This window comes from Tuber melanosporum (assembly GCF_000151645.1).
Source record: "Tuber melanosporum whole genome shotgun sequence assembly, scaffold_79, strain Mel28".
In the NCBI taxonomy this organism is placed as follows: Eukaryota; Fungi; Ascomycota; class Pezizomycetes; order Pezizales; family Tuberaceae; genus Tuber; species Tuber melanosporum.
In genome coordinates, this window is record NW_003299127.1 from 158,582 (window position 1) to 230,115 (window position 71,534).

Sequence of the window (71,534 nt, forward strand, 5' to 3'; positions counted from 1 at the left end):
TATCCATGGACGTCGAGGGAGGATTCGATAACATTGATGTTGACCTCCTGTCAGACTTCCTGGTCGCCCGGGGGTGTCTGTCGAACCTGTGTCAGTGGGTGCGAAGGTGGACTTCCTGTTGGTCAATTCGCTTCCAGTTTAATAGATCCGTCTCTGAGACCTACTATGTCAGCAAAGGGGTGCCTCAGGGCTCGCCTCTCTCTCCATTCCTCTTCGAGGCCTACATAGCGGATATATTGATATCGCGAATGCGTTACTCCCCTGGGGTTCGACAATTGGTGATCTCATATGTTGATGATGAGGTCATCATAGTGGTTGCAGATTCTTGCAACGCTGCCCGATACCATGCGGGAGAAATTTTTGCAGACTGCGATCGCATAGCAAGGGCTAGGGGGATGGGGTTTAGTGCCCTCGAGACCCAGTGGATCGGGTTTGGGGACAGGACGTGGGGAGGAATGAAGTTGTTGGGAGAGATGGTTTTGCCTTCTGAGGATTTACGGGTTCTTGGTTATAGGTTTAATGTATTTCTTAATTTTTCTTCTCATGTAAAGTATTGGTTGGAAAGGGGGTTGGGTGTTAGGAGAAGGATTTTGGCGCTGGGGAGGAGGTTTGGGAGTGTTGGAGGGCTTGGGGCATGGGAGACTTACCGCTTGGTACAGGCAGCCTACCTTCCAACCGTGTACTATGGGCTTGAGTTTGTAACCGACCATGGGTCGTATGTGAAACAGATTCAGGTCCACGTCAACGACTGCCTCCGATCGGTCTTCCGGACCCCTGTGAGGCTAGCAAACAATATACTGCTGGCTGAGTTTGGAACACCACCTGGCCATCCAAGGGAGGTATCTACAGAGAAGGTGCTACGGCCATTTTATTAACTACTGGTACTGTGATCAGCACCAGTGGTTCGGTGAGATACGGCTTAGCTGGAAGCAGGAGGGGATGGTGGCACATCGGCAGAACTCGGACAAAGAACTCACCTGCCACCCCACGATTACGATCGGAAAAGGCAAAGCGGTGATGGCTGCACGCCACCATTCGTTGTACACAGATCTGTGCAAGTCCTCGGATGTAGTCATATACACAGACGGGTCCAAGTCCTCTGAAGGGGCTGGTGTGGCATGGGCGATATATGAGAAAGGAGCCCTGACCTTTGTCGACGGGTGCTCGGTTCCCCAGTCGTGGAGCATTGTTTAAAATGCGAGCTGTTTGCAGTTGTCTGTGCACTCCGATATGCCCGAGGGATGGCCAGGAGGTACCCGGTCCATGTGTTTCTGGACTGCGTTCCTGCCCTCACCCTAATAGACGGAATGTTTTCCGAAGGTGATTTGGCTGAAATGTGGGAAGTTATGGTACCATTGCTTAATGCGTTTAGCCATGTAAACATCAGCTAGGTCCCGGGACACATGGGCATTGGCGGTAATGAGACAGTGGACCAGAAGGCTAAGGCCTGCATAGGTTGCCCATTGCGGCCTCTGCTTTGGGAAGGGGTCAGCTTTGGAATTGGGTATGTGGCATTGGCCCGAGAATTGCGAAAAGAAGAGTGGGGTTCATGGCACGATAGGGAGGAACACGGGTATTATGCTCGCGAACTTAGGGCACCTCGACATCTTCGAGGCCTCACCCGTATGGACTCCTATGTTTTACTGAGAATTCGCAGCGGGACCGGTTTGGTCGGGCATGACAGCTGTGAAGGGAGGGATGACAGACACCACTGGACTAAGTACCCCCGCTATGCTATAGGACGCCCTGCTGATGAGGCCTTGTACAAGGATTCGGCAATATCGCGATGGAAGTCCTGTTGGGTGAGTTACAGGTGGTTAGGCTTGGGGATTCCCCAGCATGTTGAGAAGATAGACGGGGAGTTGGTAGTAGCAGGTAACCTCTTTGACGGCACACTGATGGTGGAAAGAGGTGGTCGGTTGGCGACGGTGGAGGATCCCACGAGCTGCACCCGGTGCGAGAAAAGACATGATGGCAGTGGATGCGTTCTGCCGGGATTGGTAACTATGCCGAAGAGATGGTTTTTCTTGCCTGACCAACGACGCTGTGAATGTCCCTGCTGTGGGACTGCGATTTCAGTGGCGGCCACCCAGAAACGAGTCACCTTCGCCGAACACTTTGAGAAAAAGCCCCGCTGTTTACGAACGTGTCACGATTGGTTCTGGCATTCTCGGCACCAGCAATGGGACGAACTGGACCTCGTGACTCGGACATCGGTGGTCTTGCGGTGGGCTAAAACAAATGGGTTGTGAAAGGAAGAGCGCTGTTCGTTTTGTGGGATGGTTCTGGCCGAGGGGTACTTGGACCTGGGACTACACTACAAGAGGATGGAGGGATGTTGGGATAGACTGTATATTTCTTTCGTGGAGTATGTGGAACAGATTGTGTTAGAGGCGGATAGGAGTGAGGGTCTGAGACGGTGGTTGGGTAGCGAGGTGGGAAGACGCGTTAATCCGGGACAGTACTAGTTGCTGTGAGCGCCTGTGAGCCCGCTTAGGTAGTGATTTTTGGATTTATGTTTGGGAGAAGCGATTGCGAGGGGGAAATGGTTCGCGGTAGTGTATTTGAGATAGTTTGTTTTATGGGGCAAGGGGGAGACTGGTCGTATGCCAGTATCGGCGGTACTAGTATAAATAAAATTAGATTGAATTCTAAGTACTTTTCCTACTTATTACTTTAACAAATATAAAACACCTTTACGATCTTTATCTTTACCGCGACGTTATTGTTACGCCAAGGAAGGTTCTCCACGAAGACGAGTTAGAGAAAGCTTAGGATAGGCATTCCCGATAGAAGACAAAGGTCTTGTACTATCGGTAACGTAGGCAGAGGCCTAGAGCTATCGTAAGATGAAGGAAGAAAGAAACAGAAACGAGAAGTATCGTTCCCCGTCGCCAAGAACTAACTATCCAGGGAGGGATCGTTACATTACAAAGCGTCACTTAGTGCGACGCCAAACGATACAAGACGGCATCCTTCAACCCAGACAGGGAAGGAGATATTGTCATCGAAGATCAAAATCTTAATCTAGGAGGATTCAGTGACGCCCTAGACCATGTCTCAGCAGAACCCTCGAGAGCAGCAAGCCCAGTAACTGCAGAGAAAGGATCACCAGTCGATAGCTCTCGTGCTGGAACTCCACGACCCGAGAGAATGTCGGGACCCGCAGTACCTGGGCTACCGGCCCCAGCCATTCTGGCACCAGGAACTAGTATACTTGGGATGACTGAAAATCAGTTTCAGGCATTTCTCGCAGCAACAAGAAACACAGGACAAGGCAACATCCAATGACCAAAAGCAAAGGAGCCTGATACATATGAAGGAGCCGAAGATAAGCTACGAATATTCTTAGCGCAATGTGAGGGATATTTTGCTGTTAAGGGATACGGAGATCACCATGATGAAATTAAGATTCCATATGTGGAATCTCTACTCAGAGGACTCGCGGGACAATGGATCATGCCCTTCCAAGATGGAAGGAAGCAGAGAGAATGGATCACATATGAGGAGTTCAAGGCAACACTCTTCGAGCAATTCGGAGATCCAAATGCCAAAGAAACCGCAGGACGAAAGCTGGAAAAACTCCAACAAGGAAAACAAACATTCTCGGCATACAGGAACGAATGCGGGCTATTGGAATATGAGGCTGAATTTGATGATGCTACTCTCTATATCATCCTCCTGAGAAACTGCAGCGAGAGACTTCGAGATGCATGGGGAATCTCAGACTTGCGCTATACCACAGCAGAACGATTTGCAAGATGGGCGATTGATAAGGAAAGCAAACTAAACATGGTTCGAAGCAACTCAGAAAACACTATCGCACATAGTGTGGTCCAATCATCCAGGAATGTGGATGGGACCTTCAAACCACAAGCAGCTCGTGGAGAAAGTCGAGCATTACCACCAGGCGAGCCAATGGAATTAGACAGGTCAAGAGCAGGACCTGCTTTGAACCTGTCTAAGGAAGAATACGCCAGAAGAATGAACGTGAAACTCTGCCTCAGATGCGGGAAAGCAGGATATCGGATACGAGAATGCAGAAGCTGACCCGACAGTGGATACCAAGGGACCAGAGCTGCTGAAAATAATTGTCACCAAAGTCAAAAAAGGAGCAACATTCGCGAAATGATCGCAGAAGATTCACCAGCAGAAAACGACGAGGGTCCCCAGTAAACGGTGGTTTGGGAGACTCAAGATGTAGACCTGGAAAACCCATCAAGATAGCGAACTACTACACGGCACTACACACGTAAAGAGGAGAGGGATATGGAGATCATGTGATGATCAAAACAAAGATATACAACAAAGAAAATGAAAAAACAACAATATATGCAATGCTCGACTCTGGAGCTACCGAAGACTTCATCGACAAAGAAATCTGCGACAAATACGGCCTCCACACCAAACAAGAAAAGAAAACAAGACAAGTCTACTTAGCGGATGGAAAGCCAAGCGGTATGGGTCCCATAACCCATATGACGACAGTACCTATGGACATTGACAGCCATAGCGAAATGGCAACCTTCCAGGTGGCAAATCATAAAAACCATGAGATAGTCCTAGGAATGCCATGGTTAAGAAAGCACAATCCGAAGATCAATTGGAACGAGAATAAAATGATCTTTACCAGCGAACTATGTGCGACACAATGTCTCAATAGTTCACCGGTGGTTTACTCGACACCGATACGAGAAGCGGAAGAAGAAACTTTGCATGCAAAGTGTAATGAGATACGGTAAGATAAGAAAGTCCGGATACAAAGACTGGACCAAGAGGCAAGAGTGCCTACCAAGGGTTCCAAAGGGGTAGCAGGACACGACCAGTATGCCAACGAAGAGATCAAGATACCTGCCAACGGACAAGCAATGATAAAGACAGGAATAGCCATTGGACTACCAGAAGGCACCTATGGACGGATAGCATCCCGCAGTGGTCTAGCAGTCAAACATCGACTCATGACCATGGCAGGGGTGGTCGACGTCGACTATACAGGAGAGGTCAAAGTGGTCCTAGCCAACCTGGCTCAAGTGGACTACCAAGTCCAAAAGGGCGATCGTATCGTACAGTTGATAATCGAAAAAATCAACAATGAGGATCTACACGAAGTAGATCAACTGGAAGGAACCACAAGAGGAGAAAAGAGATTTGGAAGCACAGACCAAAACCAGCCCGATACAACGACAAAAATCGAGATCAAGGAGATCACAGTACAAGCCTTTGGGAGGTACTATCGAAGAGGAGATACAACAGGAATTCTCAAGTGGACATACGAAGACGAAAAAGTAGTCCTAGCAAAAATCAATATCAGCACAGAGCTAGGAATGCAGGATAAGAAATACCAAAGCAAAAAGGGATGGAAAGAATTGGTTCCAAAAGAATACCATCAATTCACGAACCTATTCCAAGAAGAGGAAGCTACAGGGCTACCACCTCGAAGACCAGGCATCGATCACGAAATTCAGCTGGACAAAGACGAAAAAACAGGAAAAACAAAGGAAATTCCCTACAAAAAGTTATACCCACTAGGAGAAGCAGAGCTTGAAGAACTTAGGAAGTACATTGAGCAAAACCTGAAGCGAGGATAGATCCGGGACTCTTTCGCATCAGGGGAATCGCCAATACTATTCGTCAAGAAAAAAGATGGAAAGATGAGACTCTGTGTCGACTACAAAGCCCTCAATTCGGTTACTAAGAAGGATCGATATCCACTACCCTGGATTGGAGAAGTACTGGATAGACTACGGTCAGCAAAATACTTCATCAAACTTGACATCAAGGATGCATACCACAACATACGCATCAAGGCGGGAGACGAATAGAAGACTACATTCGCCTCAAGATACGGAATGTTCGAATACTTGGTTATGCCCTTTGGGCTAACCAACGTACCGGCTTCATTTCAGAGATGGATCAACAAAGTACTCAATAAGTACCTCGACATATGCTGCATCGTATACTTGGACGATGTACTCATATACTCTGAAAACATACGACAATACCAAATGGACATTAGCAATATCATGGCCGCAGTACATGGATCAGGAATGAAGATCAAACCAACAAAATGCGAATTCCATAAAGAAGAAACAGAATATCTTGGATTCATTATCAATCGCAGTGGGGTCAAGGTCGACCCTGTCAAGACAGCACCCATATGGGATTGGGTAAAACCAAACAACAAAACAGATGTTCAATGCTTTATGGGATTCTGCAACTTTTATCGAAGGTTCATAGAAGGGTTTAGCAGGCTTGCAAAACCACTCTATAACCTAATGAAAAAAGACAAGAAATGGGAATGGGGAGAAACAGAACAAAAAGCATACGATGCAATACGAACGCATCTAACATTGGCACCCATATTGGTCCATTTCAACCTAAACCAAAGGACAATGATCGAGACCGATGCCTCAAAATATGTATGCTCAGGCATACTATCCCAACAATACGACGATGGAAAATGGAGGCCAGTGTCCTATCGATCCAAGACAATAACCCCCGCAGAGTGCAACTACGATGTTGCAAACAAAGAACTATTAGCAATAGTTCAAGCATTAAAAGAATGGAGAAGATACGTTTCGAACAATGACCATCCAGTCCAAATTCTAACCGACCACAAGAACCTGGTGCCGTTCATGACTATGAAAGAACTAAACGACCGCCAGATAAGATGGATGGAACACCTCAGCAAATACAACTTCAAAATCGAATACCGACTAGGCAAAGAAAGTGGAAAGCTAGATGCTCTCACAAGGATTGCAAGCGACAAACCACAAACGAAAGAAGATGAAAGAATCAAACAAAAAACATGAAAACTATTACCAAAAACCTACTTTGAGGTAATGGAAGTTATCCAATTCACATCAACGGAGGAAAGAGGAATCGAGAATGCAAACAAGAAAGACAAAACAATTCAGACAATAAAAAAAGCCTTGGAGGAAGGAAAAAAAAGAGATGAAAGGAATTGCTCTGGGTTTATGCCAATGGAAGGACAGAAATATGTGGTACGACGGAAAACAATAGGTCCCGGAAGAAGAGGAGATAAGGACAAACATCATATGACAACACCACGATATCCGAATGGCAGGACACAGGGGAACGGCTAAAACCACGGAATTCATCACGAGGTCATTCTATTGGCCAGGACTGCGTGAAGATGTCAAACGATATGTTAAAAACTGGGACATATGCCAAAGAACAAAAACGGCTAAACATGCGCCATATAGATTACTAAAGTCAAACGAAATTCCCGAACAACCATGGAAAACAATTACTATGGATTTCATCACGGACCTACCAACATCGGAAAATTGCGATAGCATCCTGGTTGTGGTGGATCGTCTGACCAAAATGAACCATTTCATTCTGGTTAGAAAAGATATTAATATGAGGAACTTTATACAAACCTTCTTCAGAGAGGTCTTCCGACTTCACGGCCTACCCAAGAATATCATCACCGATCGAGGAACACTATTCACATCGGGATTATGGAAAAAGGTAACCGGAGAAATGGGAATACAAAACAGAATGAGCACAGCGTTCCCCCCACAAATGGACGGACAAACGGAACGGGTAAATGCGATACTCAAACAATATTTAAGGGCTTACGTCAATTATCAACAAGATGATTGGTACAAGCTGTTATTAACGGCCAAATTCGCATACAACAATAGAAAGCAAGAAACGATCGGCACAACACCATTCATCGCGAATTACGGACAACATCCACAAAGTCAGACTACGTATCATACCGTTAATGATGTGATACCGGAGAAAACGGATATGGGAAAACTACATGAAACCTTACAATACGAGATGAGTCAAGTACAACAACGGCAAAAAGAACAATACGATAAGCACCGAAGACCAGATCCGAACATACAACTGGGAGATATAGTATGGCTAATACCACGCAATATTCATACGACACGACCATCAAAGAAATTGGACTACGAGAAAATCGGACCCTTCAGGATAATGGAAAAAGTGGGCAGCCGAGCTTATAAACTCCACCTTCCCCCCTCAATGCGAATACACAATACATTCCACATCTCACTCCTTGAATTACACAATGACAATAAGTTTCCTTCACAAACACTTATTCCTCCCCCTCTGATCGAACTCGACGGAGAACCAGAATATGAGCTCGACAAAATAGTCGATTCCCGCTTCTTCCACGGTCACCTCCAATACCGAGCCAAGTAGACAGGATATTCTCCTGAATACGATAAAACTTGGTACTTCGCACACAACTTCGAAAACGCACAAGATGCCATCTCAACCTTCCACCAACGATACCCAGGCAAGCCCGGCCCAGGTGATGATCACGTTCAACCAAGACAAAGCAGAGGGAAAGACTCCTGCGCCGTTGCAGCAACACGAGGGCTGGGGCCAAACTACACCCACCAGCGCCGAATACTCATTCATGGGGCCAACCGACGAAGAACTCAAGGAAAGGGAAAGACAAGCACAGCATAACGCTATATCATGGACGGTATGCTATGATGACGGTTGCCAAACACATTTTGGCGACAAAGAAGGCTCAGGATGGTTTCCGAGAGAATGTCGAAAGCGTGACCCACGCCCAGACCACGTCCTGAAGCATTGGCAACAATGCTTCAGAAAGGGGTGCAAGATGCACAAGGCATAGAAAATATCTGCTGGATTCTACCTGCAGAAGAATAGAAGCAGAAAAGAGTTGGAAGGAGAAGATGCCAGAAAGGCATGGGCCGCGAGGATGCGGTCCAAGGAGGAAGGGGCCCAAAACCCCTCGGCAGACACGGAACTGGATGTCAGGAGCCTACGCAGGCAGATCTGGGGACTCCAAGAACAACTGGACCAAACCGAGGCCACAATTTCGGCAAACGACAAAACAATCGCGGAGCTTAGACAGCTGAATGACAATTAGCGGCACACGATCGAGATGGTGAATCTGACTCTGGAATCGGTAAGGGTCAGATGGAGGACGGCAGACGAAAAGTTCCACAAGCTGAGAAGGACCATGCACTCGGCCGGATGGGAACTATTGAAACTGGGAGAAAAAGCCTGGTGGGACTCAGGCTTAGGTGGAAGGGAACTAATATCACGAATGTGGCTTAGCAAGGAAACAGTTTTCACGTGATGCATAGTTATGAGTCACAGGTACCTTATTGTTTCACACATATGACTCATTCGGGTCATATGATTTGTTATGTGTGGGATTTGTGATGCTTTCGCACATGGCTCAAATATGAGTCATGGGACATACATAGGGCGAGTGCTCCTTGCGAGTGTACCTTGTGAGTATGCCTTGCGGGTAAGCCTTATGCATATGATTTATGTTTTGTACATATGACTCGGTCGAGTCATATGATTGGTTTATTGCGTTATAATTGGTTTATGGGTTTTTCGCACATGACCTCGCTATGTGGTCATGGGGTTTGAACATGTGACCATGTTGGTCACATGATTAGTTTGTTATGATTTTGTTTCGCACATTTGACCACTTTAGGTCACATGACTATGGGCGGAAGAACACTATATAAGGAGGCCGATGCGGCCGAGGAGGATAGGTTCTTCACGCTTTGTTCTAAGTACTTTTCCTACTTATTACTTTAACAAATATAAAACACCTTTACGATCTTTATCTTTACTGCGACGTTATTGTTACGCCAAGGAAGGTTCTCCACGAAGACGAGTTAGAGAAAGCTTACGATAGGCATTCCCGATAGAAGACAAAGGTCTTGTACTATCGGTAATGTAGGCAGAGGCCTAGAGCTATCGTAAGACGAAGGAAGAAAGAAACAGAAACGAGAAGTATCGTTCCCCATCGCCAAGAACTAACTATCCAGGGAGGGATCGTTACAGCCCTTCATTATTATATGCAGTTTTATTGAAATCGACAGTGACTCCTGAATGTCATAGGTGTTCCTCTCTTTGCCTTATGACTTCTCGGCCACCACTTTTTCCATGAAATATGATCCTAGGTTTGATATATGTAGTACCATTGGTGAAGATATAGAGAATCAGTATAGCCTGCCTCTTATGCCACCCACTCTGGTCATTCTTTCCTGAGATTGTCTTACTTTCTTTTAGGTCATAAGTATGGCCATCTAAATACTTGAATAGAATTGGAGTCTCATCCAGATTGAGTACATTGGATAGTTGAAATTGACCAATTAAGACCATATAATCTGAAGTAATCCTATACCTTTAGAAGATATTCCTAAGTTGAGAATTACGTCGATTAAACCTTAGCCAGTTGATAACTAGCTGCTAATACTTATCAGGTAAATGTGAAGATATTTTTGTCAGCGCTCGACATGGAATCCCCCAGCACTTCAAGAATCTATTGAACCAGTCTACTGAGAATACAAAAATATCTCTGGAGTTACTATAATGCTTGAGAAAAAGCTGTTGGGCCTGACTTCTAAACTATTCTCATTGAATTAACCTTCCTTTCTGCCATTCTGCCCAGAAAACTTTAAAGAGTTCTTGCTCCATAGCTGGCTACATACAGGTCCAGGTAGCGGGTAGTACCCTTTATGCAGTACTGGGCAATTGAAGAATTTCATCTCTTTTTGCCCACCACTTTTGAATAGTAGCTTCAGGTATTTTCCAGTACAATGAGGCTTCTAGCTGGGTTGGAGGTCGAAACTGTGACTCTGTGGAACCCTCCACTGTAACTCAATAGTATAGTAGAAAAAGCAAAACCTCAATCTTTCTGGCTTTACTATAGGAGACTTGTACTCTTTGAATTGGTCCTTGTGGCTGGTAAAGTCGCTCTGCTAGAGGCTTTGGCTTAGGTCTTGGGCGTAGGTACTCGCATAGTATCGACCGCTGAATACTGGCTCTACCTTGGGTAAGCTGCTAGAGTCCTAATCGGAGTACTAGCTATGCTACTAAGGTAAAGAGTATAACTAAAAGAAGAAGAAAAATTAAGAATAGGATTGGATATCTTAGGAAATAAGGCATGATTACAGTAACTTTAACTGATCCTTTAATGAGATGAACTTGACCTGTCAGATTATTTTAAGTTAAACACCCAAAGTTGGCACATCAGCAAAAAAAACCCTCTTGCCGGATGAAAAATGCTGTGTCTGGACGCAACTCATCAATTTTCTTTGTTCTGAGCATCCTGACCGTCCGGATGTTAACTTGTTTTATCCATCATGTCCAACATATTTCCACCCTCCCTCTCTTTACCTCCACCTACTCACTCACATGTCACAGGTTCTATTCATCCCAAGACTGGCCAATATTTTACTCCACAACCCTATTTCATCAGGCGGTCTTCACTCTATTGTTTCCCAATCACTGTCTCTTGAATGCAACCTTGCTGGCCTGACTCGTCCATGTAGCCCAGATTCGTGTAGTAACTTTCCGTAATAGATTCTTCGCGCACAGAATACCGGTGTAAGTCTAGGATCTGCCCATCGACCCACATCTATATGCTCACTCTGACAGCCTTACTCACACTATGTAGTTGTTTTTGCTGTTCTTCTCAGACCTTTTTGCTATGGTCATTGTACTAGGAAGATAGCAGAAAGACTCATATTGTCACGAATGTGGCTTGGCGAGGAAAAGGTTTTCACATGACATATAGTTATGAGTCACAGGTATGTTATTATTTCACACATATAGCTCATTCGAGTCATATGATTTGTTATGTGTGGGATTTGTAATACTTTGACACATGGCTCAAATATGAGTCATGGGACGTGCACTGGGCGAGTGTACCTTGCGAGTGTGCCTTGCGGGTATGCCTTGCACATATGATTTATGTTTTGCACATGACCTCGTTACGAGGTCATGGGTTTCACACATATGAATCAGTGGAGTCATATGACTTGTTTATGACGTTATCATTGGTTTATGAGTTTTTGCACATAACCTCATTATGAGGTCATGGGTTTTGAGCATGTGACCATTTTGGTCACATGACTAGTTTGTTATGATTTGGTTTTGCACATGTGACCACTTTGGGTCACATGACTATGGGTGGGAAGAATACTATATAAGGAGGCCGACGCGGCTGAGGAGGATAGGTTCTTCACGCTTTGTTCTAAGTACTTTTCCTCGTCCTTGCCGTCACTTCGCCCTGAGGGTTTCTTTCGCCATCATGGTGGGCCTTGATGCCTTGGATTCTGGAGGAGATATCTGAGTTCGCTTAGTAGTTCTTGGGGTCTTTGGTGTTGAGGTCTGCTAGGTGTTGCGTGGCGGATAATTTGTTTGCTTCTCGTTTTGTTGGATTGGTTATCTCATGATGCTAGCACTTCGAGCACTCAACACGGTCGCTTCCAAGCTCCTTACGGTAAAATATCTATGGCTTCCTGTCTATCGTCTACTCACAGGTTCCGCGTTCGTTTGAGGGGATTGAACATTGCGTTCGGGGGGATCACCCTTGTCGTTCTTTGGACCAGCTCATGTCTCTTGTTGGGTTTTAACGGAGTTCTTAGTTCTCGCGATACAAAACACCCTTGGGTTAGACTGATGACCTTCCCAAGTATCAACACGTCATACCGGCCATATCTCTGCCTCCAGGTAGGGGGCCTCGTCGGCCCCTCCCTGCCTTGTTACTTTACGTTTCTACGGTCGGAGTCCTACGATGTTGTTTATCACTGTTCCCTTGGAGTTTTGTCCTTGCGGCATTTACGGCGATTCAGTCAGGCGTCTCCTCCTCGCACCCGTGGGGATGGCTTTGACCCTGAAAAGTCTTACCCCCTAGAGTGGTCCTCTGTTGCTACCTGGGGTGGTGTGGGATGATTAGCTGCCAGACACTCGCGTTGTCTGTGCGGTTGGGTGGTTCGGTCGTGGTCTGTGGTTGGCGGCTTCATCCATTGCGAGTGGGGCCTACCTTCTGTGTGTCTGCTTCTGTTCATTCGCCCTCTCCCTTCTTGTTGCGTCAGTTGGGGGTGCCTCTTGCCCGTCGTTCGGTCTGAGCCTGTTGCCGGACCTGTGGAGCTGGCTTTGGCAGGCTCCGCTTACCTTTTTTCTGGCTCGATTTGACTTCGGTTTGGCTAGGTTGGATGGTGTGGCTGGTGCTGGTGCCTTCGGGTATTGGTGCTACCTCCTTTGTGGCTCCCGGCTTTGGCTGGTGGGCCCCGCTCGGCTATACCGTACTGGGAGTTGGGGCTCTGTTCGTGTGGCCAAGACTAATGGCTGCCTGATGGGGTTAGGTATAGCTGTCCTGTGGCTGTCGGATGGTTAATCTGTCCGAGGGGCTGAGGGGGCCGGATGGGCTCTATGGCGCCTGGCGTGTGGGGCTTGGGGGGGGCTGATTAGATGGGGGGAGGCACCTGCAAGCACCGGTCGGACATGCGTCAGGTTGGGCGATGTCTAATTAAGTGTTTCCAGTCTGGCTTGGGCTGTTGGGCGAAGCTGCTGAGTGCTGCAAAGCTTCCCGATGGACCGGTTGGCTGATGGCCACCTGTGCAGATAGTGGGTTGCAACCATCAGGTTGGACTTGTTTGGGTCTTGCATGCTGGGTTTTGTGGGGATTGTTTGGTTTCTTTGGTTTGGCAATGGGTATGGCTGGCAGGGGCATGGCACCACGGGTGAGAGATAGGCCCCACTGACCATTTGGGTCTGTCACCACGTCTATGTATTTCTTTTGTTTATATGTTTGTTTTGGGGGATGGGCAGCAGGTACAGGTCCTCCTCACCATTACGCTCTCCGAAGGTACTTGGCAAAGTGGGTTCATAGGGTTGACGGCCTGGCATGCGAATGTGACAGGTGGACATGTTGGTCACCTCCTCTCTGCCATCGTTTCACCTATAGTTTATATTTGTTTTGGTTTTGTTGGTTTTCTACTGTAGTGGAGGTGTTGCAGGACAGTGTTTAGACCGGGCAGTAGTGGTTTTATATTTATTAGACGAGGAACCTGGTTGGGTTGGTCTTTTGCTCGACTTCGGCTACGCTTAGTGCTGGTTGGCTTCATACCAGAGGGGCTACGGACCTGGACCGGGGCGGGCACTAGATTGTTTGATGGTCTTGTAATTAGTTTCCTTGCGGGCATGACTCGGGGATGGCAGGTGCGGGACCGTAGATTTAGTTAGCTTAGGACTAGTAGTACACCGGTTAGCGGTATCCTTGTGCCGGCGGGGGCTCGTCGTATGCCAGTGTTGGCGGTACGAGTTTAAATAAAATTAGATTGACTTCTAAGTACTTCTCCTCCTTCTTTCACCCCGTGTCAGTAGTGAAGATTTGGTGTCGATCCAATCAGAGCCCTTGATTTCTATTTCATGATAGGCTTCAAGTCTTTAACTTCGAACACCTTTTGCGGGCTTCGTTATTATACCTCCTCCTACGTTTACTGGAAGTCTTTTCTTCCTTCTACTTATCCTTTCGGTTGTTCACTATGGTCACCTCCTTACAGTCACAATGGCTAAGTGAGCCTCCGTTCCCTCCACCACGTCCGCTCTACGTTCATCAGTGGTTCTGTCTCGTGCTGTCGAGAAGAACTTCGCCCTGGAGGCCGAAGTCTCTCCCCTTCAGCATCACATCTCTGTCCTTTCTCACTGATTTCATCGCACTGGGAAAGAGATATCTGCCTTGTTGGCTGCCCTTGAGAATGAACATGCTATTAATCGTTGTTATCTCATGATGTTGGCGGCTGAAGCTCCTACGGTTATCCCTTCCTCGCCTGTCCCGTCGGTCACTTCGGTTGCTACGGTGGTCTCGGTTGGGGGATGTGGGCTACACCCTTAGAATTCTTAGGATCAAGTGGAGGAGCTCCCTTGGGGGAATGTTACACCGCCAGCTATCCTAGCCCCTCCTGCAGCTTCGGCTATGGGTGGTAGTGTGGGTGGACTGGTTCCGGATTCATCTGGTCCGGTTGAGGTGCTGGCTTCTGGTGTGGGTGGGGTGGATCCTGGTGTGGTGACACCAGCTACAGTGGTACCACCCCCTTCGTGGGGGAAGGTGCCTGAGTCCTCTAGGGCTGAGCCTGTGGCTGGTCAGGATAACGCCTCTAGTGGCATCCCCCCTGTGGCAGTGGGTGGTGATACGAGTGGCCCGTTTACTCCTGTTGCTAGACCTACACTTAGGGGTCGGAAGAGAAAGAAAAACATGAAGCACCGGGTCAAACAAGACCAGACCTCACCTGTGCCACTTGTCCCTGACTCGGAAGGGTCATCGCCTTCGTCAGTTCGCTACTGCAAACTGGCTAATACAGAGTCCGCAGTGGGTTTGCCGCCAGCGGAGAGAGCTGAGGAGTTAGAGGAAGAGTTGAATACCTGGGCATGTTCAGTCAAGTGCCGACGACTTGAGAACTATATCATCCTGCCTGCTTCTGTCAAGGTTTTTAGGCTGCACTGCCGGTGTGGTACCCCCCTGATTCTCTATGACGGTTCGTACCCCCTTGGCTAGAGAACCCATGTCCTGTAAGTCAGCTTTCCCTCGGATCTATGCACTTGGGTTTTGGGTGTTTCTTTTTTTTGGAATGAGGATGGGTGCTGGGGTGGTTGGTGGGGTATCCCGGGATCATTGAGTGGGGGCGCTCGGGTGGGTTTCTATTATGGAGGAGGTTATCGCGGGATCACATTCAGGTGGCGGTAGTGGAATTTTTGAATTTTGTATGAGTAACTTGGCTGGCGGGTAGGCTGGGCTGAGGAGGATTTTCTTTACTGTTGATGGTTTTGTACTTAGTGCTCTTGTTGGGGCATAGCATGGGTATGTTTGAGGTATGGGGCTGGAGGTTTAGTTAGTTCGTAGTTAGTGGTATCTGGGATCCGACAACCTGGGGGCCTGGCCCTGGGGCTCGTCGTATGCCAGTGTTGGTGGTATGAGTTTAAATAAAATTAGATTGAATTCTAAGTACTTTTCCTATTTATTACTTTAACGAATATAAAACACCTTTACGATCTTTATCTTTATCGCAACATTATCGTTATGCCAAGGAAAGTTCTTTGTGAATAAGAGTTAGAGAAAGCTTATGATAGGCATTCTCGATAGAAGACAGAGGTCTTGTACTATTTGTAACGTAGGCAGAGGCCTAGCACTATCAAAAGACAAAGAAGAGGAGAAGAAGAATAAGAGAAGTATCGTTCCCCATCGCCAAGACCTAACCATCGAAGCGGTGATCGTTACACATATCCTGTAAAGATAGCGATAGGTACCAGCGTATAGGTACCAGACGGTTTATATTGTTTTCATGAAGACAGCTTACAGAAGGAATTCTGTCTAGCCCCAATCCGCACTCTTGATATTAGTACTGCTCATATTACTTTGGGCTCTGCATGTCCTCTCTGTTGCCTGTTTTCAATTTTCAGTTTACTTATCTCATAGTAACATAATCATGATCCTTATATAATCTTTATTAGTATACTAGTATATACAATAATTCAATATATCTTATTAAACGTTTGCAAATAAATCTGGTGATTCACTATCTGTTGCCTCTCCCTGACAGGAACTATATGCACTTGCCTGATTAATGCTTCTATATTGACAATCTGGATATCCTGGCTGCCGGACTACTGACAAACTCAGATGTGTTTATTAGGATTGTGAAATCTTTGACCATGTACTGGATCAAGTACTTGAACTAATGGTAGTTGACTGACACCACCCACCTCCTTCTGGATGTTTCTTACCTTAAAAAGTCCTAACCACTGTGCTATATACCTCCCTTACAGATCCCGACATGGGTCTGCTCTGCCACCCAAGATCTATACCTAAACATTTCTCAGCTCTGCATTTCAAAAAATCTTTGTTTCAGTAAAGTGAGACCAATAGATCAGGAAGGTGTCCATTGATTGAAAGTCTGGAACTGGAATTTCAAGCTGGGTAAATTGCTCTACTGGAAGCAATCCCAGTTCTGCGGAATTGGTAGATAGCCGCTGCTTATCTGCTAGGTTTGCTTGATATAATGGACCATCTCCACCATTGCGGAATAACTGATATCAAGGACCTCACAAAAGTTGGTTAGCATACTGGTATTCCTGCTGCTTCTGAGAACTCGCTGCAGCCTACTGTAGCTTGAAGACTTCTGCATCTCTTCCATCACCTTTCCTATCCCTACCTTATCACTAGTTCATGAATGTTCCTTGATTATAAGCAATATCATTCTCAGGGTAACGTGTTTGCAAGGTGCTAATCACATTATTGATAAATGGTACAATAGTTGGCAAGTGGCCTGCTCTACCAGAGAGGAGGTGAGAGCTGAGAACTAAAGGAGGCTTCGAGGGTGTACTGAGAAACAAAGTGGTAACCATTCAACTAAGTATATTGAAATACTGTCTGTCAAAGTCTGCCTTTTCTATTGTGGAAACAGGTGGTCTTTAAATACACAAATCTGTTCATGTCTAGCATGAATGAAACTAATCAAAGATATCAAGCAATACACTTGAGTAAAACAAATCAAGTATTAAAGCGATACTTAAAACAAAATATATAACAAAACCCAGTATCAAAGCAATTCTTAAAAACAAAATATAAAACAAAACCAATAACTGAGTACCTATACTGGTTACACTCAGGGCATGCTAGTAGCCATACTGTGATAGGATCTGTTAAACAGCTTCATTTCTGTGATAGGATCTGTTGGGCAGCTTCATTTTTGTTTGATCTCCGGTAGCCTTCTTTGATCTATTCTTTATGTACTAATTTACTGACATAAGTAGAATACGTTACCATGGACCCAAAATATCGGATGTGGGCTGCAAAGTGACTTAGATAGCACATCTTGATAAAGTTGAAATGGCCTTCAGACTAGATCAAATCTACCCGGTAATCTATTCTTTAGTGTCTCTGTTCTTCCACCAGTTAATGGCATTTGGGGGTAGAAATGCTGGGATGTGCTTTGGCTTGTTGATCTGCTATCTCTTCTCATAATTCACAATCCTGATAACTTACCTGAGTATGCGTAGCCTTCGACGTATAAAACTCTAGAAATATGTCTTTTGTCTAGTGAAATGTCAGCAGATAATCTTTCATATAAGATATGATGTTAGGCATATAACTCTGATACTGTGTCATCAGACTAAAATCAATCAGTACACTAACACATTGCAAGGTACAATTGAAAGAAAGGTGCTAAGAGCTGTCTAGATTTCATAATGTGGACACTAGTGCAGCTATAATGCCTCTACTGAGGTTACACATTTCCTTTCCTTGCCATTGCGTGACTTCCCGAAAGGGCTTTTTGGTATACTGAATCTGGGATAAGGGAAAAGTTCTTTCCAGATGTTGTCAAATGCCTGCTACCATTTGTGCTTTTTCAGGAATCTTTCTACCTATTTAATCATATATTTAAATAGGCCAAGGTAGATATTATGCAACAGATCTGACTACAGAGGTCTGCAGAGTCTACATGGTAGAGTTCAGAGAAAATGTTATAGTCTGTTTTCATGCCAATCTGCTTGAGATATTTTGTAGCACTAGCCATTTCCGTTCCGCGGTATCCCCAGGCAGTTTTCACATAAAATATATAGTTACAGATTATATATGTACGCCATGGATCTCCACCAAGCTTCCTGCCCAGAACATTACACTTCAGGAACAACTTACTACTTATTCCATATACGGTCGTATGCTAAACATGATGCACAATCCAGGTAGACAGGATGGGAAAACAGAGGTGTGTTTTCCTGTTTGAGCAATTCATTATTATACCCTCATGGGTAATGGCCAGTAATGGTATAAAGATGAGATTAAAAACAAACTGTAAAGAATCTGCATTTATCTGCCGCTGGACTTCATCGGTGAGGGCTGATTTACCACTAAACTGCGGTGGTACCAGCAGTAATGGAAAAAGGAGAATCAGCATCTTGGCTAGGTTATTTCTAGTCCACGAAAGGCTATTTCTAATTGTCATGTATTTCGGCCAGACTTACTTATCACCCAAGAAATTGGTAAGGTGAGTCTGGTCCGACAATCCGAGGATTGGTACTAATGTTGACCTGGCTAGTAGTGACTCTTATTAGGAAACAGGAGGTATTGTTAACATGAGAAATACTGTCAACTCCTAGCTTTTCTGGGCCAATTTTATACTTGAGTTTCCTACTACTAGTCTGCTATATGTATCTTGGAGTACAATCATTCTCCACTTGAATTATATTCGTGAATAGATGCGTACACTATCTCAAGTATATATACAACCTGGCGGATCAAGTAGCAGATGTAGTCAACAATATTTCTATAATAGAATGTCGTTACATGTTTTACATCATCTGCAATGGCTTCTGTCCACTCCAGATACTTGTTGAATGGGTCCAGTGCTTTGAGGTTTTCCTCAACCTATACTCAGACTCAAATGACCTGGCGTTACGATCTTCTAAGCCTTTCGCAAAATAATCATCAACCTATAACTTGGCTACCTTAGTCTGGATATCCCAGCTAGCTAAATTGAAGTCATCTTTGGATGAAAAAGGGTTCCATGGGTTATCATTCATGGCCTAATTGAGCTCAGCATAGCCAGCAACATACACGATTATACTGCTCGCACTCGGGATCGTCTGTTGATTTGGTAGGCTTGCCATATCAGGTGGCTGAGATATATCAGGGTCTTCTAAGTCAGAGTTGTGCTTTATATCGCTATTCACTTCATGATCTATGATATCTATCTCGGAGTCAAACTTATTGTTAGAATCAACCTCTTGGTCTGCAAGCTGCTTAGCTATAGTGATGACCTGCTGATCTACGATATCATTAGTTATGGAAGCTGTCAGCTCAGATGAGGTTAAGTCAGTCGTAGTACAGAGGAATTGGATAATATCTAGATGGAGTGTTTGTAGGTGTTTTCATATGCTGTGGCCTATTGACAGCATAGTTAACAATAAGGCACTGGGACATGTTTGAAGATATCGTAGTTGTCTGTAATGTTTTAACTTCTGTAATCAAGACATCTATTATGACATGCATTAGCTGATGAAATGCAGGCAAGGTTTGGCCACATAGGATCTTTTAAGTTCAAAGTTAGGAATCTCGGAAACTAGAATTGGAGCAGGAACATTCAAGCTAATAGAATAGCCGACAGGTTCACAGGTGGACATTGTCCGCACAGTGGTCTTGGTCTTTCAAGTATAGTATCTTGGCTTTGCAAGTGCAGTATTTTGCTTTCAAGGTTCATGTTTCACTAGTAAGTGATGATTGTCTTAACTTGTATCCTGTAGCCTATTTGCAGCCCAAAAGATCCCTCAAAAGCCAGTAAAGTTTTCTAGCCTTCAGGTACTAAATAGTACAATGCTTGCTACTCCCAAGCTGTGAGCATCTTAGCATGTACTCTGTAGCCTATCACTGGTTGGTCTTTTAAGTCTAGTATTTAGCTATTCAGTATCATTTATAGCTACCGAGTATAGTGTTTACTTGGAGTGAGTTGTGAGCATCTCACTACATATTTCACAGCTCATTTGTAGCTCAAAATAACTCCTCCATGTAATATAAATTTTTGAAGTACCATTTCTAGATTCCAAGTGTCTATTAGTTCTTTCAAGTCTGCGAGTATTTGGCTTTCAAATGTAACTTCTAGCTTTTAAGTATGGTGAGTAATGTTTAGTAGAAACTGTCAGACATCTTCATATTTCACAGCTTATATGAGGCTCATGTATGGCTTATTTGAGGCTTAAAATGTTATTTGGGCTCACATGGATTTGTGAAATATCTTTTAAGATGCTAATGATTGTACAGTGTGCAAACCTGATTCAACCCACTAAAGCCTTTTCTTGTCTATATATAAGCTACCCCCTTTTACCCTCCTCTCGCTTTCCTCTCCTCTTGATACCATTAGATAATCACTACTTCTATTAACCCCTCAACCTACCATCAACCTACCAACCTCCCATCCGCAAAGATACAAACCAGACTGGCTTCAAACCAAGTATCCATTGGTAATTACTTGGTTCAGTTTAATGACTATAATACGCTTACAGCTAATAATCCTCCACAAAGCATTTTCAATCCACAAAAGTCCAGCAACTACTTGATGCCATATGCCAAATCTTTCCCATTTCTGTTACAGTACATACAAAATCCAGTTATAATTCCCACCTCTTTCTCCTGTTTCCAGCTGACAAATTTCATCAACAAAAGATATTCATTCTCCCGCTGTCCCCCCCCCCAACCCATACACGATACTAACTTCGAAATCTGGACTTGTTTCCCTAATAACACCGGGCTATAAAAATGATGGCGATATGTATTGGTACAAACAAGTCTGTCGATTCCCAAACCCAGATACTTTCAGTTCAGAGTATAGTGCTTGGTAGAATGCCGTGAAGCACAGGATAGAGCATGAGTGGATTACACAGTACAGGAGCACTACTCCATCCCAATCAGTGACCATTCAGGCATATACCCTTACAGTGGAGCCCATTGCTAGTAATAGCACAATGTACTACTAGTAGACCAACACAACAAGGGGTAGGCAGTTCACCGAATGTCTGGACCTTTTGCTCAAGGATGTAGTAAAAAGGTATTTGAGAACATTGTAGGCGATTGGTCTGGCTGTTGATCCTTCTCCTGCTTTTCCTGTGGCTGTTGTCACTGGAAATGATTGTAAGTTTCCTAAAACTGTCCATAGCAGATTAATATCATATCATTTATAGTAATACAGATCCTATAGGTTTTACTAAACTGTGCAGGGTTTACTTGTAGTTCAACATACCATCCGAGGTCTAACCGAGTACTCCACTCCTGTCCGAGTTGGACAAGGTCCTGTGACAAACTCATGGAGTGGTCTCCTGGCTGGAACTAATAGAACCTATTGCATTCCACTTGCTCTCTCAAATAAAAAGAATAGTAACTGACAGGAATAGATTTCGACATCTTATAGGTGCCACTCAGTACAGTAAAACCTTGCTCCTCAACAATCCAAATAAGCCACTACTGATATCTGAGATAATTCCCATCTTGTTGAATTGCCACGTCTGCATCTGGTGGGGGTTGAGTCTGCCCAATGAACCGATAGACTTGTTGTTCCAATACTATTGCGATGCGGATGATGAGCCTGAAATACCTCCTCTGTATCGTCAGCTGTATGGGTCGTGGAATAACTGGAAAGAGGAAGAGGAGACAGACCAGAAGGAGGATCAGGAGAAGAAGGAGGAGGAGGAAGAAGTGTAGGAGGAGAATGGAGATAGAGATGAAAATGATGACGATAATTATGAGGTCCACTGGCCCAGGAAATCTGCACCAGCCATGAAAAAGGCCTCAAGATAGAAGCCTAAGACAATGCATATTACCCACCTACTATTCCAAGGTAAACAAGCTTTACTCTATCCAGCGGATACAAACACTCGTGTATTGAGGTCCAGCAAGCAAATATGATTAGTAGCAGTTATTGGAAATGCTAAGCAAAAGAAAATAGCAGAACTATCTGGCTGGGCAGCTGTCAACACTTCCAGCAAGTGTGATCTGGCCGCAATGACAGGGTCTAATAGCTCAAAGCACCCGGTTCACATTGGAGAACCTCCAGTAAAGGTAGCTTAAACCTCTAACATACCCAGTCCACTGAAAAGCCCTTTCTTGTTCTCCGATAATCCAGATTCTGATTCTTCCTCTGAGATCATCAAGAAGACAGATTTGCTTCTCCAATTGGTGTCACGATCTCTGATTTGTAACTTTCTTCTTTTTGCACTAATTTCGGCTTTGGATTAGTCTGCTCCAACAAATATTGTCTACTTTAGTACAAGATAGCTGACATGAAATCTTACAGGTAATTTACTAGTCTTGCTAGTACCATACTAGGTTGGTTGTATACTTGGACTTTTTCTTTGATGGATTCGAATTGGAGTTTTACTTTTCAGGAGTTTTGTTTTTTCTTCTGGTTCTTTCCCAGCTGTTCTTCGTTTGGTGGTGTTTGCTTTCCCAAGTTTTGCAGACTGAGATTGTTCCTGCTCTTTTCTATCTATTTTTCGTCTGGTGGATTTGAATTGAAGTTTGGTTTTCCTCAGTTTTACAGATTGTTCCTATTCTTTTCTGGCTGTTTTTCGTTTGGTGAATTCAGATTGCAGTTTTGTTTTCCCAAGTTTTGCAGACTTAGATTAGTCCTGCTCTTTCTTGGCTGGTTTTTGTTTGATGGATTCAGATTACAGTTTTTTTTTTTTTTTTAAATATTGTGGATTGTTTCAGTTCTTTCTCAGCTGTTTTTCATTTGAAATTACCTTTTTTGTCATCCCACTACATACTATTCCCATTTTGCTCAATGTTCACAAGCATTAGCTGTATTCTATACCCCTTATGATTACCATATTATGATCTTCCCGCTTCCACCAACTACATATGTTTCTGTCATCTTAGCATTCTTACTCAAACTAGATTATTCTGTATATTTTATCAATCTTTTAGTCTACTCAATGAGAGTCGCTGAGTGGCCAGTCTCTTATCCTTCGTATTCTACACAGATAGAAAATACTGGTGATAGCCTGTGAACATGACTGGTCTTTACAGAACGCATTCTGATCTTTTCTGTCTTTTAAGTACAAACTTCATAGCCCCCATTAAATTTCTAGAAATCCACATTCCCTGATACTTGCTACCCCTCCAGATACTATTCTGCATTGCCAGATAATATTTAATCAAATTCTGTGAATTTACCAGCTTACTATGCTGCTGCAGTAGCCACGACCTACTATTAGCATGGAAAGAACTTGTCTGTCCTAGTAACCAGTTCACAAGATGCTATTCATATTATCTGTAAATGGTACAATAGTTGGCAGGTGGCTTGATCTACTAGAGAGGTAAGAGCTGAGAACTAAAAGAGGCTTCGAGGGTGTACTGAGAAATAAAGTGGTAACCTTTCAACTAAGTATATTGAAATACTGTCTGTTGAAGTCTACCTTTTCTATTGTAGAAACAGGCGGTCTTTAAATACACAAATCTATTCATGTCTAGCATGAATAAAACTAGTCAAAGATATTAAGCGATACACTTTGTTAAAATAAATCAAGTATCAAAATGATACTTAAAGTAAACATAAAACAAATTAGGTATTAAACGATACTTAAAACAAACCAAGTATTAAAGCAATACTTAAAACAAAATATAAAACAAAACTAAGTATTAAACGATACTTAAAACAAACTAAGTATCAAAGTGATATTTAAAATAAAACGTAAAACAAAACCAATAACCAAGTACCCGTACCGGTTACAGTCTCAGCAGTACAAACAAAAGTCAAATAAGGTCTACAGTGGACATATCTGGAAATGAAAGTCTAAGGAGGTGTTGGCTGCACTGCCAACATCTTTACCTTCAATTACCTTCTCTCAGTCTGCACTTTGGAGCACCTCAGCAACTATATTGGCCCTATCATGACATGAGGTACTACAGCCTGATCTTCTGTACAACAGAGGACAGAGTATGGGGGAAGAGGATTATAGCATAGACTCACATAAGGGAAAATATGAGGAGAGTGAGCAGGAGGATTTGTTAGAGCTGGATGATGATGGTGAGGGTCCGACAGCTGGTTTTGGGACCCAGAGACCAATTGCAACTAGGCATGAATCACAGCGGTCAATCCAGACCATGAGCGTCTACCTGACACAAAGCTCCGAAAGAAAGTTGGTTATCCTAGATAGAAAATACTAGAGTCCATACGAGATAGTTAAAACCGATTCATACTGGAGGTGCCTACTACCTCTCCAGCAAAGCCAAGTATGTTAGCCCTACTCCCAACTCTGGCAATTCTGGGATCTGATAGCAGGGGCCCAAATGTGACCAGCAGTTGACGAAATACAGCTGTCGGGATAAAGCTTACTATCCAGATTAAAGCTTATAAGATAATGTAGGACAGGGCATTGTTTGTAGATCTGTTTACAGAGCTAATTATCCTAACAGAAAGAGTATGTAATTGTTGGAGTAATGCCTGATGTGAATTAGGGTTCCACAACTTTGGTGATACTACCCGGGTAAGTTGGCATTAATCGATAACCTATATCCTATCTATAAGACTAAATAATGTAACCGCCAGCTACTCTTGAAACAGATTCAGGCAAAGCTAAGTGTGTGCAGATCTCAGTATCTGCATACGGTGAAAAACATTGTACCAGATCTCTATATGCTTAATACTGAAGACTGTGCAGCCTGTGAGCAAAAGGTAAAGTACGTACTTGGAAAGGATCAGTTTAATTACTTACCAAATAAATATAAGGTATTGTTTGATATTCCTGGCCATTATTTTAGTCTGCAATAAGACTGAATTGATTTAATAATTTAGGCAGAACTGTTCTCTTAGATTCCTAGCCTCATAGATTCTGGGCATGACATAAACAGTTTAATTCAGGGAGGAAAAGAAGAGACGTAATGGATGATGAGTTTCTGGGAAAGATTAAAGGCCTATTTCTGTATCTGAGCACTACCATATTATGTTATGCTCTGTGGAGCTGGCAGTCAAGAATCTTTATTGACAATGTAAATTTCATACGATCAAATTCTTGAAGTAACGAGTAAAAACATCTGCTTGAGACAAGTGATAATTCAGCTAATCTAAAGACAACCCAGTAGTTAGAATAAGGGACAACACTTGTCTGCATTCTAATTGTTGGCGTAATCTCGTAGGAAGCACAATCATGTATAATAGAATAGATTTCCATCATCTTTCCCTAAGAAATCCATCTTAGTACCATAGGCCTACCTATAAGAGGATGACTATATTACTTAGAATACTATCTGAGAAGCTAACTACTCAGAGTCCTTGACCCGCTGTTTATCCACATCATATCTAGCCCTAACCCTGATGTGGCATATACCTTCACGTCATCATATCCTATAACTTACAAGTATGAGTCATGTGAAATCTATCAACTAACTCTCATGAGTCAACAGTGCTATCTGCATCTTTATACGTAACTTGCACAACTCATAAATAATTCACGTACACAACTCATACCTCCTCACATTGCATAAAATATCCAAAATATATGAAAACATATTCTATCTTGTCAGTCTGCCTTGCTACAGCTCAGTTTATAATACTAACAATAAGTTAGCAGTAGATTGAATTCAGCACTTTCAAGTTGAGCAGTGCTTAGCTCACCGACCAGTTAGTACTTAGAGAACGCTTCTCCTGGATATCCATTATTCCCACTGTACTCAAAAATTCATTATATTTTATGATGAGAATCAAATCTTCCTTTTTTCTTTTCCATTCTATTACATACATCTCTTACAGCCATTAGCTGTGATTGTCTTTCAGACATATAATCATTATTATGCTGAAGTGGTAAATACCGGTACACAAACCGGGTATTGCAAATTCAACGAAATTGAATTCTTTTTGGCAATTAAGTTAATTTATTTACAGACATTTAAGTCTATGACTATCTTATCAGGATTCTAGAACACAGGTCTCATTATCTATGACCCAGAAATTGTTCTTAGTCAACTACTGGACATTCCTGATATCAACATGACAATTGAACCTCTATGAACCCTATCGCTACAACTAGAAAGCTTTCAGACAACACCCAAAATGATCCAACCATTAAAAAGACATGCAGACTCACTTCAGTCAGACGTTTATGATCTCTCTCCTACAATGGCATTTCATATTCAGAAATATTTGAAGGAAAGTCTTGTGCAAGCACAAAGTGGAGTACTTGCAATAACAAACCTTCAGAATACCAAAGCAGCTGAACTAGCCTAGGAGGTATGTTAAAAACACTCTTGCTGTTCTATCCAGAAGGATGAATCATTATATGCACATGAAGCGCGTGCAATGGTGGTTCAAAAAGAGAGGGAGACTGTAGAGAAGTAGCTTGAAAAGGCTTAACACCTTCTCAACACTGCACAAAAGGCAGCTGACAGCAAGGTTAAAAAACAGTGGAAAGAAATTTCTAAGGAGATAAGAAGAGTAGTGAAGGATAAAAACAGGCAGACCAAGCTTCAGACTCTATTGTGTCATGAAATTGGGTATTTTATTGTGAATTTTTCTCATGGCATGTAGTAAATCTATCATTGAACTGTTACTATTATTGAACTGTGTGGCACTCCATCGGAGTGCCACCTACTTTGAAGGTCAGTGTCGTTCAAAGTGGTGGGAACCTTGGCACGGTTATCGTACAGTACGGGTAAAATTCGCTAACTTGTAGGTCTGTATGATTAAGGTTTGGTAATTTAGTCGACGGCAAAAACCCTGAACCCCGTTATTCGTTTAATTATCTCCTCGAGGCCGCTTATGATCCCCAGATTCGGCGACGAGGGTGCCGGAGAGGGAATAGCGCTTTCCTGACGAGCTATAGCCTGAATGCTATATAGCACTTTTGAAACAAGTTAACATGCTAACTAAACCTATTAAGGGCCTGTTGTACCCATAGCTTCTGGTTCGCTCTGTTGGTTCCTAAAGCAACTAAGCAAAATCTTGGTGCTCGCTCAGTTTCACATCGAGAGTGTGCAGAAACCTCACTTTTCAATTGTTGGGGTGATATCTCATTGGAAACTGGGTCTCCTTTTTTCCAAAATTCCTGATTTAAGGCCATTTTACCTGTGCAATATCCCATGATTAATTTGAAATATACCCATTACCACCAACTCAAGGTTCTACAAGCTTGAAAAGCTCTCACTGCCCCTTCTTAAAGGCATTTGGTATCATACCTGTCACCAATTTGCTAAGATAATTGCCCCAGCAACCCTCGCAACAATTGAGCAGTGTTTAAAGACTCTTCAAAGAGCTAGAGTATAATCTTTGCATGTATACATAACTACTTGGATGGTTTTTGTGAGGTGCTGGTATTTCACATAGGTTCAGTGCGTTTGGGAGCCTGCTTAAAAACCCTTCCAAGTCACGATTTTTGGTGTAAATGTGTCCCGGTCACCAAGGCTTTTTGTTTAGTCGCTTTATCATAGACTGACTCATCCCCGGATACCGGCATTTCGTCCATAATATTACCACGATCATCCTACCGCACTCCTGTTACTATCGCAACACATACCGGCACTGTACTGAATATTGTCCAAAGTCGATTGTCGCCCAAAGAAACCATATCACACTTTCTACATCTCCATCCGTCCAGACACCTATCACACTCCTTCTCTCACCGGCCCTCCAAAATGGATCCTGCCGAGTGATCCCCCATGCCCAAATTCAATCCGTGAGTGATTCATGAGCATCGGATACGCATGTGAACTACTTCATTTCACGTATATTATTAACCAACACCAGGTCAGAAGCCAAAATAAATAGCCAACCGCAGGTAGGGGAAAAGAGGAAAAAGGAGGCAGAAATCCTTGCAGAAGCTAAGAACCCAAGCGAACGAGAACAAAAATATCCCGCCCATCGAGCCGAGGCTCAGAATGAAGAACTACACGAGTAGAGTAGACAGGAGAAACTCCCGCTAAGCTGGTGATATGGGTATACCCTTTTTCGATAATTGTTATTAATCAAAAAATGAAAAAGGAGTAATGGTGTAATGCAACGCGAGCAAAGAAAAAAAAAATTAAGTTTGATCATCGCCAATCCTCGGAGGACTATCTTTTCCATCGTGTTTCGACGTGCGAGGGCTCGTACTATATATCTCGCAAGTAGGAAGTGTCAATAGCACATTTACGATGGCCCACAACCGGGAAGGGGGTACGGAAGGGGTCTCAACCTCCTGGAAGCCTTCTTTCTCAATCCTTCACAAATCTTAAACATTTCCTTCCGATAACCGCTTGCGTCAACTCGTTTCCCCCGAAGAGTCATTTGCACTGCTTTCTCACGCTCTACTGCCAAGAGCCTCTTAACGAGTAAGTGTTTCATCGCCCAGCAAACATGTACCCCACAGTCGCTCCCGTTGTCCTGTTGTGGTGTATCCTCTAGATCGAAAAATTGGAGCGAAAACCCGAGTAAAACCCCCAGCTTCTTACATACCTCTCGAGCCTCGCCACAATTTGCAGGCGAGAGCGAATCATAGTGGAAAGCTACACGGTCGCTGACTCCGACAACGAGAAGGGACCAATGTGTTCCACCCTCAGGAATTGAAGGATTGCGGCAGTCGTTAATGGGGAGGAAGATGTGAGAGGCTTTTTTTACATCCGGTAGAGCAGACTCAAGCGTAAGCGGATCTAGGAACGGGGCCGTTAGCTGTGGGTAGGATACCTAGGAGCTCTTTCAATTAATACCTTTGGTGTTCTTTAGCAGGAACACCATTGAGGGTCTCAACAGCATAACTTTATTGTTAGGACTTTTCAACTCTTCATGTTCAAGATATCTAAAGCTCCCATAAAACGAAACCGCGGAAACACCTGTCATTAGCAAGACCAACAACTATAAACGAGCCAGAAACAATGAGACCAAGAAGAAACGCACTCCTCCCAGAACGAGATATTCTACGCCCCCGCCCTGATTGTTAGTAATAAAAAAAAGATATCTCTAACAAAGCATTTCGTTCTCAAAAATCAAAGAAATAATAGAGTCGAAGGAAGGAAAGGATGAGGGCTCCTACATTGTCTGTCAACCAGTCTCCCTTTAAACAGTCGATGTCTTCTTTGGTAACTGTTTGCACCGGCCCGAATCAGCCTTCGTCAACCCATAGCTGCCCAGAAAAACACACCGCAAACATCGTAATCTAATCGCTCATCCAGTCAGTAACAAGTTCCGCCGTAGGTAGTGAGGACAGCAATGGGAAAACTCACAGCTAAGATAAGGGTCCTCAGGTCGTAACTTCATTTCATTCCGACGAAGTCGTAAATTTCCTCCAGCATCAGCCATCCGATCCATCATTCCCCTTCCGCCCCCACTACTTCTCGGAGGAGGGGGAGACGAAGAAGAGGTTGGAGCCGACGAAGTGGTGGGGGGATTGGAAGTAGTTACCTCGTCCCGATGGAACCCGCTCATCTCTCGGATTGCATCGCGGAAAGGCATTCTTTCGTTAGAGGGTTGGGGAGTTGATAGATGTTGGGAGAGTGTGTGAGGTGTAAAGTGAAAGAAGACAGTCTGCTGGGAGTGTTGCTGCCGGGATACGCAGCAACAAGGCTGGTTGGGGAGAAGGTAGTGGTCGATTGGGTTCCAGTAGTTTTCAGAGAACTGAGAGTGAGGGTTATTATTGTTTGTTAGCGGTGTGATTGAGGGAGCACGGTAATGTTGGGTTAATTGGTAGGAGTACTGTACAGTACTCAGTACAGGGCTGTTGGTGGGGAAGGGGGAGGAATGGCGATGGTGATTTTCCCCCCTTACGTGATAGGGTCTTTTATTGATCCAAAGAAGGAGGAAGGGATGTATACGGTAATATGGAAAAGCTAGGGTATGCAGCCACAGGATATCCTGTGTTCTATCGGAATTTGCCTGCTGCTCTTTCTTTTTGTTCTGGGCAGAGTTGGTTGCTCGCGACGTCATGTTACACACTCCTGACTACTCGAGTTTGTTAAGAACTTGAGCTTCGTCTTCATTTTTTGGCCACGTATTGTACTTTCAACACGGTACCGTGCTCGAGTAGGTTAAATTGTTGTCATCCCGCCACGGCTTGATATAAGCTTTTCCGTTTCTGCCTCGTTAGAGTAGTAGATCAATACTACGGTAATAGTCCGGTATCGCCTCCCTGCAGACGGATTTCCCCATGCTTCGTTACTTTAGGCCTGCGGGATGGTGCCCGTGATACAGGTGGGGTACCGGTAACTTGGGCCTTGTATCTTCTTTCTTTCTCCTCTCGGGACTTAGGGCGATTCAAGGCTTCGCGAAGATCATGTATTGCCAAAATCATTCTATAATTAATCTACTCGACGAGCAGGCTACTGCATGGATACAGTGAACCGTCTTGAGGCGTATCACAGCCCACACAAAGGCGCTGTATTAACATGAATAGAGAATAAACCAGGAAAACCTCGAGGGGTTATACACATAACCTGTGAAAGCATCCTCGATCCTGAAATAGGGCCCCTTTAGAGCTTGGCCCGAGGAGCCGCCTCTCCCTGGTCCTCTTCCTTGGCCATATCCCTCAGAACCCTTCTCAAGATTTTTCCAGAGATAGACTTCGGGATTGCATCCAAAAATCTGACTCCCCCTCTCAATCTCTTGTGGTGAGCAACCTTATCTTCGACATATTTGATCAGTTCCAGCTCCGTGTCTCTAGTCCGCTCTACCCCGGCAGCAAGGACGATGTATGCCCTAGGTACTTCACTTGCCACCTCAGGACTGTAAATGCCAGTGACGGCACAGTCATCAACCTTTTTGTGCCCTAACAACAAACCCTCAAGCTCAGCAGGTGGGACTTGGAAACCCTTATATTTGATCAATTCCTTGACACGATCGGTGATGTAAAAGTTTCCATCGCCATCTTGGTATCCGATATCACCAGTCTTAAAGAACCCATCTGGGGTAATCGCGTTGGCAGTTGCCGTTGGGTTGTTAAGGTAGCCCATCATGATGTTAGGTCCAGCCATCCAAAGTTCTCCGGTTTCACCGGCAGGAACTTCCACCCCTTCTTCGTTGACATACTTTGCCGTCATATCCACAGGAATAGTTAGTGCTAATGCCAGGGGTAATGGATAAGATACACCTACTAGCAAGTAATTGCCCAACACTCCCAATATGTGATTTCCATTGACTCCATCGCATAGAGTGCGTCACTGGAGAAGTCTCGGAAAGCCCATAGCCTAATTCGAGCCATTCTCAGTTAGCAGCCCCATGGTAGCGCTACCGATTGTTCCTCCAATAGGTGAAACAAACCTTGTTTAATAGGAACCCTCAGTCTAGCCCACACAGACTCCACCAACTCCCTAGTGAGTGGCGCAGCGCCAGAGTTCACCATCTTGAGACTGCTGAAATCGTATTTGGCTACGTCAGGGTGCTTTGCCAAAAGAAGTATCACGGGTGGCACAAGCTGTCGAGGTGTCAATCATCCGAACTAACGTAAACCCTTGCATCGATCAACTCACGTATGTAAAGGTGACCTTATAGTCCTGGATATGTTGACAGAATTTATTCAGGTCAAAGCGATCCATTACCACTGTTGGTAATCCCCGTAGAATTGCGTGATGCACCATGCCTGAGAATGTTAGATCATGTCATAAGGGTACTTAAAGCCTTCAGGGAGGCCCACAAGTCAATCCGTATATATGGAAGAATGGCAGAAACGCAACCAGTCTATCCTCCGTCCAATCCAGTGGGTCATTGGGCGTAAATTGGAGCTGTGGCCAAGAATGCGAGCGAAGAGTTAGTATATAAATAACCCCCTGGGGGAGGGCGGCTCACGAGATTTGCGACCATGTTCTTATGGCTCAACATCACCCCTTTGGGCAGGCCGGTTGTTCCACTACTATATACCAAATACGCCAATTCTTTCTCCGGATTCGGAACTTCCGTCTTCTTCCACTTGACACTTGTGCTTGGGCCAATGTCTTTCCAGTGTCTGTACTCTTTTGTCTTCTTGTCTCCCAAAACGATGATCCGGTCCTTTGAAATTCCCGCATTTGCGGCTGCCTGTACGGCAATCGGGAGCAAATCAACCAACGTCACCAGAGCCTTCGCACGCGAGTCCTTCAGTTGAAAAGAAAGTTCCTCCACCCCATAGCTCGGATTCGCCGTCGTAATAACGCCGCCGGCCCACAGAGTTCCCCATATTATCGGTGGTGTGTCGATTTGGTTCGTGCTAAAAATGAAGGGGAAAAAAGGGGGGGCGGGAAGCGTCAGTACTGCTCAAGCGCGAGCGGTCATGTTTTATGCGGGGAAATTCGTAGTGGAGCGAACCTGAAGACTGCCAAAACGTCACCTTTTCGCCAACTCCACTGAGACTTGAGACCGATTCCGAAAGTCTGTGTTTGGTCTCGAACGTCTGCATAGGTTAATTGGCGCTTGGTATTCCCATCGATGTAAACGACTATCATATGTCAGAAGGCTTACAAACTTCGGTTCCCGAGTCATAGGTCACACTGAATCAGTTTACCTTGGTCTTCTGGGAAAGGTCTATCCTCTCTTTCGAACAAGAACGAATATATATCCTTTTGGGGGATATCAATGGTGGGAAAGGGCGATGCGATAGGCATTTCGGAAGGTAGTGGAAGTGCAATTTGGCGTTTCTAGAGATCACCACTGGTATTGCGGGATGAGGGGCAACACGAGTTGGGTAGGAGAGGAGCAGCGTAGAGGAGCTGCGGAGAAAAGGTAAGATCAGCTGCGGAAAGACTACTAGTAGAGCTGCACGCTCGTGGGTGTGGGTTGGGGGGACTTTCTTGTCGAGAGACTGGGTGTTAGCCGGGGGAGAAGTTGGAGTTCTTACTTTAACGGGTGTCTACCACATTATTCATACAAAGATTATTGTTATGAAGGTTGCCCCTATTGCACAATGTCTCTGACATTTTGATGTTTTCTTCTGGCCTGGCCAGAGTAGAGGGTCCGAGCTCTACTCGGCGAATTCCAGGGGTAATCGGAACGTGAATTACCTGACTGGAGAGTGGGTTACGGTTGCCTTCCACGAAATTAGGTTGCAGACACGGTCACTCAATTTTTTTCGTTCCAAATGCTTGGGTAATCGATTACTGGTAGTATGTACGTTGGGTTGATAGTTGTTGGGGGACGGAAAGGGAGCGAACTTTTGGAGCCTAGCTTTATGTGCTACCAGATTCTGTTGTCGCATCAAGATTGCAGAAGATTAAATTAGGCTGCATTTGTACGGTAGGGTACTGTACCAGTACTTAGTACAATACTCGTACAAGTATCATATGATGGTATGATACGGTGTGGGGGACTCGGTTTTCCCGATCGCGCTATTTGACCAAGGATTCCAAGATATTTAGGGAGTGGTTACGGGTAGACACCTGCGGGGACTAGCGGACTTATCAGCCTTACAGTTATTATTACTATTATTATTATCATTATTACCCGTATTGTCTCCGATACCACCCATTTTTATCCCTCCCATACCACAGTTTTATCAAGGGTCATTCGGCAAGGTGCTACGGTACGAATACTCGTCCAGTGCAGTAAGGGTATTCAAAGTTGAAAAACTTGAAAAAAACTTAGCTTACTTCACTGTTTCATGTACTGTACTCGTACACGCCACTTGACCCTCTTTCTACCTAGTCCAGTCCTTCGAAGTCCAATTGCGCAAAGGCTCTACTCGAGTACTCGTACTGTATTCCCGGTCCCAAAGTCCGTATGGAAGAAGACTGTTGGTGATGCTGAGACATAGGTCACATGGTTGAGTGGTCATGTGACCTATCGACATTGATGCCACGCGTCTTGGCCCCCCAAAGATTATCGCCATCATCGAGATTGCTTCTAGCCGAACCGTAAGATTATCGTGCTTCAAAGACCTGAAGCCCTCCTTGCCTGCAGCCGGGACACTGACCCCAATTGTAAAACAGAGAGTTTACCCATATATTCGTGGACAATGGCTTCCGTTATTCGACCTTTTATAACCCGCCGTGTAATCGTTCCCCAGTTTAAGATCGCTCCGAGAATCCAACGTCGGAATGCCCAAGTCCTGAACGTCCGATTTCTGCAAACACCCACAGCACCCCTGGTATTAGAGAAATATCGTGAAAAGCTGGAGGCGAAGCTAAAAAGGTGGCCTCCTACATTGGTTTACTATTGGTAATTACTGATCGACTCAACTGACAAGAGCTAAGCGAGGGGTTAGGTTCGCTTGAAGAACTTCGAGAAGTATATCGGGATAGGATTGAAAATGTGCGGAAGGAATCTGCGCCCCCACGCTCCCCTATCGACCCACTATTACAAGATCCTCCCCCACCTCCTCCATCCCCCCAACCTTCTTCATCTGTAGAGACCGCTTCTGCATCCTCGCCATCTTCTGTTCAAACGGGGGGGGCAAGGTCTACTGATGCCCCACCCCCAGGCGTGAAGACACTCTCGTCGTTTGTCGATGTGGACAGGCTCACCGCGCACTCTGATCCGAAGGAGATAGAATTCATATGGAGAGCTCGCTTTCTCGATGATAAGAATAGTCTCTGCGCAGTGATTCCTAAGGATACATATGCCAGTCTTGAAGAGTCTGCTTGTCAATACCCGATGGTATCCCCTTCCTTCCCTTCCCCTCTATCACACACTGGTACGGCTAACACGTTTTCCCTTTGGTAAGTTCATCCTCCCACTCCCACGGGATAATGGTGCCGAAATGCACTTCCTTCAATGGACCTTCCCAACCCCACGTACCTCTACAATTATCTTCGCCTCTCTCGCCGAGTACAAGTTGAGGGGGGAATTTGCCGTCCCGCATACCACGTTCTCTCACCATCTCGAACTGGCAGAAGACAAGGGTATTGTGTTAGCACAGGGCGCTGTGACACCTGATAGAGGGGTTACTGCTAATGATGCTCGATGGCTAGTTATGGCCCTCCAGAGGTTTTATGGGGCTCTGGATAGCGAGGAGAGCGGAGTGAGGAGGAAAAGGCTGTTGGAGATGTTCTCGAAGGGTGATGACGGGTTTAAAGTAGAGAGCTTGATCGAAGAGGTGGAGAAGTGGGGTTGATTTCGTTCATGGGTCTCGATTTATCGATATAGGTCCTGTGAGACGTAAGTTACTGTACATGTAGATGACAAAATACACAGAAGGTTTGCTCGGCTCAATTTTTTATGCGCGGTTGACTTTTAACAATCTCAACATTCTGGGTCTACTTGTACATTCTGACAACAAACGAGCGAATCATGCGATGTCACTCGAGTTATCCTGTTTTTCGCACAGACCGGTGCTCGCAACCGATAGACTATGGGGCGATATGTTGCCCTTCCGTGTGGCTCGCCATTCTCCGCCCCTGGTGCTCATGAGTTTGCTCGTGATCCACTAAACCTGGCTTTTCTCATACGCAAGCATGCGTGGCCAGACCCCCCCCCGGGGATCCCAAACTTTGGGTGCAGATATACGCACGGTGTATCCTGTGGTGGTGAAAATACACCCGCACTTTGAACATCTTGCAATGCGAAGCACCCCACTTTCACCTGCCCTCCAACGACAGTAAGGTCGCAAAGAAAAGTCAATGGTATCTTACCTCCCCCCCCCCCTATCCTTACTAACAAACACAAACCTTCCCCTAGCCATGACGGCTAATCCAGATACTTCTGAGAACCCTCCTTCCTTGGCCATCTCTTTAACCCCCGATGAGCCCATCAATTCGCTATCCACCCTATCGTTGCTTTTCAGGGAGCATTTAGGGAAACCGGAAACTTCACAGTGCGTAACCGCTCGATTAAGCATTATCTTAAGTCAGCCTGACGTATTTGTTAGGGACTTGCGGAGAATTGTCGAGAAGCTCAATGTTCAATTAAACAGCAATAAAATCAGCTTACGCCCCACAAGTGTCCGGGAATTAGTCAATTCTTTAGGAGAGGACTACAAAAGGTGGTGTATGCTCGAAGCAGATACTTTCACAGCGGTAACACGCACACTCCTTAGGGCTGGGGATTGTTTAGAGAGGGACCAGGGTTTGTTTCGGCTGATTGTGAGAGCCCAATTTCTTTGTCCTAATTGTGTCGATCCGAGGCTTACTGAAATAGGAAGTATTGGAGACCTTGTCGGATGGCGTCGAGACACGAGTGATGGAGGGTGACACAGTCAAGAAATATAAGGACACTGTTGGTGAAGCATCTATCTCCGAATTACTCTCATTTTTTACAGAAGAGGAAAATTTGGACTTCACGAGGCGTTGGGCTGGATTACTGCTTGCTGAGTTGTTGGATGGATCAGAGCAAAACAGGAAGAGATTACTAAAGACTGAGAAAAAGCAGCTGTATGTCTCTCGTCTAGCATTAAATGAGCAGTTTTATTGACAAGTGGGCTTCGTGGCGATAGGGAAGAGCTTGGTGATATCATTGAGAGAGGGGCTGATAGAATGCTCAAGATTGCGGCCGGAAAAATTATTTGGCAAACAATTCGCAGCTCTGGTGTTGTGGGGGATATTCGAGAGAGGCTCGAAATTTTCTGGGCACAGGGTAGCGTAGATTTCAGCAAAGATTTTCCCATGGAGCCTGGGAGCCAATGGGATGGAGGATTTGCACAGTTTGTGACAAGGCTAGAGGAGGATCTCGATGATCTTGATATTGGGTAACTCCTTCGTCGTTTATGGCTCACTCGATCCGCTTACGTTTGTAGAATTTTCCCCATAGCATTCAACGCATACCAAGTCCGCCTCGGAGAGAACAAACCCCAGGTTTTTGGAAGGGGCGCTGTGTCGATTAGTATTGGCGAGTTTTTCAGCATATACATACCACCTAATTCCGATGGCTCTTGCGAGTGGATAGATCTAAACATTACAAATATCATGAAGATCGAGCCCATCAACGAAGCTGTGCCTGGTGACCTTAAGGGCCAATTGAGATATCTCAAACTTCATTTGTCAGATTCTAGTAACAGCGGCTATCTCTACCTTATCTCAATGCGGCCATCGTCTAGGTTTGATAGCATCATGGTTTCATGCTACGCAGAGGAAGCAGGTGACATTGTTGAAAATGTTGAGAGATGCCGTGGGCTGATTCTATCAAGCAAGCAAGGCAGTGTCCCTCATATCAGTGCTGTCAGTGGTATGCTCGTCAATCCCGAAATCTCTCAATCGCAAAAGGAAAAAGTGGAAGAGCTGCAAAAGCGTCGAGGATATGTACTTGGCGCTGTCGATAGCCCGGTGGGAGCTGAAGCCACGTCTAGTGGACAGTCTGAACCCGGAGAAATATTATCTGTCAGTACAGCAGAAATCGATAATATCTATGATGGTGCTTCTTTGCCTACAATTAGTCTGGGCTCTAGGATTGGCCTCTCAATAGGGGCGGAGGCTTCTATCCAGGCCATGGGACCAACTAGCACAGAACTTCGCCCAAGGCAGATTCAGGAAGCATCACACGATCGCTTGCCACAAAGCTCGCCGCCCACTTCGGGGGATATTCTCAGTCACTGGCAAGGCCGCCTAAGTGATCTCGGAGACCATCCGGTTGTCCAAGCGTCCAAAAGCAAACCCTTAAAAGCAGCGGAGTGTGACCTTGTGGAGAGCACCGGGTCCCGAGGTCTAGGAGAATGTAAGCTAAGCCAGGCCAATGACGAACCCGCTGATGGGCTATTAAGCATACTGCAGGGAGTACCTTCTTTGATATCTCTTGAGGAAGTCAAAAGGCGAGGCAAGCTCAAGGATAGACTGGCAAACGAACGGGGAGAAATACCAACACCACCCTCTCTGCAAAAACAAAATACCGGGCGAAAGAGGGCAACTGTGAAGCGACCTATGGAACCTACACTGCCTGCGAGGGCCACAAGGCCTGTGTCTCGGGGGGCGAAAAATGAGGGAGTTACAAGAGATGTAAAACCTGTTGTGCAGCGAAAGAAGCCGGAGCCACTCCCCATTAGTGATGATATATGGGAATTACCGTTGAGTAGCCCAGTTTCTCAAGAGCCAAAAGTGGGAGGCAGGGTCCAGGAGCACAGTGCAGGTACAAACCAAAAGGCCAAGCATGCACCCCAAGCTAACAGAAATAGTTAAAGGGCGATTGATGGAGAAAGGGAAGGTTGTCCCTGGGAATCGGGGGAGAGGGAAAGGTCGTTCGTATAAGTCGGAAGCTCGGGTGGTTGATTCTAGTGGAGAAGAAATTACACCTCATTCGGGAAGCGGGCCCGTTGGGCCGGTGGCACCACGCGCTCTGGGTGGAACGGAAATTAGGAAGTCTGCGCCTACCCCGCAGCCAAAGGCCCTCACAAAAACCGTTCACCCAACCCAAACCTCCGAAGCACAACCCAACCTACGAAGATCTCTGAGAGAGAAGAAGCCACCCAAGGTTGTGCTCATCCCATCCTCCGGTGGGGAAAGCGAAGGCGAGGAATTAGTGCAGTACACTCCAAGGAAAGCTACGACGAGGTTACTTTCACCTGGGAAAAAACAAAAGCCTGCTACGGCAAATAAGCGTGCACTTCCCGAGACATATAGGACCAACCCTCCAATAAAAAAGAGAAAAGATGCGCCTATTCCAGAGAGTATCGATGCTCGTAGAGGGGCGAGGGTTGTGCAAGTGGGGAAAAAACAAGAGGACGCTAGGGAGCCAAGGGTGGTGGGAGAGAAACAAAGCGCAGTGGCTCAAGAGAATGCGCTAGGTCATAAAACTACAGCTATGAGCTCAAAACGTAAGGCCCATAAACCCACAATCACTCCAAAAGAGCTCAGCGAAGGTTCTCATAAACGCCAACGAACCTCGTCCCCCAAAACGGTCGGCTATGGAAAGAAGGGAGGAGCTCTTGCGCCCACGCTCAATGCAAATGATAACTCCGGAGCTATAACATCCTTTCCTCAAATGGATGTGTCCCCTGAAGTTCGAGATTCGGGCCGTGGGGGGCCTGACTTGGATGAGTGGGCGGTATATAATGGCGATACTTTGCCACCACTCAACAAGAAGGAATATATAAATCATAAGGGAAATAGAGAAGAAAGAACTTCAAATATTTCGGGTCCAGCAACGCCTCCGGAGCCTAACGCTCACTGCCCACAGACAGCACAAAAAATATTTGGAGGCCTGGATGATGCAAGTAAGGGGGCATTTACGCTTGGCCGAGAGTCTCAAAAGTGTCGACTTAGTTCACTAGAAAAATTTCCGAAAGAATTGCCACCCCAAGAGGCGATAAATCTCGCAAAAGGACTCTCGAGAGCGGATACTCATGGTACATATGGTCCTTCGGGATCTTCAACAGCCCCCCATGACCCACAAGAAAGTCTTCGTGGGAACGCCCCAGCTGCATTAGCCAATATATCAAAAATATTAACACCTCACCCTACGTCATATCTTGTAGACGCAAGCACCAGCACCGCTGATCTGAATGAAGATCGTGCCATGGGCACTTCTCACCCTTGGACCTCAAGTCCGCCACCGCGGATATATGGAGAAAATGTTTCAACGATACCGAAGCAGATGCCCGGCGTTACCAGCCTAATGGCGCAGCTCAAAGATAAGGTCACTTGTGATCGGGCAGTGAGTGCGAGTGCAGTATCTGAGACCGCAACTAACGGTCTTTATCTTCTAAGCCCAATCGAATTCTCCAAAGAAAATTCACCCACGGGGCCCAAAGTCCATAACGCGACCCACGACGAAGAACTATCAATACCCGATGGTCTATCCAAACTCCCCACAACCCAGAAGCTTCAAAGTCTGGTTATACTGCCTGAGGAAGATGAAGATGTTGTTGTTTGGGATGCGAAAGAGAAAAGGGGAGGGTTCACAGCACTTAAAAGAACGGAAACTAGACATACTGAGGTTGTAAGACACTTGAACCTAATGATGACACAAATTTAACACATACGGCTAGGTTGATGAAAATGGAAGCCCTTCTAGACAGCGGGTCCCAAAGCCACCAGCGGGGCCAAAAAGAGTCTCATGTGAGATATTAGACGAGCCAAAGGATCCTGCTCCTGAAGCCCCTCAAGAGCCGGAGACTGAGGAAAACGTGTTCGTCAAAAGCACAACCAGCATCCTGCGTGAGAGAACCTCATTGGGCGGACAGCTGTTTGTAGAGAAAACACCCCATCTGGTCAGGACTCGCGCAAAGGGCGGTAAGCATAGGAACCCAGGAATTAGCACTAGTTATGAGGGGGGCAGGGGGTATTTTAAACAAAAGGATAGTGCGACTAGGCATATCGATGGGCCCAAGAACAAATCTACAGAACTACCAAAACCGTTTGAAAAGTTTCATGAAAAGGAGAGGGATGTGATTTCAATATCATCGACATCGCCTGCCCCGGCTTTGCCCATTGCTCTTCCGCCAAAGAAATCACACAGGGTATGCCAAGAGCCAGAACTTCGGGAGGACTCAGACGACGCAGAATCTATAGAACCCGCGGTGGCTAGGGTCTTGAAAATACTTGCCGAGACGAGCACCAGCATACCCAAATCCTCACCTCCTGTTCTCCATCATTCAAAGCCGAAAGTTCAACTTATCAGGAACGGTAAGCGGAAGCTTGGGGATAATAATAACTTGGTCCAGGGTGCAAGAGTTGAGACCATTAGCACCGGAGATAGACCGTTCGAGGGTACGTTATTAAGGTTTCAGGGCTATGCTAAACCCTTACTAACATTTTTAGACACGGTTTTAGCTAGAAAGGGGCATCCAGAGACACATTTTTCCAAGATGCTACGAAAACAACGATTCGTAAGAATTCAGAACCCGCCTTACCGCGGGAATCCTCCCAACCGGCGATTGGCAGAGGAGCAGTTCCGCAGAGCTTCTAGGGTGGTTCCCATCAATGGAGAACATGTTCGGAGACAGGAGCGGATTGAGGATTCTGTTCAAGGTGGGCTGGATGGGGATACTGAGGTTGAGGATTCTATGAACGCCTACACAGATGATAATGGTTCCGATATAAACACCGATACGTGTTCGGACTCTGAATGTAGCGGGTCCGGTGATAGTGACGATGAGGATGAGAATGGTGAGGAAGGGGAAGAGGATGCTCACATTATTTGGCGGAAATCATTACCCGGGCATCTCAAAGAGACGCTCTCAGCGCTAGAGCAAATCACCCGAGTTTGTTACCCACACAAAACTGTTGCAATTTCACGCTAACGTTCAATAGGGACTTGTCAAGTATTTGGTGTGTAGCGAGGAGCTTGCGATAGAGATGATAGAGAATTTCGAAGCTCAGGGTACCAGGTTAATCAAAGCGCTGGACAATTCACACACACAGGAATACAACGAGTTCCTTGAAAATTTAGAGGAGGCAAAAAAGGCGGTCGCGGCAAAAGCAGAAGAGTTGGATCAATTGATTACGAATGGCTTGGATATCGTTGAGAGGAAAGAGGAGGACTGGAAAAATAATCAGATGGCTAAGAAGAAGCAACATCAGGAGCTGGACAATGCGATTGAGGAAATGTTGATGGATACCGATAATTAGATCTGGAGGTTGGAGAAGGAAAGGTTTCAGTGGGCAAATATGATGAGAGAATTGTGGCATGTGTAATAATAATACATTATGATACCTGATTGGGCTCTAAGATTGTAGTTGCTAGTATCTTTCATAGAGACACCACACGGGACCACTTACTTCTTGTTCATGAAAAGCATGGGCACCCGAAATAAAAGTGTAATCGGCCGCCTTTCGGCGGGCGTTGTACTCGGGCACTCTCGGGCTGGATCAACCCCCCCAACTTGCTATTCGAGTATGATACCGTATGATACATTAACCGTACTGTAGACAACTAATACAGTTGTAAGGCACGAGTCAGGGGGGTCATATCTCGCACTTTAAAATTTGACGCCGAGTAATACTGGTACCGGTAGTGCCTTTTGCTATAAGAGTCAGTGTTGTAGAGTGTTGATAAATCGGGGTTTCCTGCAGTAAGCAGACCCCAGATCGCCAGCCTGCAGAGATTAGGGGATGGCCAGAAGAAGAAAGACTTGAAGACGAGGCTCTGGGTAGCATATTATGAAGAGAGAAGTTGGATTAACAATATTCCTCTCACCCGCAACGCCTGGGGCCAATTGTTCATTTAAAACGCCGAATTGGGTTTTATTTTTACTCCCGCGCACGCCGTGCATAACCCTCCAACCCCCTTCCACCCCCATTGGGATCTAAAGTGCTTTTTCAAAGCGGTGTCCGGAGCAAGTATCGTACCGGTATTGTGTTCATCGCACGATATGGAAACTACGTTCGAATAATAAACGGACGAGCGATGGTCTGTGATGGGTTATTTGGCATCATGAGATAACTGAGGGGAGAGTGGTGATAATTAGGTTACCCGATTGGAGATTGTGGAAGTGTGATACTTGTATGTATTGACGGGTTGAAGTATTATATAGAGTTGGGGTTTTTGTTGTGCGTGCTGCGTTGGTGGTGGCGGAACTCTCCTCGGTTGGTTAGACGGCTTAGTGGTATCATATCATAAGTCTTGGGTGATGGGTTTTCCTTGGCACTGATGGAGATCCTGCGGTAGACTGTTTGTCGGTGCATGTAGTGGATCTTTGGATTATCTTACTGCTTAGGTTAGCTGTCTGACGGTGTTCGGTTTTTTTTTTGGTTTTGAATAACGTAGAGCACGGTACTTTGCAATCATTGAAATGGAGTACAGTGCAAATGGGCTCAAACCGGGTCCTCAAAACAGGCCAAACGCGATTTGTATCTAGTCAACCACAACACAGAAATTTAGAGAAAGGCTAGCACTGAGATAAAGCCATTTCTAAAGAGAACAAACAAGTGCTAGCTTTTTTTTTTAATTAAGTACCATAGGCAAGAGGAGATAGAAGACAAGAAGTGAAAATTTTGGTGAGAGTGAAACAAGGAACAGAATGTACACAGTGCTATGTTGAAAAATACTATAGAGGTTGGAAGAGTAAAATAGCATGATAATGGATGAAGTAAAAAGCAGAACAAATGTAGTAAAGCTTTGATGTATACAAGAAACTGTAGAAACAATTTACCAACAATTGTGAACAAAGTCAAGCATTACAAAAGCCACTACTATGCTACCAATACAGCAAAAACGAAAATGCCTGCGTGCTATTGGATCCCAAGGCGGCTTTTCCAAAAAGCTGTGTCAACAATCCACTCCCTTGGATTCCAACGAAAGCCAGGATGAGATTGCTGCTATTGAAGGAGAAGATAAGGCAGTCAGTCAGGCAGAAGGTATGGAAGCCATGGAGAATACACCTCAAAGGAGGCTGAATACGAGGGGTTATAGCTCTGCTTGTAGTTCAGATAGAATAAAAGGGCTATCAAGGAGTACACTATGGCGTGGAGCACAGAAGGAGAAAGAGAGCCAGTAGCAACAGAATGCACTAGTTGGAGAAGGAATACATGTAACCAGTATGGGTACTCGGTTATTGGTTTTGTTTTATGTTTTGTTTTAAGTATTGTTTGATACTTGGTTTTGTTTTATGTTTTGTTTTAAGTATCGCTTTGATACTTGATTTGTTTTAAGTATCGTTTGATACTTGGTTTTGTTTTATGTTTTGTTTTAAGTATCGCTTTGATACTTAATTAGTTTCACCAAAATGTATCAATTGATACCTTTGATTAGTTTCGTTCATGCTAAGACATGAACAGATTTGTGTACTTAAAGACCACCTGTTTCTACGATAGAAAAGGCAGACTTCAATAGACAGTATTTCAATATACTTGGTTGAATGGTTACTCTTTGTTTCTCAGTAAACCCTCGAAGCCTCCTTTAGTTCTCAGCTCTCGCCTCCTGTCTGGAAGAGCAGGCCACCTGCCAACTATCGTATCTATTACCGAAACGTGATTAGCACCTGTCACGAATGTGGCTTGGCATGGAAAAGGTTTTCACGTGATACATGATTATGAGTCACAGGTATGTTGTTGCTTTGCGCATATAACTTATTCGGGTTATATGATTTGTTATGTGTGGGATTTGTAATGCTTTCGCACATGGTTCAAGTATGAGTCATAGGACATACGCTTGGAGAGTATGCCTTGCGAGTGTGCCTTGCGGGTAAGTCTTACGCATATGATTTATGTTTCGCACATAACCTCATTATGAGGTCATGGGTTTTGCGCATATGACTCAGTCGAGTCATATGACTTGTTTATTACGTTATGATTGGTTTATAAGTTTTTGTACATGATCTCGCTATGAGGTCATGGGTTTTGAGCATGTGATCATTTTGGTCACATGACTAGGATATTATGATTTGGTTTCGCACATGTGACCACTTTAGGTCACATGACTATGGGTGGGAAGAATACTATATAAGGAGGCCAATGCAGCCAAAGAAGATAGGTTCTTCACGCTTTGTTCTAAGTACTTTTCCTCGTCCTTGCCGTCGCTTCGCCCCGAGCGTTTCTTTTGCCATCATGATGGGCCTTGATGCCTTTGATTCTGGGGGAGATATCTGAGTTCGCTCAGTAGTTCCTGGGGTCTTTGGTGTTGAGGTCTGTTAGGTGTTGCGTGGCGGATAACTTGTTTGCGTCTCGTTTCGTTGGACTGGTTATCTCACGATACCAGCACTTCGAGCACTCATCACTGTCGCATACGAGCCCCTTTCGGTAAAATGTCTACGGCTTCCTGTCTATCGTCTACTCGCAGGTTTCGCGTTCGATTGGGGGGATTGAACATTGTGTTTGGGGGGATCACCCGTGTCGTTCTTTGGGCCAGCTCATGTCTTTTGTTGGGTTTTAACGGAGTCCTTAGTTCACGCGATACAAAACGCCCATGGGTTAGACTGATAACCTTCCCAAGTATCAACTCGTCGTACCGGCTGCATCATTTTCTCAAGGGAGGGGGCCTCACCGGCCCCTCCCTGCCTCGTTACTTTATGTTTCTACGGTCGGAATCCTACGATGTTGTTTATCACTGTTCCCTTGGAAGTTTTGTCCTTGCGGCATATACGGTAGTTCAGTCAGGTGTTACCTCCTAGCTACGGTGGGGATGGCTTTGACCCTGAAAAACCTTACCCCCTGGAGTGGTTTTTCTTTGCTGCCTGGGGTGGTGTGGGACGATTGGCTGCCAGGCACTCGCGTTGTCTGTGCGTCTGGGTGGTTCAGTTGTGGTCTGTGGTTGGCAGCTTCACCCATTGCAAGTGGGGCCTACCTTCCGTTTGTCTGCTTCTGTTCATTCGCCCTTCCCTATCTTGTCGTGTCAGTTGGGGATGCCTCTTGCCCGTTGTTCGGTCCGTACCTGTTGCCGGACCTGTGGGGCTGGCTTTGGCTGGCTCTGCTTACTCTTCCCGACTCGGCTGGATTTCGGTTCGGCTGGGTTGGATGGTGTGGCTGGTGCCTGTGCCTTCGGGTGTTGGTGCTGCCTCCTTTGTGGCTCCCGGCTGTGGCTGGTGGGCCCCCCTCGGCTATATGGTGCTGAGGGTTGGGGCTCTGTTTGTGTGGCCAAGATCAATGGCTGCCTGGCGGGGCTGGGTATAAGCTGTCCTGTGGCCATCGGATGGTTGTTCTGTCTGAGGGGCTGGGGGGGCTGGATGGGCTCTGTGGCGTCTGGTGTGTGGGGCTTGAGGGGGGCTGATTGGGGGGGGAGAGGCACCTGCGAGCACCAGTCGGACATGCGTCAGGTTGGGCGATGTCTAATTAAGTGTTTCCGGACCGGTTTGGGCTGCTGGGCGAAGCTGCTGAGTGCTGTAAAGCTTCCCGGCGGACCGCTGGACTGATGGCCACCTGTGCGGATAGTGGATTGCGACCACCTAGTTGGACTTGTTTGGGTTCTGCGTGCTGGGTGTTGTGGAAGTTTGTTTGGTTTCTTTGGTTTGGCAATGGGCATGGCTAGCAGGGGCAAGGCACCACGGGTGGGAGATAGGCCCCACTGACTATTTCGGTCTGTCACCACCTCTATGTATTTCTTTTGTTCATGTGTTTTATGTTGGGGGACAGGCAGCGGGTACAGGTCCTCCTCACCATTACGCTCCTCGGAGGCACTTGGCAAAGTGGGTTTATAGGGTCGACGGCCTAGCATGCGGATGCGAGAGGTGGACATGCTGGTCACCTCCTCCCTGCCATTGTGTCGCCTGTAGTTTATATTTGGTTTGGTTTGTTGTTGGTTTTCTACTGTGGTGGAGGTGTTGCGGGACGGTATTTAGACCGAGTGGTAGTGGTTTTGATTTTGTTGGACGAGGAACCTGGTTGGGTTGGTCTCTTGCTCGGCTTCGGCTACGCTTGGTGCTGGTTGGCTTCATACCAGAAGGGCTACGGACTCGGACCGGGGAGGGCGCTGGGTTGTTTGATGGTCTTGTAATTAGTTTCCGTGTGGGCATGACTCGGGGATGGCAGGTGCGGGACCGTAGACTTAGTTAGCCTAGGATTAGTGGTATACCGGTTAGCGGTATCCCTGTGCCGGCGGGGGCTCGTCATATGCCAGTGTTAGCGGTACGAGTTTAAATAAAATTAGATTGACTTCTAAGTACTTTTCCTACTTATTACTTTAAACGAATATAAAACATCTTTGCGATCTTTATCTTTATTGCACCATTATCATTACGCCAAGAAAGGTTCTTTACGAAGACGAGTTAGAGAAGGCTTACGATAGGCATTCCTGATAGAAGACAAAGGTCTTTTACTATTGGTAACGTAGGCAGAGGCCTAGAGCTATCATAAGACAAAGAAAGAAGAAGACAGAAAGAGAAGTATCGTTCCCCGTTGCCAAGAACTAACTACCCAGAGAGGGATCATTACATTACAAAGCGTCACCTAAGTGCGACGCCAAACGATACAAGATGGCATCCTTCAATCCAGACTGAGAAGGAGATATCAACATCGACGATCCAAACCTTAACTTAGGAGGATTCAGCGACGCCTTAGATCACGTCTCAGCAGAACCCTCAAGGGCAGCAAGCCCAGTAACCCCAGAGAAAGGATAGCCAGTCGATAGCACTCCTGCAGGAACTCCACGACCGAAGAGAATGTCGGGATTCATAGTACCTGGGCCACCGGCCCCACCCGCTCTGGCACCAGGAACCAGTATACTTGGAATGACTGAAAATCAGTTTCAGGCATTGCTCGCAGCCACACGAAATACAGGGCAAGGAAATGTCCAAAGACCGAAAGCAAAGAAGCCCAACACATATGAAGGAGCTGAAGACAAGCTACGAATATTCTTAGTGCAAGGTGAAGGATATTTTGCCGTCAAGGGATATGGAGATCACCACGATGAGATCAAGATTCCATACATGGAATCTCTACTCAAGGGACTTGTGGGACAATGGATCATGCCTTTCCAAGATGGGAGGAAACAGAGGGAATGGGTCACATACGAAGAGTTCAAGGCGACACTCTTCGAACAATTCAGAGATCCCAACGCCAAAGAAACAGCAAGATAAAAGCTAGAAAAACTTCAACAAGGAAAACAAACATTCTCGGCATACTGGAATGAATGCTGACTATTGGAATACGAGGCCGAGTTTGATGATGCTACTCTCTACATCATCTGCCTGAGAAACTGCAGCGAGAGACTCCGAGAGGCAGGACATAGGATACAAGAATACAGAAGTCGACCCGACAATGGATATCAAGGAAACAGAGCTGCTGGAAATAATTGTTTCCAAAATTAAAAAAGAAGCAACATCCGCAAAATGATAACAGAGGATTCACCGGCGGAAAACGACGAGGGTCTCCAGTAAACGGTAGTCTGGGAGACCCAAGATGTGGACCAGGAAAACCCATCAAGTTAGCGAACTATTACACGGCACTACACACGCGAAGAGGAGAAGAAGATGGAGATCATGTGATGATCAAAACGAAGATATACAACAAGGAAAACAAAGAAACAACAATATAAGCAATGCTCGACTCTGGGGCCACCGAAGACTTTATCGACAAAGAAATATGCGACAAATACGGCCTCCACACCAAACAAGCGAAGAAAGCGAGACAAGTCTACTTAGCGAATGGAAAGCCAAGTGCTATGAGTCCTATAACCGATACAGCGACAGTACCTATGGATATTGAAAGCTATAGAGAAACGGCAACATTTCAAGTAGCAGATCTAAAAAACTATGAGATAGTCCTCGGGATGCTATAGTTATGAAAGCATAATCTGATGATCGATTGGAATGAGAACAAGATGACCTTTACAAGCGAACTATGTGCGACACGATGTCTCAACAGTTTGCCTGTGGTCTACTCAACACCCATACGAGAAGCGGAAGAAGAAACTTTGCATGCAAAGTTCGCTGAAATGCGGCAAGATAAGAGAGTACGGATACAAAGGCTGGACCAAGAGGCAAATGTGCCTACCAAAGGTTCCAAAGGGACAGCAGGACATGACCTATATGCCAACGAAGGATTCAAGATACCTGCCAACGGGCAGGCAACGATAGTAACAGGAATAGCCATTGGACTTCCAGAAGGCACCAAAGGACGAATAGCACCCCGCAGTAGTCTAGTGGTCAAACATCGGCTGATGACTATGGCAGTGGTGATCGACATCGACTATACAGGTGAAATCAAAGTGGTCCTGGTCAACCTAGCTTGAGAGGACTACTGTTAGGCGGAGACAACCCGATAGACTTCAGAGTTGTCTAGGCCGATCGAGATTCATTTTTATAGACGGAGATTGTCTAGGAAGGCTCGGACTTCACTTGTTTCGTTTATGACTACTAAGAGCGAAGTAAAGTAGGATAAAGTAAAGTAAAGTAAAATCGTAAGAACAATATTATATTGTTAAGGTCTCTTCTCTGTTGCTTGATGATGTCTAAAGCTTGGGAGGCACTTCGATATTTATATTCCGTGTCTGAGTGTTCGTGGGCTACATCTAACTAACATACAACCATGTACCTTTTTCCAATATAACTCGCAACGTCGGGTTTTCTTCCAAGTTACGAACACCTGGAGACCCTGAAAATCATCACACCCTCTTTGATAATTATAATATGACTATTTGGAAATCATGCTGTTTCCAATAGTAATTATCCGATGGTGAGAGTCTTTTTAGACAATTGGCCCAATTCTCAAGTCGAACTGTATTGGCTCCAATCGTCTCCCTGCAGGAAGCCTTTCCATAGGGTTGGTAGATAATCCCTCGGTCGGTAACCCTTGGTTACCGTGGGTAATAGGATTCTGGTTACTGTCACCGGTTTGGGAGTCACCCCCTCGGTTGCAGTATGTACCTGAACCTAGTTGTAACACTCCTCGAAGTCCATTGGGTTCGATGGTAGTATTCTCAGGAGTTCCAGACTCTTCTGGTTATCGTAGGGTGGATGTGAATGTATTGGTCTTTCATTAAGATCCTTTACTATTCATCATCATCTCTTTGCGCGAAAACGTCCCGTTACTTGTGGCCTATGCCAAAGATACCTCGTTCTTGAAGCCTAGTAAGTTTCTGGGTAGTTGACGGATTCACTCCGTCATACTTCCCAGACCTAGCCGAAGGTCCCCTCTTATATATCCTGCGAACAGGATCCGGTCGGACGGACGGCGGCGATGTATACAGTGTTATTTTAACACCTTCGATTCTGTGGTATAATACTCACAGGACGCAACTTAGATCGATATGTATGATGACACGCGGGCCCCGTCAGGGGGCTGGAGGGGGGCGTTGGAGACCTGAGATTTCGATTTTGGGAGAGGTTACCCTACCTAGGGTGGTTCCTAGGTATCGGATCTCGGTATTCCTAACAACTACCAAGTCCAGAAAGGCGATCGAATCGCACAGTTGATAATCGAAAAAATCAACAAAGAAGATCTGTATGAAGTAGATCAACTGGAAGAAACCACAAGAGGAAGCAAGGGATTGGGAAGTACGGACCAAAACCAGCTCAATACAACAAAAAGAATTGAGATCAAAGAGATCACAGCACAAGCCTTTGGACGGTACTATCGAAGAGGAGATACAACAGGAATTCTCAAATAGACATACAAAGACAAAAAGCAGTTCTAGCAAAAAGCAATATCAGCACAGAGCTAGCAATCCAGGATAAGAAGTACTGAAGCAAAAAGGGATGGAAAGAATTGGTTCCAAAATAATATCAACAATTCACGAATCTATTCCAAGAAGAGGAAGCTACGGAGCTACCATCTCGAAGACCAGGAATCAATCACGAAATTCAGCTGGACAAAGATGAAAAAACGGGAAAAACAAAAGAGATTCCCTACAAGAAGTTATACCCCCTAGGAGAAGCAGAGCTCGAAGAACTTAGGAAGTACATCGAGCAAAACCTAAAGAGAGGATAGATCAGGGATTCTTTTGCGTCAGGAGGATCTCCAATAATATTCGTCAAAAAGAAAGACGGAAAAATGAGACTCCGTGCCGACTACAAAGCCCTCAATTCGGTTACGAAGAAAGACCGATATCCGCTACCCTTGATTGGAGAAGTACTGGACAGACTGCGGTTAGCAAAATACTTCACCAAACTCGACATCAAGGACGCATACAACAATATATGCATCATGGCAGGAGACGAATGGAAGACTACATTCGCCTCAAGATATAGAATGTTCGAATACTTGGTTATGCCCTTCGGGCTAACCAACGTACCGGCTTCATTTCAGAGATGGATCAACAAAGTACTTAATAAGTACCTCGACATATGTTGCATCGTATACTTGGACGATGTACTCATATACTCGGAAAACATACAACAATACCAAAAGGATATCAGCAATATCATGGCCACAATACAAGGATCAGGAATGAAGATCAAACCAACAAAATGTGAATTTCATAAGGAAGAAACAGAATACCTCGGATTTATTATCAATCGAAGTGGGGTTAAGGTCGACCCTGTCAAAACAGCAGCCATATGGGCTTGGACCAAACCAAACAACAAGACAGATGTTCAATGCTTTATGGGATTCTGCAACTTTTATCGAAGGTTTATAGAGGGATTTAGCAGGCTTGCAAAACCACTCTATAACCTAATAAAGAAAGACAAGAAATGGGAATGGGGAGAAACCAAACAAAAAGCATATGATGCAATACGGACGCATCTAACATCGGCACCCATACTGGTTCATTTCAACCCAAACCGAAGGACAATGATCGAAATGGATGCCTCAAAATATGTATGCTCGGGCATACTATGGCAACAATACGAGGATGGAAAATGGAGGCGAGTGTCTTACCGGTCCAAGACAATGACCCCCGCAGAGTGCAACTATGATGTTGCAAACAAAGAACTATTAGCAATAGTTCAAGCATTCAAAGAATAGAGGAGATACGTTTTGAACAACGACCATCCAGTCCTCGTTCTAACCGACCACAAGAACCTGGTCCCGTTCATGACTACGAAAGAACTGAATGACCGCCAGATAAGGTGGATGGAACACCTCAGCAAATGCAACTTCAAAATTGAATACCGACCAGGCAAAGAGAGTGGAAAGCCAGATGCTCTCACAAGGATTGCAAGCGAAAAACCACAAACGAAAGAAGACGAAAGAATCAAACAAAAAACACAAACACTATTACCAAAAACCTACTTCGGGGCAATGGAGGTTATCCAATTCACATCAACGGAGGAAAGAGGAATTGAGAATGCAAAACGAGAAAGACAGAACAATTCAGGCAATAAGAGAAGCTTTGCAGGAAGGGAAAAAGGAGATGAAAGGAATTGCTCTAGATTTATGCCAATGGAAGGACCGAAATATGTGGTACGACGGAAAACAAGGGATCCCGGAAGAAGAGGGGATAAGGACAGACATTATATGACAACATCACGATATCGGAATGGCAGGACATGGAGGAACGGCTAAAACTACGGAATTCATCACGAGGTCATTCTATGGGCCTGGACTGTACGAAGATGTCAAATGATATGTCAAAAACTGTGACATATGCCAAAGAACGAAAACAGCTAATCATGCACCATATGGATTACTAAAATCAAACAAAGTTCCCGAACAACCATGAGAAACAATTACTATGGATTTCATCATGGACCTACCGGCATCGGAAAATTGTGATAGCATCCTGGTAGTGGTAGATCGTCTGACCAAAATGAGTCATTTAATCCGGTTAGAAAAGATATCAACACGAGGGATTTTATACAAACATTCTTCAGAGAGGTCGTTCGACTTCACGGCCTCCCAAAGAATAGCATTACTGATCGAGGAACACTATTCACATCGGGACTATAGAAGAAAGTAACTGGAGAAATGGGAATACAAAACAGAATAAGCACAGTGTTCTATCTACGAACGAATGGACAAACAGAATGGGTAAATGCGATACTCGGACAATATTTCAGGGCTTACATCAATTATCAACAAGATGATTGGTACAAGCTGCTATCTAGGGCGGAATTGGCATTCAACAATGGAAAGCAAGAAACAATTGGCACGACACCCTTCTTCGCAAATTACAGACAACATCCACAAAGTCAGACCACATATCATACGATTAATGATGTGATACCGGACAAAACCCATATGAGGAAACTACACAAAACATTACAATACGAAATGAGTCAAGCACAACAATGACAGAAGGAACAATACGATAAGTACCGAAGACCAGATCCGAACATACAACCAGGAGATATGGTATGGCTAATACCACGCAATATCCATACAACGCGACCATCAAAGAAATTGGACTACAAGAAAATAGGACCATTCCGGATACTGGAAAAAGTGGGCGGTTGAGCTTATAAAGGCGACCTTCCCGCCTCAATGCAAATACACAACACATTCCACATCTCATGAGAACCAGGATACGAGCTCGACGAATTAGTCGATTCTCGCTTCTTCTACGGTTACCTCCAATACCGCGCCAAGTGGACAGGATATTCTCCCGAACACAATAAAACTTAGTACTTCGCACACAACTTCGAAAATGCACAAAATGCCATCTCAATCTTCTACCAACGATACCCAGGCAAGATCGGCCCAGGTGACGATTACGTTCAACCAAGACAAAGGCGAGGGAAAGACTCCCGCTCCGTTGCAACAACACGAAGGCTGGGGAGATAGCCCCCGCCAAGCATCATCCACTAACCCCAAATACTCATTCATGGGGCCGACCGACGAAGAACTTAAAGAGAGGGAACAATGAGCACAGTATAACGCCAGGTCATAGACGGTATACTACGATGACGGTTGCCAAACACACTTTGGAGACAAAGAAGGCTCGGGATGGTTCCCGAGGGAATGTCAAAAGCGTGGCCCACGCCCGGATCACGTTCTGAAGCATTGGCAACAATGCTTCAGAAATGGGTGCAGGATGCACAGGGCACAGAAAATATCTGCGGGATTCTACCTGCAGAAGGATGGAAGCAGGAAAGAGTTGGAAGGGGAGGATGCCAGAGAGGCATGGGCCGCGAGGACATGGTCCAGGGAGGGAGGGGCACAAATCTCCTCAGCAGATACGGAACCAGACGTCGGGAGCCTACAAAGGCAGATACAGGGACTCCGAGAACAACTTGGCCAAGCCGAGGCCACAATTTTGGCAAACGACAAAACGATGGTGGAGCTGAGAAAGCTGAACGATAGTCAGCGGCACATGATCGAGATGGCGAATCTGACTCTAGAATCGGTGAGGGTCAGATGGAGGATGGCAGATGAAAAATTCCACAAGCTGAGACGGACCATGTGCTCAGCAGGACGGGAACTATTGAAACTAGGAGAAAAAGCCTGATGGGACTCAGGCTTAGGAGGAGGGGAGCTAATGTCACCAACGTGGCTTGGCATGGAAAAGGCTTTCACGTGATACATGATTATGAGTCACAGATATGTTGTTGTTTTGCGCATATAACCTATTCGGGTTATATGATTTGTTATGTGTGGGATTTGTGATACTTTCGCAAATGGCTCAAGTATGAGTCATGGGACATACGCTTGGAGAGTATGCCTTGCGAGTGTGCCTTGTGGGTAAGCCTTGTACATATGATTTATGTTTCGCACTTGACCTCATTATGAGGTCATGGGTTTTGCGCATATGACTCAGTCGAGTCAGATGACTTGTTTATTACGTTATGATTGGTTTATGAGTTTTTGTACATGATCTCGCGATGAGGTCATGAGTTTTGAGCATGTGATCATTTTGGTCACATGACTAGGATGCTATGATTTGGTTTCGCACATGTGACCACTTTAGGTCACATGACTACGGGTGGGAAGAATACTATATAAGAAGGCCGATTCAGCCGAGGAAGATAGGTTCTTCATGCTTTGTTCTAAGTACTTTTCCTACTTATTACTTTAAACGAATATAAAACATCTTTACGATCTTTATCTTTATTGCACCATTATTGTTACGCTAAGAAAGGTTCTTTACGAAGATGAGTTAGAGAAAGCTTACGATAGGCGTTCCCGATAGAAGACAAAGGTCTTGTACTATAGGTAATAGAGGCAGAGGCCTAGAGCTATCGTAAGACAAAGAAAGAAGAAGACAGAAAGAGAAGTATCATTCCCCGTTGCCAAGAACTAACTACCCAGAGAGGGATCATTACAGCACTTTGCGAACACGTTACATTTTTTTAACCTCAGCTAGTGGTTAAGAACCTGTCCCTGGATTTAGGCCTGATTAACCTATCGATATCCACCAGAATGCTAGCGGAGAGAAGTGGCAGAATCAAGGCACATTTGGCTTCATCTCAAATCCAAGATAGAGTCTTTGACGATTAGGAGTGGGAAGCAAATCCCACTACAAGACCTTACAAGAAAGAAACAACCCTGGCGCTCTGCTAAAGAGCCAGGCGAACCTGCAAACACGGAAGATACACAACCTCCAAGAGAATTCCCTTCTACTCCAGCAAAGAAGCCTTCCTTTGAAGCCCCAATCAACTCTGAATCCAGTAGCGAATCAGACATGGCTAGCACAGGAGGAGGGCCCTCTGGAGCAGGAAAGTCTCGGGCTAGGCCTGAAGAACAAGAGGTACCCGTAGCATTTGAGCCTCCTAAGTTCAAACTCCACCTCCCAGCAAAGTTCACAGGAGAAGGAAAAGACCCCAAACCTGAAGCCTTTGACCGATGGGTGACGAAACTCACATACTATCTTCTCCTGTAAGGGAAAGATATAGAAGACCCTACAACTGCACTATACATTAGATCATTCTGCGCAAGAAAGGCAACCGACGCCTACCACTAATGCTAGAAGGATTATGGCGGAAATGTGAGATTAAGAGGATCTACAGTCCTCGATTATCTGAAAGGACGATTCCAATCCTCTATCACCAACGACCTCTTATACAACAAATTCAACCAGCTCCAGCAAGTTAATGGAACGCATGTCAAGAGGATTACAGATGTAGCTACGGATCTATTGATGTATAAGGACCGAATGAAGAAAGGAAGCATTTCCAACTACATCCTTAAGCGATGATTGTATGATACTATGCACCCTACCCTCCGGCGAGAGGTTGAACCACTCGAGGAAGACGACGACGATATTGCAGTTATAATTGCAAGAGCAGAATGGAAGGACGCCATTCTCCATGAGACCAAGGCATATAAGACACAGACATCCTCTAGTAGAAATAGCCGACCACGACACAAGCCCTCCAGCAACTCTGAAGACGATACCCCACGGGCTTTCAAGAAGAAAACCAAGTCCTCCAAAGAATCGAGATGACAGAAAGGAGAATGTTTTGAATGCGGAAAAACAGGACACATGGCAAAGAACTGCCCTACGAAGAAAGGGAAAGGAAAGGCGATCAAACAAAAAGCATCAGCCAACAATATTGAGAATGATAGTGATAATGTCCAATCCAGCGAATATGAGGAGATTCATATCGGATATATTGATGGGGAGTGCAACAGTGTTTGACCCTCGGCTACATTTAAGGCACACACTGCCCTGAAAGGTACAATTCTCATTAATGGCAAGAAAGCTTGAGAGTCCTATTCGACACTGGCGCCATTGGAAGAGACATGATCAGCAATGCTTTTATTTCTATCTGTGGACTCCCAACTCGAGACCTTAATCAACCCATACCAGTCAATATGGCTGTAAAGGGATCATAATCCACAAGCCATAAAACTTGTAGTGCGACTATTCGACTTGGTTCTGCCATCCTACCCCCCCAGAAAATGCTGGTTGGAAATCTAGCCAAATACGATACCCTCATAGGAATGCCATTCCTGAACCGCCATAAGGCTATAATCAGGTGTGGGTAATCAACTATCGATTTCCCAGATCAGAAGGTCAGAGTCTCAAGCAAACCGACAAGCGGAGAGTACCGAGCTGCAGTCTGTGAAGCAACTGCCCAACGCCTATTGGACGAATACTCTGATGTTTTCCCTGATCAGATTCCCGAAGAACTACCACCTATGAGAGAAGTGAACCACCACATTCGCCTCTGAGACCCCTCTAATCTTAAGAACCAACCCACCTATTCCATCCCTGACACATACAAAAGCCCACTTTGTGATTGGATCAACCAACAACAAAGAAGAGGAGTCATCTACCGACCAGAAGCCCCAGGTGCTGCTCCTATGTTTGTTCAACCCAAGGGAGATGGAAAAAGGATCCGCCTCTTGGTTGACCTTAAGCTACGGAATGAAAACATGGTTATGGACAGCTCCACTATCTCAAACCAAACCCAAATCCTGAATGCAGTTGGATGGGCTAGATTCCGAAGCACGATTGACCTAAGTGATGCCTACTTCCAAACAAGTTTAGACCCGGAATCCGAACACTACAACAGTTTCAAAACACCCTTCGGAAGTTTCATTAGTTGAGTTATATTGCAAGGTGATAAGAATGTGCCTGCCACCTTTATGCGAATTATGGAAAACCTCCTAAGTGAATACCTCCACCATTTTGCTTGGGTCTACATTGATGATATTCTCATCTTCTCGAACACCGAAATAGAGTATGCCTACCATATAGGTTTGGTTTGTACCAAATCAAGGGAAGCCAAATCCTACGCTCGCGGAAACAAATCAATTCTATTTGCCGATAAGCTTGATATCCAAGGACATGTGATAGATGACAAAGGGATACATGCAGCTCCTGGAAAAATATCCTGTTTATCAGAATGGACAACACCCCGGAATCAAAAAGAACTCATGCGATTCCTAGGACTAGTCAACTATATTTTCCAGTTCCTACCACACCACACCACTGTGACAGCACCGCTCACAGACCTTACTGGCAATGCAGAATTTGTCTGGACTCACACTAATGACCAAGCCTTTACTAACATCAAGGAATTGATTAAAAATGCCAAGGTTATACAACCTATCGACTATAACAAACCAGAGCCAATATGACTGATTACTGATGCATCGGATATTGGAGCTGGAGCATGGGTTGGACAAGGAGCCTCCTATGAAACGGCAAGACCGGCGGCATTACACAGCAGGAAGTTTACTAATTCACAGATGAACTATGGAACAACAGACAAGGAAGCCCTTGCTGTGATTGATGCTCTTGCCGCATTCAACCACATCCTGATGGGCAATACCTTCACTATTGTTACCGACCACCAGCCTCTCACTAATCTTAAAACAGAAAGAGTACTGGGAAGGAGAAGAACAAGATGGATAGGCGAGATCAGCAAATACAATGCAAAAATCGTCTATACCCCTGGAAGAACGAACTATTTAGTTGATGCTCTCTTCCGCCTGTATGAGAACCAAGAACTCACGAGCCCTCCTCTTGTTCATGACCATATAAGACAAAGCGAAAACAGCCCTGACGACACCTCCTATGAACAAGAACCTTCAATGGCTACCACCAGCTCTGCCACTTCCTCCAATCCTTTCTCTTACACTAGGTACAGAGCTGCCAGAACTGAAAGAGGAATGGACATTGATGACAAGTGGAAAGACAATTGCACCCTCCACAGTACACCTCCTCACAAACTTGAACAAAGCAGACTCCACTGGTCCCACTGTTACCTCGATACCTGCCCCTTTCACCATACTGAAATTAAATTCGGCAACAGATACCAGCGACAGTATTATATGTCTGCTGACGATTCTAAAAATACCAGCTTCGACACCGCAAAAGGAGTAGAAGAGATGATCGATGAAGATGGACCGATCCAACCTCCCTATACCTTTAATCCTATTCTAACACGGTACCAAGGTCTTGAAGAACTCGAACAAGCAGCAGCCTACGTGGATGGAATAGCTTACCTACACCCTCCGCAGTCAGCTCTACCATCCTCTCCTCCCATAATCAATTCACGACCACTATACGGTGGACCTTTACAAGTTTACAACAATGAAACCATTGTTTCTGTTATACCCCCCACGATTCCGAAACATCACCAACAACTCTATGAAACCTTTGAGGAAGAAGAGGAAGCCCCTATTGATCCGACAAGAGAATCTCTCATTGAGGATGAGCAAGATGTTAGATCAACTATGGAAGAATTAACCTCCTCCTTCTGAAGTCAAATGATAGCAGGATATCACCATGATCTGATCTACTTCAAAGCTATGGATAGCTCCAGGCATGGAGACCTCGCCCCCTACAACACATCCAACGGAATGGTCTACACCAGCACCCGTTATGGTAAACATTGCTTATACATTCCGAAAGGCCATATGTTCAATGGAATGACTATTAGGGAATATATCATCACCAAAATCCGCAACAAAGAATACCATAGTGTGGATCGCAACTTCCAATATGCCTCAGAATATGTTTACTGGCCTGAAATGCGAAAGGACTTCCGCGATTTTGTCAAACAATGTGAACTCTGCCAGGCAGTTAAGAAGCAAACACAACTACCTCCAGGGAAAGTGCAGACCCTCCAACTACCATGTGAAATATTCGAATCCTATGCCATCGATTTCGCAGGACCATTCAACAAATTCGCCAGATATGACAGCAGCTTGGTAGCTGTGGATTGACTTTCTGTATACACATGGCTCATACCAATGAAGGTTACTGATTCCTCCAAAGACACCGGGAATAACCTCCAACGATACCTATTTACCTCTCATGGGTACCCATTATCTATTGTCAGTGATGCTGAGACCCGGTTCACCGCCAAATTCTGGAAGCAAACCTTGACCTCCCTCGGAATCAACCACATTATGGCTGCCCATGGACATCATGAGACTAATGGGCAAGCGCGACAAAAAATCCGTGAAGTCAAGACTGGAATCAGGAACATGATCAATGAACGACAAACGAACTGGGAACCAGCCCTCGTTGAGCTGGCCGCATATATTAATGCCGGATTTTCAGACACCTTGGAAATGTCCCCATACAAGGCAGTCTACGGCCGTCAATATCCTCTCCTACCCACAACTCTATTTATAAACTCCTCAGTCTCTGACTCTGATGACAACCAAAACCACCATCAAGCAATTCGGAATGATGCCTTCCAAGCTGTTAAAGCTGTCCGATTCTACAGCACCACTACTGCTCAGAAGCGACGATGCAAACAAGTCCCTATTCCGCCAGGTGATATACTCATGGTACATGGAAACAGGTTCATTACCAATGTTGGATGCAGCAAGAAATTACAACCCCGATGGCAAGAACCCTTCAAAGTCTTATCTTTTGACAAGCATACAGAAAACTACACTGTCCAGATGGATGGATGCATGTACCGCCGCAATAACGCAGTCTTCCACGTCTCTACAGTCAAAAGATTCCACCCAAATGATGATTCTAAGTTCCCTCGAAGAGCCCACTCTCGACCTGCACCTATTATCATCGACTACAAAGATGAATGGGAAGTTGAAGAAATCAGAGACCACCGCCTTTGGCATGGAAATGATCAGTTCCTCGTCAAATGGAAAGTATATCCAACAGGCGAAAATAGCTGGAAACTGCTAGAAGGACTAGAGTACGCAATGGACATAGTGAATAATTGGTGGAAAGACAATATGCCAAGCGAATCCCTCCCCCCAACGATCAATTACATCACCATGTGCTGGACACCTACGATGCCAGAAACCAAGCGATGGCATGCAGAACTCAAAGCTAGGAATGGGTTTTGGAAACCATACTTTGAGTCGGAATTTGAAAGCAGTGATGATGAAAATCAAGCTATGGAGCAGGCTCTCAACAACCTTATCTGATCCCCAATCACCATCCGAATACCATAACGATGTCAAACTATGTGGAACTCAATGTGAGGCTGCGATAACAGATTGTTGGACTGTTGTTGAACCGCAATGCTATCCAACTTGAAAACTACTTCGAAATCCTCTGGATAGACTACTGTCCTGATTGTGATCATGCTTGGGTTGATGTACAACATGAATCTGGTATTTGTGACTACTGTGACTTACATTTCTTTGAGTTTAAGTGTTTTCTTAGGATTTCTTCTTGTCCCTGGTGTGACACTTATGATGAAGAGTTCTTAGCGGAAACTGAAGCCTTTAGTTTCTCAGACTCCGCTTTTGATGATTATTAGGTTTTGTTTGTTTAAACAGTTATTTTGTTTTGGAGAATGTAACTGGTACGGGTACTCGGTTATTGGTTTTGTTTTATGCTTTGTTTTAAGTATCGCTTTGATACTTGGTTAGTTTTAAGTATCGTTTGATACTTGGTTTTGTTTTATGTTTTGTTTTAAGTATCGCTTTGATACTTGGTTAGTTTTAAGTATCGTTTGATACTTGGTTTTGTTTTATGTTTTGTTTTAAGTATCGCTTTGATACTTGGTTTGTTTTAAGTATCGTTTGATACTTGGTTTTGTTTTATGTTTTGTTTTAAGTATCGCTTTGATACTTAATTAGTTTCACTAAAGTGTATCGATTGATACCTTTGATTAGTTTCGTTCATGCTAAGACATGAACAGATTTGTGTACTTAAAGACAGCCTGTTTCTACGATAGAAAAGGCAGACTTCGATAGACAGTATTTCAATATACTTGGTTGAATGGTTACTCTTTGTTTCTCAGTACACCCTCGAAGCCTCCTTTAGTTCTCAGCTCTCGCCTCCTCTCTGGAAGAGCAGGCCACTTGCCAACTATCGTATCTATTACCGAAACATGATTAGCACCTTGCGAACACGTTACAATAGAGGCCAATTGGGAGGATTTAGAAAGCCATGTGGAGGAGAAATGGCCAATGGTGAGCAAGAATTTAAGGGCTATCGTTTTGAAAAAAGGTATGGGCATTTCTGTTTAAATATAAGAATATTAACATGTAAGAAAAGTAAAGAAACTAAGGAATGTATGATTAGGAGTGATGGATATCCGAAGAGTACTAAGACGCAAAAAGAAAGCTATTTGCAGTATATCTGATCTTGAACGCTATTTCCTAGTACTCCAGTTCATGAACTGGCAGTTGAAGTGTTCTGATCTTCCTCGCAAGATGGCAGCATTAAACACAGCAATCGGATTGGGACGGAGCAAGCATACCACTGAGAGTATCATTCGATAGGAAAAGAGCTGGATTAAAACAAGAACAATTGTTCTAAGTCAACGAGGAAAGCATGCAAAGTCTTAAAGTATGCTGAATGATGAAGGCACCATGATGGCAGTCAGGGAGTACATTGAGTGTGCTGGTGAAAGTAAGTACAAAACCTTTGATTTTCAGTGGGTCAAATTTGTGATTAATCAAGTTGTGAATAATATTTAGATATTTCTGGACCTGGACTTGCAAGAGTAGTAACTGAGTATTAGACAATACATACAAGTCAGCAAGATGCAGAAATCCGAGTCTCTTGTATCTATCAAGCATTGATAGAAAAACAAACCTAAGGGTGAATGAGTTTGACAGCTTCTATAGCTATTCGGTAGTTGAAGAAGTTAGGATTTATGTGGAAGGAAGTAAGAAAAGGGGTCTATATCGACAGTCATGAGAAGCCTGATGTAGTCTTTTATCGTCAACAATGCTTCCTCCCCCAATGGAAAGAGCTGGAAAGACAAATACCAAAATGGAATCCCTCTGGCACTATTGAAAATATACTATTACCTGCCGGACAATACCTCTTAATCGCTGTTGCATATGATGAATACACCTTTTACTCCAATGATGGAGTACATCATGGATGGGTTCACAAAGATAAGCATCTGATCAGAAAGAAGTCTAAAGGTCAAGGTCTTATAGTATCCAATTTCATACTCCCTTGCAATAGACTAAAGATGCTATCAACTGTCCCTTTGCCTTCCTTCCTACAGACTCACAATCTTGAACCAGTTTCTGGGCTTAAAATTGATCCTAGACAGGATACGGAATATATTTGGGTAGGCAAAGGAACCTGGTGGAAAGGGGACAATCTCATAGACCAGGTTCTCAACATTACAATTACAATTTTTGAAGCCACTTTTCCAAATACCCAAGCCTTGTTGCTTTTCAATCATGCGATATCTCGCACAGCCGATATGCCAGATGCTCTTCGGTCTTCTCATATGAATATAGATCCTGGTAGAAAACAGCTACATCTCCGTGATGGTTGGTACTATGAACCCAATAGGGTTAGCTTATTCTATCAGAGAATAAGTTTTGATCCAAATGATCTTTCTATACCTGCCAAATGGAGAGGTATGCCAAAGGGATGCAAAAGAATCCTCCAGGAACGTGGAATTTGGCCTGAGGGTGGATTAAGGTATGATTGCAAGAGTAGAAAAAATAAGAAGTACCAAAGTCACAGTGGCAATTCTTGCTGTACCAGGCAACTTCTTTCAGTACAATCAGACTTTCTGGCACAAAAGTCTCGCCTTCAGGAGGAGATTGAAAAAAGAGGTCATCTTTGTTTGTTCTTTCTAAAATATCACTGTGAGCTCAACTGGATTGAATATAGATGGGGAAGAGCAAAATGGTTTACCAGAAAGAATTCTCAGTATAACTGGCCTTCATTAATCAAAACAGTTCCAAAAGCTTTGCAGGAAATACCATCACTCTTACTCTTTAAATACTGGTTGTGTAATGATCCCTCCTCGGCTAGTTTATTCTTGGCGACAGGGAACGATACTTCTCTTCTTCTGTTTTTTTCTTTAGTCTTATGATAGCACTAGGCCTCTGCCTATGTTACTGATAGTACAAGACCTTTGTCTTCTATTGGGAACGCCTATGGTAAGCTTTCTCTAACTCTTCTTCATGAAGAACTTTCCTTGGCGTAATTATAACGTTGCAATAAAGATAAAGATCGTAAAGGTGTTTTATATTCGTTAAAGTAATAAGTAGGAAAAGTACTTAGAATTCAATCTAATTTTATTTATACTAGTACCGCCAACACTGGCATACAACCAGTCTCCCCCACGCCCTAACCTATCTAAAATACACTACCACGGACCATTCCGCCTTGCAACCACTCCTCCCAAACATAAATCCAAAAATCACTACCTATATGGGCTCACAGGCGCTTGTGATGGCTAGCGTCACACCGCATTTACGCATCTTCCCACCCCTCTACCCAACCATCATCTCATACCCTCACCCCTATTCACCTCCAACACAATCTGTCCCACATACTCAATAAAAGAAACATACTGTCTATCCCAACATCCCTCGGTCCTCTTATAATGTAGTCCTAGGTCCAAGTACCCCTCAGCCAGAACCATCCCACAAAATGAACAATGCTCTTCTTTCAACAACCCATTTGCCTTGGCCCACTGCAAAACTACCAACGTTCGAGTTGCAAGATCCAGCTCATCCCATTATTGGTACCGCGAATACCAAAACCGATCGTGACATGTCTGTAAACAACGGGGCTTCTTCTCAAAGTGTTCGGCGAATATGACCCACTTCTGGGTGGCCATTGCAGAAATCACGGTCCCACAACAGGGACAGTCACATCATCGCTGGTCAGGCAAAAAGAACCACTTCTTTGGCATGGTTACCAATCCTGGCAGAACGCATCCACTGCCATCGTGTTTCTTCTCACACCTGGTGCAGGTCGTGGGATCCCCTACTGTTGCCAACCAGCCACTTCTCTCCACCATCAGTGTGCCGTCAAAGGGGTTACCTGCTACTACCAACTACCCGTCCACCGTTTCAACATGCCGGGGAATCCCTAGGCCTAACCACCTGTGACTCACCCACCAGGACTTCCACCACAATATCGCCGAATCCTTGTATAAGTCCTCGTCAGCAGGACGTCCTATAGTGTAGTGGGGGCACTCAATCCAGTGGTGTCTGTCATCCTTCCTCTCACAGCTGTCATGACCAACCAAGCCCGTCCTGCTGCGAATTCTCAGTAAAACGTAGGAATCCATGCGGGTGAGACCTCGAAGATGCCAAGGTGCCCTAGGTTCATGAGCATAATACCCATGTCCCTCCCTACCGTGCCAGGAACCCCACTCTTCTTTTCACAACTCGCGGGCCAAGGCCGCATGCCCGATCCCAAAGCTAACCCCTTTCCAAAGCAGAGGGCACAATGGATGACCCACACAACCCTTAGCCTTTAGGTCTACCATCTCATTGCCGTCGATGCTCATGTGTCCCGGAACCCAGCTAAGGGTGACGAGGCTGAATGCATTAAGCAGCGGTGCCATAACTTCCCACAATTCAGCTGAATCTCCTTCCAAAAACATGCCCTCCACCAGGGTGAGGGCTGGAATGCAGTCCAGAAATATATGAACCGGGCGCCTCTTGGCCATCTCTTGGGCATGTCAGAGTGCACAGATAACCGCAAACAGCTCGCACTCAATAATGCTCCAAGATGGGGGAACCGAGCACCCGTCAACAGGGGTCAGGGCCCCTTTCTCAAATACCGCCTATGCTACCCCAGCATCTTCAGAAGACTTGGACCCATCCGTGTATATGACCACATCTGAGGACTTGCAAAGATCTGTGTATAGCGAACAGTAGCGTGCAGCCATTACCGCCTTGTCTTTCCCAATCGCAATTGTGAGGTTGCGGGTGAGCTCCTTGTCCGAGGTCTGCCAATGTGCCACCATTCCTTCCTGCTTCCAACTGAGCTGTATCTCACCGAACCATGAGTGTTGATTACAGAACCGGTAGTTAATAAATCGGCTGTAGCATCTTCGCTGTAGATATCTCCCTTGGATGGTAACTGGTGGTATCCCGAACTAGGCTAGCAGTATGTTGTTTGCCAACCTCAAAGGCGTTCCAAATACTGATCGGAGGCAGTCGTTAATGTGGACCTGAATCTGTTTCACATACAATGAGTGGTCGGTTACAAATTCAAGTCCATAATAAACGGTCGGAAGGTAGGCTGCCTGCACGAAGCGGTAAGTCTCCCACACCCCTAGCCTACCAACACTCCCAAACCTTCTCCCAACGCCAAAATCCTTCTCCTAACACCCAACCCCCTTTCCAACCAATACTTTACATGAGAAGAAAAGTTAAGAAATACATTAAACCTATGACCAAGAACCCGCAAATCCTCAGAAGGCAAAATCATTTCTCCCAACAACTCCATTCCTCCCCACGTCCTGTCCCCAAATCCGATCTACTGAGTCTTGAGGGCACTAAACCCCATCCCCCTAGCCCTTACTATGCGATCGCAGTCTGCAAAAGTTTCTCCTGCATGGTATTTGGCAGCGTTACAAGAATCTGCAGCCACCATGATGACCCCGTCATCAACGTATGAGATCACCAATTGTCGGACCCCAGGGGAGTATCGCATTCGCGGTGTGAATATATCCACTACGTAGGCTCCAAAGAGAAAAGGGGAGACAGGCAGGTCCTGAGGCACTCCTTTGCTAACATAGTAGATCTTAGAGATGCATCTATTAAAACGGAAACGAATCGACCGACAGGAAGTCCATCTTTGCACCCACTGACACAGGTTCAACGAACACTCCTGGGCAACCAGGAAGTCTGACAGGAGGTCAACATTAATGTTATCGAATCCTCCTTCGATGTCCATGGACAAAATCAGCCGTTTAGAGCCCTCATTATGTCATAGGAATTCAAAGACCACTGCTATGGCATCATGAACCCCCCTCTTCCAGCAAGAACCAAAATGTGTCTCCCCCAAGTCAAGACACATGGCCAGTCTTGGCTGGACCACGCATTCTGCAACCTTTGCAGGTGTTGAGAAGAGGTGTATCATTCTCCATGACTGGACGACATCATATCTGGGTTTGTCAATTTTCAGTATGAGCACTACATCTGCCCGATGCCAATCCGGAATATTGTAATGCAGCCCGTAGTCAACCAGACATTGCAAAGTTGTTGTATCTCTCCACTTCCAAAATTGTATGAAAGAGTATCCGATATCATTCTCGCCTGGACCCGTGTTCGTAGGGGACCTAGCAAGGGCAATCTCCATCTCCTGAGCACTGTCTATATCAATCATAGAGTCCTTCCAAGGGGCAGGATCGCCACGGGATAGCTGTTGTGCAATCAGGTCGCTGATGTCGGAATTTGTCATAACGTAGAACCCATCTGGTCAGGCCATGGAGGGAAGTGTCTGCTTGGCTTCCAATTTTCATACCAGCTGAAAAATGTCCCAGTCCTGACTCTCAGCTATCTTGGTCCTGATGTGTTCGAATCTGGCCCTCAACAGGCAAGCCCGGTACACACTCCTGACCAGTTTGTAGTCCTCCGTCCGCTCCGCCTTGTGCTTGGAGTATCGCTGTAGCCAAGCCACATCCAATCTAATCATTTCCAACTCCGGTATCTACCACTCACACCGACCTCTGCCGATGGAGGCCCATGGGAGTGCGTTCACCACACACTTCACACCTTCCCACAACTTCTCATCTCCCACCTCTTTAAGGGTGTCTAACTGTTTCCCAACTTTTTCCCAGACTGCTTTTTTCCAAGCCGGCCTCCGACGCATAATGTTGTCAGGGAGGTCCACCTTCAGCTTAAGGGCTTGAGCACTGTACTCGCAGCCAGCAGCGTCTATGTACCGATGTCGGACATAAGGTGCCCGGTGCAGGCAAAGGTCGATTCTGGAAATATCTCAAAAGGTTGGAACTGTCAGCAGTACCATATTCATATCACGTACTGGGGTCATGAACCATTGTTTCAGCCACCACCCTCCTGTATTGTTATGGTCCGCGTTGGGGTCCCAGTCTTGATGTCTGGTGTTGAAGTCCCTATACGCAATGTCAGGTTCCTCAAGCTCATCCAACCATCGAACAAACTGGTCTTTGGTATAGCCAGGTCGAAAGTAAACTCCAGCGAGTACCTTCTTTACCCCTTTCTCCCAATACCCAATCCGGGCACTGCCTTCCCCATGCCCCACCACCTCAAACAGCCCACAGATGTAGGACCGAACGAATACCTTGACACCTGACCCTTTAACAAAGGAAAACAAATCCCACCCATCAATATCTACTGGTACATGTTGTCCTTCCCAATCAACAGGCAGTTTAATAATCAACAATAAATCAACAACAGAAAACAAATCAAACGCCAGCACCTGATTCTGACTACTCCTCCCCATGTTTAATGCCAATGTGTCACGAACATGGCTCGGCATGGAAAAGGTTTTCACATGACACATGGTTATGAGTCACAGGTATGTCATTGTTTTGTGCATATGACCCATTCGGGTTACATGATTTGTTATGTGTGGGATTTGTGATACTTTCACACATGGCTCAAGTATGAGTCATGGGACGTGCACCTGGCAAGTATGCCTTGCCAGTGTGCCTTGCGGGTAAGCCATGTGCATATGATTTATGTTTCGTACAAGACCTCGTTATGAGGTCATGGGTTGCGCACATATGACTCAGTCGAGTCATATGACTAGGTTATTGCATTATGATTAGTTTATGAGTTTTTGCACATGACCTCACTATGAGGTCATGGGTTTTGAGCATGTGATCACTTCGGTCACATGACTAGTTTGTTATGATTTGGTTTCGCACATGTGACCATTTTAGGTCACATGATCATGGGCGAGAACAACACTATATAAGGAGGCCGATACGGCCGAGGAAGATAGGTTCTTCATGCTTTGTTCTAAGTACATTTCCTATTTATTACTTTAATAAATATAAAATACCTTTATGATCTTTATCTTTATTACAACATTATTGTTTCACCAAGGAGAGTGTTTTACAACGAAGAGTTAGAGAAAACTTCGGATAGGCGTTCCCGATAGAAGTCAAAGGTCTTGTACTATCGGTAATGTAGCCAGAGGCCTGCAGCTATCATAAGACGAAGGAAAAAGAAGACAGAAACGAGAAGTATTGTTCCCCATCACCAAGAACTAACTATCCCAGGAGGGATCATTATATTACAAAGAGTCACCTAGTGCGACGCTAAATGATACAAGACGGCATCCTTCAATCTAGACAGGGAAGGAGATATCGACATCGGCAATCAAAACCTTAACCTAGGAGGATTCAGCAACGCCCTAGATTATGTCTCAGCAGAACTCTCGAGAGCAGCAAGCCCAGTAACCCCAGAGAAAGGATCACCAGTTGATAGCTCTCCTGTAGGAACCCCACGACCCGAGAGAATGTCAGGATCAGCAGTACCCGGGCCACTGGCCCTAGCCGCTCCGGCACCAGGAACCAGCAGACTTGGAATGACTAAAAATCAGTTTCAGGCATTTCTCAAATCAACACGGAACACAGGACAAGGAAACGTTCAACGACCAAAAGCAAAGGAGCCCAATACATATGAAGGAGCTGAAGACAAGCTACGAATATTCTTAGTGCAATGTGAAGGATATTTTGCCGTTAAGGGATATGGAGATCACCATGACGAGATCAAGATTCCATATGTGAAATCTCTACTCAGAGGACTCATGAGACAATGGATCATGCCTTTCCAAGATAGAAGGAAGAAGAGAGAATGGGTCACATATGAAGAGTTCAAGGGGATACTCTTTGAACAATTCGGAGATCCCAACGCCAAAGAAACAGCAAGACGAAAACTGGAAAAACTCCAACAAGGAAAACAAACTTTCTCAGAATACTGGAACGAATGCCGACTATTGGAATACGAGGCCGAGTTTGATGATGCTACTCTCTACATCATCCTCCTGAGAAACTGCAGCGAGAGACGCCGAGAAGCATGGGGAATCTCCAACCTGCGCTATACAATAGCAGAATGATTTGCAAAATGGGCAATTGATAAGGAAAGCAAACTAAACATGGTTCGGAGTAACTCGGAAAACACTATAGTACACAGGGTAGTCCAATTATCCAGGAATGTGGATGGAACCTTCAAGTCGCAAGCAGCTCGAGGAGAAAGTCGAGCATTACCACTAGGTAAGCCAATGGAGTTAGACAAGTCAAGAGCATAACCTGCTGTGAACCTGTTTAAGGAAGAATACGCCAGAAGAATCAATGAGAAACTCTGCCTAAGGTGCGGAAAAGCAGGACATCAGATACAAGAATGCAGAAGCCGACCCGACAACGGATACCAAGGGACCAGAGCTGCTGGAAATAATCGTTTCCAAAATCAAAAAAGGAGCAACATTCGTGAAATGATTGCGGAAGATTTACCAGTGGAAAACGATGAGGGTCCCTAGTAAACGGTGGTCTGGAAGACCCAAGATGTCGACCAGGAAAACCCATCAAGGTAGAGAACTACTACATGGCACTACACACGCAAAGAGAAGAAGAAGGAGATCATGTGATGATCAAAACGAAAATATACAACAAGGAAAACAAAGAAACAACAATATATGCAATACTCGACTCAGGGGCTACCGAGGACTTCATCGACAAAGAAATCTGCGACAAATACGGTCTCCACACCAAACAAGCAAAGAAAGCAAGACAAGTCTACCTAGTAGATGGAAAGCCAAGGGCTATGGATCGTATAACCCATATGGCGACAGTACCTATGGACATTGACAGCTATAGAGAAATGGCAACCTTTCAGGTAGCAGATCTTAAAAACCATAAGATAGTCCTGGAAATGCCATGATTAAGAAAGCATAATCCAAAGATTGATTGGGTCGAGAACAAGATGACCTTTACAAGTGAACTATGTGCGACACGAGGTCTCAACAGTTCACCTGTGGTCTACTCAACACCGATATGAGAAGTGGAAGAAGAAACCTTGCATGCAAAGTTCGCCGAGATGCGGCAGGATAAGAGAATCCGGATACAAAGACTGGACCAAGAGGCAAGAGTGCCTACCAAGGGTTCCAAAGGGGCAGCAGGACACGACCTGTATGCCAATGAAGGAATCAAGATACCTGCCAATGGGCAGGCAATGATAGCAACAGGAATAGCCATTGGACTACCAGAAGGCACCTATGGACGAATAGCACCCCGCAGTAGTCTAGCAGTCAAATATCGACTTAGGACCATGGCAGGGGTGATCGACGTCGACTATACAGGTGAAATCAAAGTGGTCCTGGCCAACCAGGCATAAGAGGACTACCAAGTCCAGAAAGGCGATTGAATCGCACAGTTGATAATTGAAAAAAAATCAACCCAGAGGATCTGCACGAGGTAGATCAACTGGAAGAAACCAGCAGAGACGACAAGGGATTTGGAAGCACAGACCAAAACCGGCCCGATACAACAAAAAGAATCGAGATCAAAGAGATCACAGCCCAAGCATTTGGACGGTACTATTGAAGGGTAGATACAACAGCAATTCTCAAATGGACATACAAAGACGAAAAAGCAGTTCTGGTGAAAATCAACATCAGCACAGAACTAGCAATGCAGGATAAGAAATACCAAAGCAAAAAAAGATGGAAAGAATTGGTTCCAAAGGAATATCATCAATTCATGAACATATTCCAAGAAGAGGAAGCTAAGGCGCTACCACCTCGAAGACCAGGAATCAATCACGAAATTCAGCTGGACAAAGACGAAAAAACGGGAAAAACAAAAGAGATTCCGTACAAGAAATTATACCCATTCGGAGAAGCAGCGCTCGAAGAACTTAGGAAGTATATCGAACAAAACTTGAAGCGAGGATGGATCTGGTACTCTTTCACGTCAGGAGGATTGCCAATACTATTCGTCAAAAAGAAAGACAGAAAAGTGAGACTCAGCTGGACTACAGAGCTCTCAATTCGGTTACCAAGAACGACCGATACCCATTACCCTTGATTCGAGAAGTATGGGATAGACTGCGGTCAGCAAAATACTTCACCAAACTCGACATCAAGGACGCATACAACAATATACGCATCCAGGCATGAGATGAATGGAAGACTACATTCGCCTCAAGATATGGAATGTTTGAATACTTGGTTATGCCCTTCGGGCTAACCAACGCACCAGCTTCATTCCAGAGATGGATCAACAAGGTACTCGATAAGTACCTCGACATATGTTGCATCATATACTTAGACGATGTACTCATATACTCGGAAAACATACAACGACACCAAAAGGATATCAGCAATATCTTGGCCGCGATACAAGGATCAGGATTGAAGATCAAACCAACAAAATGCGAATTCCATAAGGAAGAAACGGAATACCTCGGATTTATTATCAATCGAAGTGGGGTCAAGGTTGACCCTGTTAAAACAGCAGCCATATGGGACTGAGCCAAACCAAACAACAAAACAGATGTTCCATGCTTTATGGGATTCTGCAACTTTTATCGCAGGTTCATAGAGGGATCTAGCAGG

General features: G+C 45.0%; 4 protein-coding genes; 2 read left to right on the forward strand and 2 right to left on the reverse strand.

The window, feature by feature from the left end:
• Positions 1-28,266: 28,266 nt before the first annotated feature.
• GSTUM_00011022001 (uncharacterized protein) lies at positions 28,267-30,030 on the reverse strand. XM_002841659.2 has 7 exons: positions 29,531-30,030; positions 29,449-29,463; positions 29,341-29,390; positions 29,205-29,224; positions 29,018-29,106; positions 28,507-28,960; positions 28,267-28,423 (listed from the first exon to the last, which is right to left on the reverse strand). Exons 1-7 carry the CDS (start codon positions 29,757-29,759, stop codon positions 28,354-28,356), a joined length of 927 nt encoding a protein of 308 aa, XP_002841705.1. The 5' UTR covers positions 29,760-30,030; the 3' UTR covers positions 28,267-28,353.
• A 533-nt stretch (positions 30,031-30,563) lies between these two features.
• On the reverse strand, positions 30,564-33,079 carry GSTUM_00011023001 (uncharacterized protein). XM_002841660.2 is given in 9 exon segments: positions 30,564-31,327; positions 31,346-31,359; positions 31,394-31,486; positions 31,560-31,713; positions 31,769-31,878; positions 31,933-32,020; positions 32,085-32,481; positions 32,580-32,709; positions 32,776-33,079. 9 exon segments carry the CDS (start codon positions 32,873-32,875, stop codon positions 30,773-30,775), a joined length of 1,641 nt encoding a protein of 546 aa, XP_002841706.1. The 5' UTR covers positions 32,876-33,079; the 3' UTR covers positions 30,564-30,772.
• Positions 33,080-34,131: 1,052 nt separating this feature from the next.
• On the forward strand, positions 34,132-35,881 carry GSTUM_00011024001 (uncharacterized protein). XM_002841661.2 has 4 exons: positions 34,132-34,397; positions 34,460-34,862; positions 34,930-35,402; positions 35,490-35,881. Exons 1-3 carry the CDS (start codon positions 34,222-34,224, stop codon positions 35,317-35,319), a joined length of 969 nt encoding a protein of 322 aa, XP_002841707.1. The 5' UTR covers positions 34,132-34,221; the 3' UTR covers positions 35,320-35,402; positions 35,490-35,881.
• A 1,789-nt stretch (positions 35,882-37,670) lies between these two features.
• Positions 37,671-41,786, forward strand: GSTUM_00011025001 (uncharacterized protein). XM_002841662.2 has 6 exons: positions 37,671-37,850; positions 37,907-38,258; positions 38,305-40,064; positions 40,117-40,837; positions 40,889-41,331; positions 41,381-41,786. Exons 2-6 carry the CDS (start codon positions 38,054-38,056, stop codon positions 41,696-41,698), a joined length of 3,447 nt encoding a protein of 1,148 aa, XP_002841708.1. The 5' UTR covers positions 37,671-37,850; positions 37,907-38,053; the 3' UTR covers positions 41,699-41,786.
• The last annotated feature ends 29,748 nt before the right edge of the window (positions 41,787-71,534 follow it).

What these genes read in the sequence shown, in the direction of transcription:
- GSTUM_00011023001 (XM_002841660.2), bottom strand. Translation starts at nt 32,875, where the DNA reads ATGCCTATCGCATCGCCCTTTCCCACCATTGATATCCCCCAAAAGGAT. An exon ending in ACCTTTCCCAGAAGACCAAG is followed by an intron (nt 32,710 to 32,775) that starts GTAAACTGATTC and finishes GACATATGATAG; the next exon opens with TCGTTTACATCGATGGGAAT. An exon ending in CCATATATACGGATTGACTT is followed by an intron (nt 31,879 to 31,932) that starts GTGGGCCTCCCT and finishes TAACATTCTCAG; the next exon opens with GCATGGTGCATCACGCAATT.
- GSTUM_00011024001 (XM_002841661.2), top strand. Translation starts at nt 34,222, where the DNA reads ATGGCTTCCGTTATTCGACCTTTTATAACCCGCCGTGTAATCGTTCCC. An exon ending in CTGGAGGCGAAGCTAAAAAG is followed by an intron (nt 34,398 to 34,459) that starts GTGGCCTCCTAC and finishes ACAAGAGCTAAG; the next exon opens with CGAGGGGTTAGGTTCGCTTG. An exon ending in CTGCTTGTCAATACCCGATG is followed by an intron (nt 34,863 to 34,929) that starts GTATCCCCTTCC and finishes CCCTTTGGTAAG; the next exon opens with TTCATCCTCCCACTCCCACG.
- GSTUM_00011022001 (XM_002841659.2), bottom strand. Translation starts at nt 29,759, where the DNA reads ATGCCTTTCCGCGATGCAATCCGAGAGATGAGCGGGTTCCATCGGGAC. An exon ending in AATATCTCGTTCTGGGAGGA is followed by an intron (nt 29,107 to 29,204) that starts GTGCGTTTCTTC and finishes TGGGAGCTTTAG; the next exon opens with ATATCTTGAACATGAAGAGT. An exon ending in AGAAAGAAGGCTTCCAGGAG is followed by an intron (nt 28,424 to 28,506) that starts GTTGAGACCCCT and finishes CGAGATATATAG; the next exon opens with TACGAGCCCTCGCACGTCGA.
- GSTUM_00011025001 (XM_002841662.2), top strand. Translation starts at nt 38,054, where the DNA reads ATGGAACCTACACTGCCTGCGAGGGCCACAAGGCCTGTGTCTCGGGGG. An exon ending in GGTCCAGGAGCACAGTGCAG is followed by an intron (nt 38,259 to 38,304) that starts GTACAAACCAAA and finishes TAACAGAAATAG; the next exon opens with TTAAAGGGCGATTGATGGAG. An exon ending in CGGAGATAGACCGTTCGAGG is followed by an intron (nt 40,838 to 40,888) that starts GTACGTTATTAA and finishes TAACATTTTTAG; the next exon opens with ACACGGTTTTAGCTAGAAAG.